We start from the raw sequence: 72,089 nt of genomic DNA on the forward strand, positions 1-72,089 counted from the left end.
TTTCAAGGATGATGGCTCGTGAGAATAGCCCCTTGATGGGTGTTGACTTTTCGCGGGCTATGCAAGCTAGGCAGAACGTGGGACTGCACTTTGTTGAAGCTGAAGGAGTTGAGTTGCACGCGAGAGCACAAGCTTACGGAGCCAAAAAACGCTTTGAATATACTTCACCGCCGGGTTGAAGGCGGAAGGCTCGCGTGCTGCGGCGTGGGAATGACCCCCTGGAGGACCCAAAAATGAAGAAAACTCTAGCTCACCACGTGGATGACATGGGCTTGCTTGTGATTAGCTTCCAAAAACCGACAGAGAGAAGCCTCTCTCTCTCTCACACACACACACACACGCACACACACACACACACCTTTTTTTAGCATAAAATTGGGAATGAGGATGAGAGAGCTCTTGGGCTCAGAATGCAAAGGTTGGGGGCTCGTCGGAGAGATTGCATCGATCACTTTGAGATGATGTGAATATTGTTATTTATTACAAAGGCGGAGAGATTAATTGAAGATAAAACTAGGAGAAAATTCACACAAGAAAAAGACTAGAAAAGCAATAATGGGTGCTAATATTCTCGCTAATCAAGTCTACCTAGCCATGGAGGGTAGTGGCCTCATGGGTGTACCAAGGACATGCCCTCACATAGATAGATTATGACTTAATTAGTGAGAGATGCAAATAGTTAGGAAGCCAATGGATCGTAACAATGATTAAAACTCTAATAGAGATGCTAACCACTAACACACAAAAGTGTAACAACAAAACCTAGCTAGCAAACCATGGTGCTCTGATACCACTTGATGGGAATGGGATCGTGCTAGCTAGGATGGGTGAAAGAGAAACATCGTGCACACAAGTGAGAGTGTGTTGGCCAAATTATCACTCAAGCGAATTAGGTTCCAAGATCAATTAACTTGGACTCATAAACTAGCCTCTCCCCAAAACTCTGGAGGTAAGTCCACCATACATAACATGGCTGTGACTCTCTTTTGCATTGTCTTATTCATACGCTTAACAATGCCATTTTGAGGAAGTGTGTACGGTGCAATAAATTTTCATTCAATGCCTCTCTTGGTACAAAATTTCTTGAGCACAGTGGAGACGTACTCTTCCCCATTGTCATTGCGCAAAGCCTTCGGCTTCTTGCATGACTAGTTCTCTACCATTGCAAGGAATTTTTGGAACATAGAAAAACTTCATCTTTCCTCTTCAATAGGTAAGCCCACACCTTCCAAGTAGATTCGTCTATGAATGTTAGAAAATATAACGCCCCCCCTATAGATTGATCCGGCATAGGCCCACATAGATCACTATGTACCAAGTCGAGAGGATTCCCTAACTTTCTATGAATGGTGGTAGGTAACCCTAGTCTATTTGCCATTAATGCAATGCTCACACAAGCTAAAATCAAAACCATTTAGGACAAGTAAGTAGGCCAAACATTGAAGTTGTTTCATTCCTTTTTGACGCATATGACCAAGCTGGGTATGCCACAACTCAGTAGAAGGAATCTTGGCAACATAAATTGAATTTTCTTTCTGTCATAATAATCAATATCTAATTCTCCTAAATGATTTTCTCATATTAAACTGATCATTTAATGTGGGGAAGTGCCAGGGGAGAAAAAGCTAGAATATTGGTTAAGCTAGCAGACCGGCCACAATAGGGATCCAAAGGAGGGAAAATAGGGATCCAAAGGGGGGGCCATCTGCAAAAGAGCCATGTGCAACAATGGGATAAAAAGACCCTAAGGTTCAGCCCATTAAGACTTCCAAAATGCTAAGGTTCCAAAATTCAAAGGTTGTGTCCAAAGGTCAAACCTAGGGGAAATTGGATGCTTTGTGTGTACCAAAAAAGTCTTGGCAATCCCTACATGGGAGGGGGCGAGCCCTTCTTCTAGGGGATGAGAGAGAAAGTCACACACATACACGCGGGCTCCCTTTACACAAAGGGAATTAGGGACACATGTCAGCTCCCTAGCCCAGATGCCCACAAGGTGTGCCCAATTCCTATTGGATAGCCTTGGAGGTGGACCAATGAGAATTAGGCTAGAGTAAATCTAGTTTAATTAATTTAAAAACACTTAATAAAAGAACCAATGAGAATTAAGTCTCCTAGAAGACTATTGGGCAATCTCCCAAGGGGTCCAATGAGCATTCAGGAGCCCAATGGCTTGCCTGATTCCTATTGGCCAGGAGGCAAAGGGGTCCAATGAGAGTTTAATTGAATTATTAATTAACCTAAAGCTCTCACAAAAGGGGAAAGGGGGACACATGTCAAAAGGCTATCACTTATGCTGCTTAATGGTGATAGGCTAGCCCTGGGGAGGTCCAATGGGGTGAGAGCAAGAGCATTTAGCAAGAGGGCTCGCCCAAGAGAGAGGGGGGGCTGATTTTTGCAAGGCATTATCACACACACACACACTCACACAATCTCATGTGTGAAGAAAGAGAAGACTATCTCTTCCCAAGCTTTAATGGAGAGCTCATCACCTACTCCAAGCTTGTGAGATAGAAGCCTACATCGACACTCTCTTGGCATGTGGATGCAAATCCAACCAAGAGCCAAGCTTCAATGCATGCTCATCTCCTCTACCAAGCTAATTACTAAGCTAAATCTATGCTAATATGAGTGATTATGTGAGGAGATGTACATCTTTCTCGTAAGATACTCCTTCTTCCTCTCAATCTACTCTCATACCCTGCTAGCTCTCACCATCTTCGAAGGTGTGTGAGGTCTTGGGTCTGAGAACGGGGATAATTAAAGTTGTGTTTGTTAAGTGTTTTGCTTAGTGCATGAAGCTTTCATCTTCATTGCACTAGCTAGTCTTGAAGGAACACAAAGAATTGTATTGTACAATGTCTCTCTTGATGGGAGAAACCATAATACAAAAGCCTTTTGGAGGGGGGACGGGCTCCATGCAAATCCGGTCCTCAACTGTTGTCAATAGCTTAATTTCTCTCTCTTTTGAAAGTATTGTTGATGCTATCTAACTAGGTGTTATGCTTTTTGTTGCTCTCTCCACCCAAGCACTCTTGTAATTCTCATTAGGAATCTATTCTAATGAAATGCCCACTATGTTCATGCTAATTTCCGCTACACACAAGTTATTAGGCCATTAAATGTTACACTTTCATAGAAGAGACATACAAAGGGTACAATAAGCTAGAATTTTGGCCCTTCAATATGACCAAATTTCCCTTGCAAATCACCCGAGAACCATTGCCAAAAACTGTACTATAGCCAAAATCATCAAGCTGATTGACTGACACTAAGCTCTTAGTCAATTTTGGCACATGTCTGACACCTTGAAGCATAAATTTGGTGCCATTATGCATACATAACTTCACATTTCTAATTGTGAGTGTTGAATGTAAGCCATATAAGGCCATCGATGGTGAGCATGCGATGGATGTTGATGTCGAAGAGAAGTGTGTGTGTGTGTGTGTGTGTGTGTATCATGGAACACACCTCCATCAATGTCTATCGGCCAAGCCGCAAGCAATCTCAATCTATAGCCATGATGTGCACGCATGTGTGTGGCATGCATAGTCACACCCTTCTCAAGCTTCTTTGCTTCAGCTTTTCACCCTCACAGTTGTTGTCCCCAGTGCTACAAATCTTGATGGTTTGCCAACACTATTGTAGGAGGCTTCCAACACTGCTTTAATTTTGGTGTATTAAACCTTGGCATGAATTAAAAAACAACCAACACTAAACTTTCTCTCTTTCTGCTTGTCACTTAAGCGCACCACTGGATGGTGCCAAGTTCTCTCTCCAATGTCTCTATTATTCCGCTTGAATGGTTCACCCGCTTCAAGCTTAGCTCACATGTATGCAATGATTGTCGACTATCAATATCCGCACACAGTGAGTGGTTCACCCGCTTCAAGCTTAGCTCACATGTATGCAATGATTGTCGACTATCAGTATCTGCACATAGTGAGTGGTTCACCTGCTTCAACCTTAGCTGCACTAAGATCACCTATATACAGTGATTGTCAACTGTCAATATCCACACACATAGCCTCAATCCTAATCTCTTAAGCAACCTTAGCACTTCCTTGAGAGGCTGCACACATCGGGGAAGTTGAGCATCTTCACCAACCTTGTTCTGATACCACTTGTGGAGAGGGAGCGGGAGCAGTGCATAAGTGCATGTGTGCAAGGGAGAGAGAGAGACAACCATATGGTCTCGATATGGTGGAGCTAAAGTGAGGATTATCCCCTCACTCAATCCCTTATTCTATTGACCATAAACTGAATAAGGTTAGTTACAGATGGGTTAGTAATGGGCGCTCGACCAGTTGGCCTGAATCCAAACATGAAGGATGACTCTGCTTGTCCTTTTGAAGGCCAACCAAGCTCCCCTTTTTTCTACACAAATTGGAAGGACACACATCTATATACTCTCGCTTTTTTTAGCAATGCTCACAAATTGTGAGCTATGGATTAATTAACCAAAAAATCACATTACACTCTGATGCAGCCCCTATGCCATGAGATACAATCAGCTCACAAAAAGTTCATAAAACATCACACAAATTTTGGGCTTTTACAAGGAGCCCATACCCAATACCACTCATCACCTGGTTGGTAAGGGAGCCACCCTAGCAAATAGAAGCTATGCAAGACCAGGTACAAATCTTACCACCGCAATAGGGGGGGGGGGGGGGGGGGGGGGGAGCACTCTATCATCATCTGCATGGACTCCGTCAATCATAGAACACCTCGAAAGAGTCGCATCTGAGCGATCACAAGGGCATCCATAGGCTATAAATCGCGATCTTGCCCCTGCTCCCAAAAAAGGAAACTAATACTATGACCTTGCCCTTGGAGCATGCCAAAAAGAGGGTTATTAAAGCAAATATTTAAACAACTTAGAGCTCTATGACTCTACTACACATTGTATACATATCTAGGCATTGTTGGTAGAGAACTCTTTCACCTGCCTTAGTCCATGAGAGACAGAGGTAATGGTCTCTTGTGATTGATGACTAGGGTTCTCAATCAATGAGAGATACTTGGGTGGGTTCACAATGGGTTTGGAGAAAGATGTGATTCTCTTCCCTAATGGAAGCATGAGCACACACATAAGGACACGTGCTACTATCAACATAAAGAGAAATAAAAATTTCCCAAGTAGCTAGACTTCCTCCTTGTGAAGATGCACTCAAGAAGTATTATATAGAGTGTCACAAAATTGCGAGAATTTTGAACCATTTTCTTGAAATTTTTAACCGACTTTTCTTCCTTTTATGAAGGTTTGAAACATGCTAAACTACTTTTGCATTATGGCTCTAGGCTGCAATAATGCAAACCTTGCCCAAAGAGTGTCTCCTACACCCTCCTTGTGAAGATGCACTCAAGAAGTATTATATAGAGTTCCACAAAAGTGCAAGATGTTCAAACTATTTTCTTGAATTGCTTTAGTGACTTTTCTTCCTTTTATCAAGGTTTGAAACATGCTAAACTAGTTTTGCATTTGGCTCCAGGCTGCACTAATGCAAACCTTTCCCAAACAATGCCTCCTACACCCTTTACAATGTTGCCCTATTTGAGCCAAGGCTCATGCATAACATCACACATTAACATGTGTGGTTAATGTGCATCTGTGCGCGCGCACGTGCACGTGCACACACATACACATCAATGAGCAGAAAAGAGTGTGATCCCACACTCATGGAACTCGACTTCCCTTAAAGTGTGAAACACCTCTAATGGGTTGGCTAACCAACAACATTCTTGGAAACTAACTCCTTAGAGATATATATAAACAATGGTTTTATGATTGCTCCTTCCATGATGACTGGCACGAGTGAAAATTTTCATAATTCTACTCTCTTGAACCAAGAAGCCAAAAAGTCTTATTTTATTTATTGAGATAAGGAGCCACCCTGTCTCAAAATCTATAGTACCATCATGTAATCTTACTTGCGTGATCAAAGATTCTTAATGTACATAGGGTTCTCGAGTTGAAGAGAGCTCATATTTCACATCAATGATTTTAGCATAATTATTTTCGAGGCAAATTCAATCACTCTCAGTGAAAGTTGAGCTCTAACATCAATGGAACGCTATGGCTACCTCTCCATACATGCAAACTATTCATGTGATTTGGGAGTGAGAATTTCATTACCCACATGTATCTCTCGTGACCTAACATGCTAAACATAAGTCATTCTTCTGTCGTGTTATGGTACCGAATTTGTTTACTAGAGGCAGTGATCATGTACGCTACATTTGGTTATCAATAGGGACAATTGCGTATCGCAAGTCGCACAGTTTCAAGTTGGTCAATAACATTGGAAACAATTGGTCTCAGTGTTTGCAAGAGCATATGAATTTGCATACATGTACTCACAACTCCGGTACGTGAAGAAAGCATACTAATGTTTGTATGCAAACATGGACTTAATGTTGTGTTGGTGGATGGGATGAATCCTTTACCATACTTGCATGGACGGTAAGGATGCCATGAATGCACGTGCGCACGCGCGTGCGCGCACACACACACACACATGTCTCTGTGAAGTAAGGTGTGTGTATAAAAGTGAAATGTATATATGTTTACAAGGTAGATCTAGGCATCAATCGTAGGAATACTTGCAAACTAGCGACATTAGGAATCGTTGGAGATATGTTCTTTAGGAGGGGCCCACAAGAGGAGGGGGTAACTTTTTAGGGATACCCCCCTTCACCTCAAGTTAGTGCACCAAAAAAAGGTGCAATTTCACATCTGTGTGTAAGAGAATTTCTATCGCATCAAACAAATAAAAGCTTATCTTACGATTACCCGATGTGTTTGGGGGTACCTTAGCAAGTAGCCAAGCAAAAGGGAGCTTGACAACATTGTGACAACCCAATATGTTCCATATGCATGTACATGCATGAAAAGAGACATACGAATCGTATACAAGTATATTCACATACTTCCATATGTGAGTAGAGTAAAATACACTATGGTTTAATAAATGGATGAGTAGATTCTTGTCGTATCGAGTAGGATTGCCAAAAACTTTTATTTTCTAAACAAACTCTCTCCAAGTTCTTGCGACAAAATTCAAAGATTTATTGGTTTTTACACTAAAACTTTGTGAAATTTTATCGGATTTCTTCAAGGCAACCGGCGGAAAATACAAAGACACGTGTATGTATGTAAGGGGAGAATATGCATCTATACTAAGGATAAAGGGGGAGGGAATTCCGGGTCTCCCCCCCCCCCCCCCCCCTCTCCAATGCCACGCGTCGAACCTCCTTCAAGCGATGGGTGTGGCCTGCAGCTCCGGGAGCACAGTGACGTAGAGAGAGAGAGAGAGAGAGAGAGAGAGAGAGAGAGAGAGAGAGAGAGGCGACAAAGCCGTCGGTTGTAGGGTAGAAGTCCCCATTTAGAGACGACGAAATTGGAGGGGCAATTGCGCACGATTTGTTGGTCCATTTTGATTGGCCATGGGCTCGGCTGATAGCCAGTGAGTTGGGGCATCTGTAGCAAAAGGTGTCATCGTCGGCAATGGCTTGTAGCAAAAGCGGCATAGGCATCTTTGTTTTCCTGTGTAACAAAAGTGCGCTCTGATAAGGGACCTTCCATGGGGGTATTTAGAGCCAAAGGCTCCAGCAAGGATCGAACCCCCTCATGGACCAACCACAAAAGAGCACGTCGACAGTCCGCTACCAAGAACTCAAACTGCACTGTTCTACTTCTGGCGCAGCTATTGCATTATTTATTGGGGTACGACTGGCTCTAAAGAGGGGCCCGGCTTTTTACTGGTACACTTACCCTACTAGTAGGTAAATAAAATACATTGTTAACCGTAGATTCTTGCCACACACAATTCCTCCGACACATGCTTGTACAGTCTGAGCTACTATATTTACATGCACGGATGAACAGTGCCGTTAAGTACGAGTTTTAATAAGAAGATCGCGTAATTGGGTCGATGGAGCTTGGACTCGACTCCCCCGATTATGGGGCAGATGCCAGCCTTCCTTTCACTCGTCAACTCACGACACACCTCCTCCTCCTCCTCCTCTTCTCTTTCATGAGCAGGCTGATCGCGCCCTGGCGAACACAAACGCGCGCGCCCGCACGCGCGCGCGCACACACACACACACACACACACACAGAGGTTCATCCAGCCAGCCCTCCTCTCTAGCTTCCATCACCGTGGCCCTTCAGGTATGTTTTCCTTCTTGGATCGAGTTTTTCATGACACTTTGCGCCAGCCTCAACTGGAAAACGCCAAAACCCGCCTTTGCTTCGCACATGGGAAATGAATGTTAATCTGGTGTTATGCGATGTGTGTGTGTGGTGTGGAGAGAGAGAGAGAGAGAGAGAGAGAGAGAGAGAGAGAGAGCAATTTCTGGTGGTGTTGCTATTATGGGATACTTAGTGTTGCCCCTTGTTGTTGGATGTGTATTCCCAACTGAATAGCTGCCGCACTTCATTTAAATTCCATTGACAGGACTCTATTGCAGTGCATAGGAGCTGTTTTGGCCAATTACACCACCTGTAACAAGTGGATTGTAGTCTAGCGATGCCTTGCAGGATAATTTAAAGTTGTCTGTTTATATTCTACTCTACTGGCAATGGTAATTAGTTTGAATTGGTTTCCTTGATGGCTTCTTCACTCCTGGGGTACCTGTCTTGTTAGAGGTTAGCACGGATCCATCTGTATCGTAGAGTTGATGGAGTGTGCTACTTCTTGTTCTTTCAAGATTGTAGATTCAATGTCTTGCTTCAACTGGTGTTACAATGCTCTGCCTCGACAGCTCAGGGTTGCTTTTGCATACTCCATTGCCGCTTGCTGGTTGATGGTTTGAAGTTTGTATGGTCTACATTTTTATCGATCATCATCTCCTGTTTAGTCCATTTTGTTCCCTTGACTGCACTTTTTACCCTCTTTAGGAGTCCGAGGATCTACAGGAAAGTTTTTCACTTTTGAACCTTTACTCTTCTTACATTCTCAAATATTTGAATGCATGCATATAGTAGTGGCCAGCTCAATGTGAATAAGCAACATTTTTGAGAGGAACCTATGAATTGATGGGATCCTTTGTTAGCTATCTTGTACCATCATCACACTTGGGCATAAATCCTAGGTAGCTTTACCCACATCTATATTGGTGTGGGTTAGTGGTGTAGGACATGAGTCCTTTATGGTAGGCTTATTGTCCGTGTACTGTTGGCTTTCAGGCCTGGAAATGAGGCTATATTGCCTCTATGGAGGTAGCATAATATCGATTTATTATTATGATGCCTGTTCGCGTGCGCTGTGTTGTGGATCGTGTTGAGTTAAGTGCAATTAGCCACCTCGCTTTTAAAACTGAAATGTGTAAGCCACAAAATGATTGCTAACCAAGAAAACAACTTGAAAACGGGACACGAGATGAGGGATACAAGAAAACGTAGCACCTAATGATCATTGGGACTCAAAATGGATTGCTTGTGTTGTGTGAATAGTAGGATGCACTTGTTGAAGTTTTGGAGGTCCCCTGTCTAGAGCTGATTCGACGGTTCTTGGTTAAATTCAAGAACCATCCGCATTAGATGCGAAGTGGATGGAGTAGGAGGACCTAGCAGATACTCCTCAGATTTTGGAACTTTACCTTGAAGCATTCGGTTTAGCATCGTCTACTCCGATAGAACCCGGACTCAGCATGTTGAATCTGGTGCAGCGGGTTTGCCTAAGAGGGGAGTCACTCCTCTCCTTTGTCAACCATAGTTACCTAGAACGCGGAACGGGAACGGTGACTTGTTCCCCGCGGAACGGGGGAACGTCCGAGGGGTCCGGAACGGGAACGGCGCGGAACGGAAGGCATAAAAAACATCCAAATAACGCAATTTTTAGCTCTATTTGTCTAAATACAAGTAGTATGAGGCCATGGATTATGTGAGAAAGAGGGGGAGACGGAGAAGAAGAGAGCTTGAGCCTCGAGCCTCGTAGACTTAAAAGTTGAGACAACTCGAGAGATTCTCGAATCTTCAATGGCAAATGTGTTTCATGTAGGCTTGACTCCTTAAGAGCTTGAGAGAGAAAGACCGGTAGGAAGAGGGAGAGGTAGGAAGAGATCTTGAGAGACTCCGAGAGAAAGACTTGAGAGAGGGAGCTTGAGACTCGAGAGAGGGAGCTTGAGATAGTAGATACATAATGGAAACCTTGTGCATTGTTACTTGTGAAGGTAAGGGAGGGGGTGCATTTTATGATGGGGAGCTGAAAATTCTGTCCCCAAATTTTGGTCATTTTTTATTACTGCCCAACCGTTCTGGGCGTTTCGAGTTGCTCCGGTTGCCTCGTTCGGGTTTGGCCAGGTTGTTTGGAATGGCCAGCCGTTTCGAGTCCCCGGAACGTTGTTCCGGCGTTCCATAGCCCTAGAATCCCGTTCCTTGGTAACTATGTTGTCAACAGATTACCTCGATTGAATAAGGTCACTCATGTCCCCTTTGGGTTTCAGAGATATTGATAGGCTGACAATATTCTGCTGTATAACTTCATGCAATAGAATTCCCAAAATTGAACATGAATGATCTGTACTCTTTCATCTGACTTGTTTGAGTGCAGGAATTGAAAGACGAAATGACTGCAGCATTTCGGTCTCATAAATCTCTATAGACATGATCGCAATAAGGATTAGTTAATCCGGCATCAGTGAGGTCCGGGATGGATCTAGATGCGGTTACTAAATACGTTGTTGGCAGTCATGGTCTGAGATTTGGAATGAATTTTTTTGTGATTTGTCATGTAATGTCTTGTGATGTCATGTCATCTTTGTACAAGTGGGGTACGTGTAACAGACTTGGACACTCCAAGTCAAGAATCAATCACGACAGCACCAAATAACCACTTCAAAACAATTCACAGATCACAATAGATTTGCACTGGTCCGCAGGCGGAGTTCCGTGCCTAGAGATATTGGCCCCAAAGACTGGCGTCCCTTTCGGTATTTCTTTATGTATTAATCAATGATCAATGTACAAGAGAGCGGTTAGGGTTTCACTCTCAGACTCTGCGTCCAGATGCTCTGCAGAGTGAGCCCTAAACCTCTTATTTAAAGTTTACAAGGGATGCCCAAAAGCAGAGCCCCAAAAGCTTCCAAAATAAAAGCAAAGTGTTCTCTCTCTATCTCACACAAACTCTTCTGAGTTTTGTAAAATAAAGCAATCAATTCTCTCTCTCTCTCTCCTTGTCCATGCGTAGAGAAAAAGCAACAAACTGCCGTCGCTGGAAGGTTGAAAAAGCGTTGAAAAATTTGGAAATCCATACTGCTGCCACGTGGCATTTTTGCCGCCAGTTTTAGGGTTTCAGCCAGCAGTTAGGGTTAGGGTTTCCAAAAATTAGGGTTTTTGTAGATTAGGGTTTTTGGCAAAAATTAGGGTTTGCAGGTTTTAGGGTTTCTGCTCTCGATAGGCACGTCATCACTTTGTAACATACCCCCCTCTTGAAAGCATTGTAATCACCCTCGATTACGCCTGCAAAATAGACAAAGGTCATAAACTGTCTTAGCAGACACTGACTGTTAGTACCTACGTACTAGGAACACACATCTAGCACATGTACCAATCGACAGTCACATCACATGACATCACAGGACATCACTAGACATCACAGAACATCACATGACATTCAATATTCATTCGGATTTTAGATCATGATTTTTGGGCAATGTAGCTAGCAATCGCATCTAGATCCAATCGGGACCTCATCGATGTCCGGTTGACTAACCCCTATTGCGACCATGTCTATTCGAGATCAATTAGACCAAAATGCTGCAGTCATTTAGTCTATCAGTTCTTGCACTTAAAAGAAGTCAAGAACAAATCAGTATCATAATCAGGAATTCCATTTCATAACGTCATCCAGCAGAATACTGTCAGCTCTCAGTATCCTTGAAGCTCAGTGACTTTAGTATCAAAATCAAGGGATCTGTTGACAAAGGAGCGGAGTGACTCCTCTCTTGTGCATCCCATTACACTAGATCTCTGGCCAAGCTGAATTCTGGGTTCCGTTTGGAATAGACTATGCTAAAGCAAAAGCATCGAGGTAAAGTTTCACAATCTGAGGAGTATGTGCTAGGTCCTCCTCCTCCATCCACTTCGCATCCAATGCAGGATAGTTCTTGAACTTAACCAAGAACCGCCTTCGGACTTTACCTTTATTCTTTGTATCCTTATGTACCAAAATCTGTTCAGGAACAAGGATCTCATCGTTTTCTTTCACTTCGGGTTGCTCATCAAGCTCCCCATCATCAGGCACATCACCTTTAAAAGGTTTCAAGAGACTCACATGAAATGCATTGTGAATCCTCTAAGTATCTGGCAGTTTCATTCGGAAGGAGGCATCATTTATCTTTTCAGTGATTTGGAAAGGTCCGCAGTATCGCATACTAAGCTTTGGAAAAAGCCTCTCCTTTTTTTTTTCTTTCTGAGGCGTGCCTTCTCAAAACGTAAGAGCACCCAATCATCCTCCTTCAATTTCAAGTCGAGACCGATGGAGATCCGCTGCCTTTTTCTCTCGTCCTTGAGACTTCTGCAAAGTCTCGCGAACCTTGGTAAAAGCCGTTCTAAGTCTGGCGTATATTCATCCGCTTCAAAAATCTTATCTTTCGTGCTTAGGAAGGGTGGAACCTTCGCAGCACCTTCAACAATCTCAAATGGCGCCTTCCCTGTCGAAGAGTGTATCATGTTATTGTAGGCAAATTCCACCAAAGGTAGGTACTTTTCCCATTGAGTCTTCTGATATGAGATGTAAGACTTCAATAAATCTAGAACCACTGAATTCGCAATCTCAGATTGCCCATCAGTCTGCGGGTGGAACGATGATGAGAACTGTAACCGCATGCCAATGTTCTCCCAAAGCCTTCCAAAACAAACTCGTAAATCTGGGGTCTCTGTCGGAGACAATCGTCTCAGGCATGCCATGTAATTTGAAGATCTGGGCCACAAACAGTCTCGCTAAGTGATCCGGCTTGATTGTTTTCTTCACTGGAATGAAATGAGCTTGTTTGCTTTGTGTTCTCGGGAGATAAAAAATGACCATTGCAATACTTTCCCAGGGGCGGGTGGGTATGGGTAAAGGTTGTAACAATCCGTGTGTCTTATGCCTGTCAAACTTGACCTTTTGGCATACTAAGCAACTGCGCACAAACTCTTCCACATCCTTTTTGAGTCTCGGCCAAAAGAAGTATCTCTCTACTCCTTTCATGGTGGTAGCAATGCTGCGGTGACCCATAAAAGGTGGACAGTGGCATTCAGTCATAACCTTTTCCCTCAACGGTTGTGTAACGCACAACATTGTTTTTCTCATCAAGTAGTCTTCCCGAATGGAGTATCCTGCTACTGTCTCCCCGTCCCGTATCCGTGTGAAAATATTTGCAAAATCTGTATATGTGGCATACTGATCGACCATACCCTCGAAGCTCCTATGATGTATCGCGGAAATAGCCAGAACCAACGGCTTCCGAGACAAAGCGTCTGCCACCACATTCTTTTGTCCCTGCACATGGACACTCTGGAAGTGAAACTGTGACAAGAGGTTTGTCCACCGCATCTGCTTTTTTCGAAAGCTGCTTCTACGACAAGCAGTAACGCAAACTCTGATGGTTTGTAAAGACAATAAAATCCGCTCCGAGTAGGTAATGCTACCACTGAGTAAGAGCATGGATAACCGCCAATAGCTCTTTCTCATAAATTTGTGCTGTCATCTCTGGCCTTGAGAACAATCGGCTCTCGTAAGCAATGACATGGCCTTCTTGCATTAAGACCGCACCCGCACCCAGACTACGACCACAAGCATCACAATATACTTCAAATGATTTTTGCAGGTCCAGCAAAGTCAAAACTGGTCCCGTAGTCAATTTCTCTTTCAATGTCTGAAAGACGGTCGCCTCTATGGATCCCCACGAGAAAGAGACTCCTTTCTGTGTCAAGATATGCAAAGGGGAAGCAACCTGTGCAAACTTTTGAATGAACCGCCTGTAGTACGAACACAGTCCCAAGAAGCTTCCAACTTCATGGACATTCTTCAAATCAGGCCAATCACGTATAGTTTCTATCTTGGCCGGATCCATTTGCACTCTTGCTGCTGAGACAATGTGTCTCAAAAAGTGTATCTTTGGTAGGAAAAATTCACTTTTCTTTGCATTAATCACTAACTTGTGATCTCGTAATGCCTGAAAGACCTGAAGCAGATGATCTCTGTGTTTTGCCTCATTCTTGGAGAAAACAATGATGTCGTCAAAGAAAGTGCCAACAAATAGCCTGTACTCTCGAAAAATCCTGTCCATTATCCGGTTAAATGTTGCAGGAGCATTGGTTAAGCCAAAAGGCATCACCAAAAACTCAAATAACTCAAAAGTTGTTCGGAAAGTTGTCTTGTAGACGTCTCCCCACGCGATTCTGATATGATGATATCCACTCTTCAGATCAATCCTGCTAAAGCACAAGGATCCTTGTAATTTGTCGAGTATATCATCGATCCTAGGAATCGGAAATCTGTCCTTGATGGTGATTTTGTTGAGAGCTCTAAAATCGATGCACATTCTCCAAGATCTGTCTTTCTTCAAAACCAATAACATTGGAGAGCAATACGGTGAAGTACTAGGCTGGACAAGACCCTTTTCCAAGAGGTCTTTCACTTGGTTCATAATCTCTTCATTCAGTGCTCGGCTCACACGGTAAGGTGGTTGTAATAACAGACTTGGACACTCCAAGTCAAGAATCAACCGCGACAGCACCAAATAACCACTTCAAAAAAATTCACATCACAAGAGATTTGCACTGGCTCGGCGGAGTTCCGGGCCTAGAGATATTGGCCCCAAAGACTGGCGCCCCTTTAGGTATTTCTTTTTGTATTAATCAATCATCAAAGTACAAGAGAGCGGTTAGGGTTTCACTCTCAGACTCTACGTCCAGATGCCCTGAGAAGTGAAGCCCTCACCACTTATTTAAAGATACAAGGGAATGCCCAAAAGCAGAGCCCCAAAAGCTTTTAAAATAAAAAGCATCAGTTCTCTCTCTCTCTTAGAGAGTCTTTTCTCTTTTTTTATATATAAAAAAAAAAATTCGCGTCGCTCATCATTTTTCCGAAAAAAAATTATATATATATATATATATATATATTTTCAGCCTCCGCGATTTTCGAAAATTAGGGTTTTTGGCAGAAATTAGGGTTTGTAGGAATTTTAGGGTTTCTAGCAAAAATTAGGGTTTCTGCTGTCGGGCACGTCATCACTTTGTGACATACCTCCCTCTTGAAAGCATGTAATGACCGCGATTGCGCCTGCAAAACCGACAAAAGCCATAAACCGTCTTAGCAGACACTGACTGTTAGTACCTCCGTACTAGAAACACACATCTAGGACATGTACAAAATCGAAAGTCACATCACACGACATCACAGGACATCACCAGACATCACAGGACATCACATGACATTCAACATTCATTCGGATCTTAGACCATGATTTATCGGCAATGTAGCTAGCAATCACATCTAGGTCCAATCGGGACCTCATCGATGTCCGATTGACTAACCCCTATTGCAACCATGTCTATTCGAGATCAATCAGACCAAAATGCTGCAGTCATTTCGGCTATCAGTTCCTGCACTCACAAAAAGTCAAGAACAAATCAGTATCATTATTAGGAATTCCATTTCATAAAGTCATCTAGCAGAATACTGTCAGCTATCAGTATCCCTGAAGCTCAAAGAGACATCAGTGACTTTAGTATCAAAATCGAGGCATCTGTTGACAAAGGAGTGGAGTAACTCCCCTCTTGTGCATCCCACTGCACCAGATCTCCGGCCAAGCTGAATTCTGGGTTCTGTTTGGAGTAGACTATGCTAAACCAAAGCATCGAGGTAAAGTTTCACAATCCGAGGAGTATCTCCTAGGTCCTCCTCCTCCATCCACTTCGCATCAAATGCAGGAAAGTTCTTGAATTTAACCAAGAACCGCCTTTGGACTTTACCTTTCTTCGTATCCGTATGTGCCAAAATCTGTTCAAGAACAAGGATCTCCTTGTTTTCTTCCACTTCGAGTTGCTCATCAGGCTCCCCATCATTAGGCACATCACCCTTAATAGGGTTCAAGAGACTCACATGCAATGCATTGTGAATCCTCCAAGTATCTAGCAGTTTCAATCGGAAGGAGACATCATTTATCTTGTCAGTGATCTGGAAAGGTCCATAGTATCGCATACTAAGCTTTGGAAAAAAAGCCTCTCCTTTCCCTTTTTCTTTCGTAGGCGTGCCTTCTCAAAACGTAAGGGCACCCAATCATCCTCCTTCAATTTCAAGTCGCGACGATGGCGATCCGCTTCCTTTTTCTGTCATTCTTGAGACTCCTGCAAAGTCTCGCGAACCTTGGCAAAAGCCATATCCAAATCTTGTGAATATTCATCCGCTTCAAATATCTAATCTTTCGTGCTTAGGAAGGATGGAACCTTCGCAGCACTTTCAACAATCTCACATGGCGTCTTCCCCGTCGAAGAGTGTATCGTGTTATTGTAGGCAAATTCCACCAAAGGTAAGTTCTTTTCCCATTGAGTCTTCTGATCCGAGATACAAGACTTCAATAAATCTAAAACCACTGAATTGGCAATCTCAGATTGCCCGTCAGTCTGCAAGTGGAACGATGACGAGAACTGCAACCGCGTGCCAATGTTCTCCCAAATTGCCTTCCAAAACAAACTCATAAATTTGGGGTCTCTGTCTGAGACAATCGTCTCAGACGTGCCATGTAATCGGAAAATCATCGTGATCATTCTGTGTTCTCGGGAGATCAAAAATGAAATCCATTTCAATACTTTTCCAAGGGTGGGTGGGTATGGGTAAAGGCTTTAACAATCCCTGTGCCTTATTCCTGTCAAAATTGACCTTCTAGCATACTAAGCAACTGCGCACAAACTCTCCCACATCCTTTTTGAGTCTCAGCCAAAAAAAAGTATCTCTCTACCCCCTTCATGGTGATAGCAATGCCGCGGTGACTCGTAAAAGGTGGACAGTGGCATTCAGTCCATAACCTTTTCCCTCAACGGTTGTGTAACGCACAACATAGTCTTTCTCATCAAGTAGCCTTCCCGAAGGAAGTATCGAGCTACTGTCTCCCCATCTCGTATCCGTGTGAAAAATATCTGCAAAATCTGTATCTGTGGCATACCGATCGACCATATCCTCGAAGCTCCTATGATGTATCGTGGAAATAGCCGGAACCAACGGTTTCCGAGACAAAGCATCTGCCACCACATTCTTCTGTCCCTGTACATGGACAATCTGGAAGTGAAACTGTGACAAGATGTTCGCCCACCGCATTTGCTTTTCCGAAAGCTGCTTCTGTGACAAGAAGTAACGCAAACTCTAATGGTCTGTAAAGACAGTAAAATCCGCTCCGAGTAGGTAGTGCCGCCAATGAGTAAGATCATGGATCACTGCCGAAAGCTCTTTCTCATATATCTGTGTTGTCATCTCCGGCCTAGAGAACAATCGGCTCTCGTAAGCAATGACATGGCCTTCTTGCATCAAGACCGCACCCAGACTACGACCACAAGCATCACAAAATACTTCAAATGACTTCTGCAAGTCCGCAAAGTCAAATCTGGTCCTGTAGTCAATTTCTCTTTCAATGTCCGAAAGGTAGTCACCTCTGTGGGTCCCCACGAAAAAGGTACTCCTTTCTGTGTCAAGGTATGCAAAGGGGAAGCAACCTCTGCAAACTTTCGTATGAACCGCCTGTAGTACGAACACAGTCCCAAGAAGCTTCTAACTTCATGGACATTCCTCAAATCGGGCCAATCACGGATAGTCTCTATCTTGGCCGGGTCCATTTGCACTCCTGCTGCTGACACAATGCGTCCCAAAAAGTGCACTTTTCTTTGCATTAATCACTAACGTGTGATCTCGTAATGCTTGAAAGACTTGAAGCAGATGATCTCTGTGTTCTACCTCATTCTTGGAGAAAACAATGATGTCGTCAAAGAAAGTGCCAACAAATAGCCTGTACTCTCGAAAAATCCTGTCCATCATCCGGTTAAATGTCGCAGGAGCATTGGTTAAGCCAAAAGGCATCACCAAAAACTCAAATAACCCAAAAGTCGTCCGAAAAGCTGTCTTGTAGACATCTCTCGGCGCTATCTTGATCTGATGATATCCACTCTTCAAGTCAATCCTGCTAAAGCACGAGGATCCCTGTAACCCGTCGAGTATATCATCGATCGTAGGAATCGAAAATCTGTTCTTGATGGTGATTTCGTTGAGAGTGCTATAATCGATGCACATTCTCCAAGATCCGTCTTTCTTCAAAACCAACAACACTGGAGAGCAATACGGTGAAGTACTAGGTTGGACAAGACCCTTTTCCAAGAGGTCTTTCACTTGGTTCATAATCTCTTCATTCTGTGCTCGGCTCACACGGTAGGGTGGCCGGTTTGGTGACGTGCTTCCAGGTATCAGATCAATGGTATGATCTTCAGGCCCTCTGAAAAGCAATCGGCATGAGTGTGGAGAAAAATCTTGGCGTTCTTTAGATCAGGTCAAAACATATTCAACCTTTATCCATCGTTCAGTTCTCTCCCAAAAGAATGAGTAAGAAACTGAAGTTCATCAAGTACAATCTTTAAGCCCTTCATTTATCAAAGTCGCTTTCTCGGCCCGGTAGTCAACCACGGCGTAGTTCTTGTGGTACCAAGGGATCCTGAGTAGAACATTACTCGCGTGCCCTGAACATCCCTGTCATTGCAAACAAAGTTTGCCAATGCTCGGTGTAATGGCAACATCCCATCCGGGTGCCAATTGAACTACCTTCGCCTGTGGCGTCAGTCTGTCGGGCGTAATTCCAAATCGAGCCGCCAATTCCAAGTGAAAAGAAGTTGGCCTTGGCTCCTTCAAAAGAGCTTCCTGATCCTTCACTTTGCCCCAAACGAGGCAAAGTTTGTACTTTCATTCATTAGATTCGGTACAGGTCCCACGCCATGTGGTACCAGTTTTGCTTTTCTATCTGCCTTTTCTGCCACATTCCTCAGCTGCTCTTGAACTCTCAGGCCTGTCGTCGTCTTTATCATTCTGTTCTTTTCGTGCCTTTTTAGGGCACTTCGCGGAGATATGTCCATGTTCCCCGCATCCAAAGCACTTCCCCTCTCTGATGAAGCGAGCTCTCTCCTCAGGAGTAAGCTTGGGTCGTGCATCCTTTTTCTCTGGGTTGCTCTTTTTCTTTCTACTTTCATTCCCAAAAGTTTGTTCGGCTCGTTGTGTCATGGCCTTATCTGTGGGGTAGGTCAAACTGCCAGAGTGAATGGCAAAGCCCCGCTTTGCATGACTCATCAACTCCTAAATAGAAGCTGACTTCTATTCCAAGCAGTGATCTCGGATCTCTGTAGGTAGACCCAAGGTAAACCGCTCAATCTGTTCTCTGAACGAGATCTTCTTGAATGAAGAGGCGGGTAGAAAAGAGTTCCAAAATCTTTCACTGTAAGAATTCACTGTATCGCTCTTGGTCATCCGGAGATGGTTCCAAGCAGCTCGTATATCTCGCTCAAACTCTTGAGTCAACCAAGAAGAAATAAAAAGCCTCTTGAATTTCAGCCATGTAACTCGCACAGTCTTGCTTAATAGAAGCGTGGACCACCAAGTGCGAGCATTCCCCTTAAAATAAGAGGCAGCTCTCCGAATCTTGGAGTGCTCTGAATACCGCCCTCCCGCGAAAGCGATGTCAAACTGCTGTATAAAAGACAAAGCCTTCGAAGCATCTGAGTATCCTGAAAAAGTATCAAACTTGATCGAGTGGCCACCTCCCTTAAACTCTCGGACTTTCTTGCTTTTATCTTCGAGAAAGTCATATTGGTTGGCTTTGTAAAAATTCTTCTTGTTCGCATAAAAGTTTTCGTTGTCAGAGTCTGAATTGTCCGTAGACGAGTCCTCTGTAGAAGTGTTACTTACTAGGCAAGACTTAGACTTCCTTGCCTTTTTCTTGCCCTTTCCGAAGCGTTGTTTCATGCTTCGCTTTTTTGCTTTTCCTGTCTTCTTCGCTCGAGTCTGAAGAGCTAGAAGAACTGTCAGAAAAAGAAGAAGAAGAAGAAGAACTGGGTAGGCCTTCAAACTTGACGCGCTTCTTCAGTTTGTTTGCCTTGTCGAATGTCGACCGACGACCCAAATATCCCGGGAATTCAGTGTCTTTCCTCTGCTTTTTGTTGTGCTTTTTGCCTTTCTTTTGCACGTCAAAAAGCTGAGCAATCCGTGCATCAACCACGTTCTCCAGTTCCTTCTCCGTATATTTCTTGGAGGCAGAAGGTTTCTTGAGAGCAGGTTTCGGGAGTGGTGTTGTGGTTCTTTGCCACTCCATCTGTACCTCTTCCAAAGAGGTCTGGTTCATATATTTTTCCATCTTCGGGTCCTTGGCAAAATTGAGCATCATCTTTGTTGCATCACCAATCAATTGACGATGCTCCATCTCTTACTGCTCCGCCTGAGTAGGCCTAGGCGGGCCATACTCCGTGCCGGAGTCTTCGTTGTGATCCATGCCCACATCTCCAGATGCAGAGGGAGTCGACTGATCACTGCTTGAAGCCATAGGTGCCGCGGAAAAAAGAAAAATTCGGGGATCGGATTTCCCGTAGAAGAGAAATTGGCCGTGCTCTGATACCACTGTAACAGACTTGGACACTCCAAGTCAAGAATCAACCGCGACAGCACCAAATAACCACTTCAAAACAATTCACAGATCACAATAGATTTGCTCTGGCTCGACGGAGTTCCGTGCCTAGAGATATTGGCCCCAAAGACTGGCGTCCCTTTCGGTATTTCTTTTTGTATTAATCAATCATCAAAGTACAAGAGAGCGGTTAGGGTTTCACTCTCAGACTCTGCGTCCAGATGCCCTGAGAAGTGTAGCCCTCACCACTTATTTAAAGATACAAGGGATGCCCAAAAGCAGAGCCCCAAAAGCTTTTAAAATAAAAAGCATCAGTTCTCTCTTTCTCTTAGAGAGTCTTTTCTCTTTTTTTATAAAAAAAAAAAAATTTCGCGTCTCATCATTTTTCCGAAAAAATAAATAAATAAAAATAAATAAATAAATATATATTTTCAGCCGCTGCGATTTCCGGAAATTAGGGTTTTTGGAAGAAATTAGGATTTGCAAGAATTTTAGGGTTTTTGGCAGAAATTAGGGTTTTTGCTATCCGCCACGTCATCACTTTGTGACAGTGGCCGGTTCGGTGGTGTGCTTCCAGGTATCAGATCAATGGTATGATCTTCAGGCCCTCTAAAAAGAAATCGGCATGAGTGTGAAGAAAAATCTTAGCGTTCTTTTGTTCAGGTCAAAACATATTCGACGTTTATCCATCGTTCAATTCTCTCCCAAAAGAATGAGTAAAGAAACTGAAGTTTATCAAGTACAATCTTTGAGCCCTTCATTTATCAAAGTCGCTTTCTCGGCCCGGTAGTCAACCACGGCGTAGTTCTTGTGGTACCAAGGGATTCCGAGTAGAACGTCACTCGCGTGCCCTGAACACCCCTGTCATTGCAAACGAAGTTTGCCAATGTTCGGTGTAATGGCAACATCTCGTATCCGGGTGCCAGTTGAACTACCTCCGCCTGTGGCGTCAGTCTATTGGGCGTGATTCCAAATCGAGCCGCCAATTTCAAGTGAAAAAAAGTTGGCCTTGGCTCCTTCAAAAGAGCTTCCTGATCCTTCACTTTGTCCTAAAAGCGGTAAAGTTTGTACTTTCATTCATTTGATTCGGTGCAAGTCCCACGCCATGTGGTACCAGTTTTGCTTTTTATCTGCCTTTTCGTCCACGTTTCTCAGCTGCTCTCGAACTCTCAGGCTTGTCGTCGTCCTTATCATTCTGTCCTTTCGGTGCCTTTTTAAGGCACTTCACGGAGATATGTCCATGTTCCGCTCATCCAAAGCACTTCCCCTCCCTGATGAAGCGAGCTCGCTCCTGAGGAGTAAGCTTGGGTCGTGCATCCTTCTTCTCTGGGTTGCTCTTTCTCTTTCTACTTTCATTCCTAGAAGTCTGTTCGGCTTGTTGTGTCATGGCCTCATCGGTGGGGTAGGTCAGACTGCCAGAGTGAATGGCAAAGCCCCGCCTCGCATGACTTATCAACTCTTGAATAGAAGCCGACTTCTGTTCCGAGCAGTGATCTCGGATCTCTATAGGTAGACCCAAGGTGAACCACTCAAACTGTTCTCTGAACGAGATCTTCTTGAATGAAGAGGCGGGTAGAAAAGAGCTCCAGAATCTCTCACAGTAAGCATTCAGTGTATCTCTCTTGGTCATCCGAAGATGGTTCCAAGCAGCTCGTATATCGCGTTCATATTCTTGCGTCAATCAAGAAGAAATGAAAAGCTTCTTAAATTTCAGTCATTTAACTGGCGCTGTCTTGTTTAAAAGAAGCGTGGACCACCAAGTTCGAGCATTCCCTTTAAAGTAAGAGGTAGCTCTCCGAATCTTGGAGTGCTCTGAGTAGCGTCCTCCCGCGAAAGCGATGTCAAACTGCTGTATAAAAGACAAAGCCTTCGAAGCAGCTGAGTATCCTGAAAAAGTGTCAAATTTGATCGATTGTCCACCTTCCTTAAACTCTCGGACTTTCTTGCTTTATCTTCCAGAAAGTCATACTGGTTGGCTTATTAAAAATTCTTCTTGTTCGCATAAAATTTTCCGTCATTGGAGTCTGAACTGTCTGTAGACGAGTCCTCTGTAGAACTGTCAGTCAACTGGGCGAGATTTAGACTTCTTTGTCTGTTTCTTACCCGTTTCGAAGCGTTGTTTCTTGCTTCGCTTTTTACCTTTTCTGTCTTCTTTGCTCGAATCTGAAGAGCTAGAAGAACTGTCAGAAGAAGAACTAGGAACTCCTTCAAATCGAACACGCTTCTTCTGTTTCTTTGCTTTGTCAAATGTCAACTGATGACCAAAATAACCCGGAAAGTCAGTGCCTTTTTTCTGCTTTTTGCCGTGCTTTTGCGCGTCAAAAAGCTGAGCAATCCGTGCATGAACCACCTCTTCTAGTTCCTTCTCTGAATATTGCTTGTGATCAGAAGGTTTCTTTGAGAGCGGGTTTTGGGGGTGGTGTAGTGGTTTTCTGCTACTGCGCATGCACTTCCTGAAAAGAAGTGTCGCTCATATATTTTGCAAACTTTGGGTTCTTCGCAAAACTGAGCATCGTCTTCGTTGCATCGCCGATCAATTGACGACGCTTCATCTCTCTTTGCTTTGCTTGAGTAGGCTGAGGTGGGCCATACTCTCTGCCGGAATCTTCGTTGTGATCCCTGCCCGCATCTCCGGATGCAGAGGGAGTTGACTGATCCTTGCGTGAAGCCGTAGGTGTCGCGGGAAAAAAAATTGGGGATCGGATTTCCCGTAGAAGAGAAATCGGCCGTGCTATGATACCACTGTAACAGACTTGGACACTCCAAGTCAAGAATCAATCACGACAGCACCAAATAACCACTTCAAAATAATTCACAGATCACAATAGATTTGCACTGGCCCGGGCGGAGTTCCGTGCCTAGAGATATTGGCCCCAAAGACTGGCGTCCCTTTCGGTATTTCTTTATGTATTAATCAATGATCAAAGTACAAGAGAGCGGTTAGGGTTTCACTCTCAGACTCTGCGTCCAGATGCTCTGCAGAGTGAGCCCTAAACCACTTATTTAAAGTTTACAAGGGATGCCCAAAAGCAGAGCCCCAAAAGCTACCAAAATAAAAGCAAAGTGTTCTCTCTCTATCTCACACAAACTCTTTTGAGTTTTTATAAAATAAAGCAATCAATTCTCTCTCTCTCTCTCTCTCTCTCTCTCTCTCTCTCTCTCTCTCTCTCTCTCCTTCCTTGCCCATGTGTAGAGAAAAAGCAACAAACTGCCGTCGTTGGAAGGCTGAAAAAGCGCCGAAAAATCCGGAAATCCGTACTATTGCTCGTAGCATTTTTGCCGCCAGTTTTAGGGTTTCAGCCAGTAGTTAGGGTTAGGGTTTCCAGAAATTAGGGTTTCTGGCAGAAATTAGGGTTTGCAGGTTTTAAGGTTTTTGCTATCGTTAGCCACGTCATCACTTTGTGACAGCACGTCACAAACTGATGACGTGGTATGACCACCCGCGGGTTGGCAGCAGACAGTACGAAAATTCTGGAATTTGCACGGCATGTTGACGTGGTAGACAGTACGGATTTCCGCGTTTTGCATTGACAACTGCTAACGTGGCAGGTTGTACGAAAATCCCGCTTTTCACGTTGACAGGTTGACTTGGCAGAACTGTATGGAAAGTTCCGCTTTTTCGTTGTTGATTTTTATTTCATGCTTTTGAGATCACTTGCTTTTGGGGCTTTGCTTTTAGCATCCCTTGTAATGTTTATAAGTGACCCAAGGGGGTTCACTCTGCAGAGCATCTGGATGCAGAGTTTGAGAGCGAGCACTCGTTGGAGTTGTACTTTGCTCAAAGATTAATATAAAAAGAAATACCAAAAGGGGTGCCAGTCTTTGGGGCCAATACCTCTGGGCACCGAACTCTGCCGGGCCATGTCGACTCTCTCTCTCTCTCTCTCTCTCTCTCTCTCTCTCTTAAAGTTCAGGGATTAAGAAGTTTCTGTTCGTGTGTTGCTATTGATTTCTCGCTTGGAGTGTCCAAGCCAGTTACAGAAAACCAAACTGCTTAGCTTTGATACCACTGTAACCAGTTGATACCATGTCCCAATGGGGAATAACAATTGGTGCAGACGTTTCACCAATTGGAAATAGAACTTACTTGATACTTCACACTTCGACACTTGAAGACTAAGTGTCACTGAAGAGGCGGAGTTCCCCTTTGGAGAGTATCGGCCCATCAACTAGGAGTCCCCGGCTCCCTTGCGATACTTCTTTATATCTTGACAAATGTAGATGTCGAAGTCCATACACACTTCCTCTGAGTCTTCCTGTGAGTTGCAATCTGAGACTAATGGTTTTGTGCTTCATCTATTGACAAAGATTCTCCTCATCGTACATACTAGATACAGCCAAAATAACAATCCTATTCATAAAAGGCATGCTGAGAAATGAACGAGTACGATTAGACAAGGTGCACCCAATTTACAGTCATGTATATTTTTCACCACCATCTGAGTCCTCGACTCCCTTGCGATACTTCTTTATATCTTGACAAATGTAGAAGTTACAATGTCGAAGTCCATACACACTTCCTCTGAGTCTTCCTTTGAGTTGCAATCTGAGACTAATGGTTTTGTGCTTCATCTATTGACAAAGATTCTCCTCATCGTACATACTAGATACGGCCAAAGCATAACAATCCTATTCATAAAAGGCATGCTGAGAAATGAACGAGTATGATTAGACAAGGTGCACCCAATTTACAGTCGTGTATATTTTTCACCACCATCTGGGCACACCTCTAGCTTGCTCATTTTCAGCCCTATCCTCATCAATTACATCTTGTAAATCTTCATTAGTAATTGGTTGATCCATAACATGTGTAGCTTGCTTTTCTCATTAGGAATAACGCTTGTATTCCCTCCTCTAAACAGAGGCGATCTATCATATACATTTGGTGAGCTCACGTTTGTCTCCTTGGTACATGCTAACAAAGGCTGATCCGCATCTTTCACAAAAACTACATCCAACATTGGTCTTCAGTTTCTTTTCTTCCTCTCCTCTGTAACTTTTGAAGTCTCAGCCTTATCTGCCTTCTTGGTAGGACATTGAGCAGATTTGTCCCACCTCTGGACATGTAAAGATTTACCTTGCATGAACCACTTGAGCTTCTTCTCTACAGATTTAGTGGGTTGCCCAAACTCTCCCTTCTAAAGACCTTATTCTTCTAGGTATTCTCCTCCTGGTACTCGGTCTTTCGTGAATCCTTTTTTGAGGCTTCTCCTTAGATTTAGTCTTCTTTGTCGTAAAAGTCAACGTTCTGGTGAGCAAAGCATATTTATTTTGAACATGTGCCATCGCCCCTTGTATGCTAGGAGCTTTTGGCTCTGCTCAGCCAAAGTGACGGACCTAGAAGAAGCCAGATATGCACCCCCTGCACCCTTCAAAGAAGTCAGCTCATTGGAGGATGTGGCCAGAAGCAAAGTATTTTTATTACCTCCAAAGGTAACCATCTCCATGTCTCTAGAGTCCAAACCTTGGCCCAAAGTGATAGCCCTGTATGCTAGACATCATGTGTGCATGCGAGGCATCGGGCCTTGCATATCTCCCATAAACCTTGGCATAGAGGCTATGAAGGCCATATAGCCTCCTAGTGCATTCATGGATGAGGTCGACCTGCCATCTCCATAAAATAAGGAATCCTCTGAATATGCACAGGGTAATTGTGCATAGTAGCATACCCCTTCCACCTATTGTTGCTGCATCTTGTGTACCATAAAGAACTGGCAATCCTTGGTATGAGAAGACTTGGTTCCCTTGCCTTAATTTGGGAATTTTTTAGGAGCCGTTTTGCTCCTTCCTTTGGTTGGCTACTTACTGTCTTCATGGACAAACCCTGGATATTTTTTGCAAATCGGCGATCCTTAAAATCATCTAAAAACCGAATCGTTGTTTAAAACCACCGGAACCAATTGCTATTAGAAACACAAGTAGTGATGAGACTTGTAACATATAGGAAAATTCTAAATATTTCAATGCACAACGCTGGCACATGACACAAGAGGGGCAGAGTTCTCCTTGGAGAGATGCTGACTGCCTTGGGTGGTATTTATTTGTTTGTGTTGATGTCAAACAATTAGAAAGTAACCCCTTGAAGGGCCCACTCTCATGATTTGAGTACAATAGACTCGCTGGTCTCTGTTACAGCTCCTTGATTGCTTAGAAAAAAATCACAAAGCGACTACTAAAAACAACTTAGTAATACAACGCAACTTGTTAAACTGCTGCTCATGTAGGGGACACAAAAAGCATCTGCGTGGTTGGATGCCCACGCTTCCTGCCACATCAGCACAGCGTTTGTACACTGTTATCACGTTATGACTGTGTCTGTACAGTCCATCAGTTTGTTTGGCAGGCTGCCACGCCATCACTTCGTGACGAAGGTTCACATCTTTGTGGGCATGTTCAAACCCTCACATAATCTAAAGAGGTGCTTCTTTTGTGGTCTTTTACATAGGTTCTATATTTTGTTGGAATTGAGAGGAGGACAGCAGTTTGTTAAAATTGAACTGTTGTTTGCAGTCCAAATACGAGTCTTACCTATACTTGTTTCAATTGGCGGTTTGCTATGTGTACTAGTGGTTTGAGATTACACCTGTGTGAAGGAATACTGTGCTATTAATACTTGTATGCCATTCTTTCCAATATCTATGTAGTAACTCAAATTAAAACAGAATTTACAGGAATGTTGCAGCACTAAGGAAAATTTCTGAAGAAAATTATCAGCCTTGGATGAACTGGACATACTTTAACGTGGCAAGAACCCAACAAAACAATGGCCACAGAAGTGAACGAAATGAACTCAACTGGTGTTTTTAGCCAAAAGCCTTGTAAGTCCTGGAGTTCTTGTTGCCGTTCTTAGAACAACTTACAAACCATAATTTCCCATGATGTCGTGTGGCAGTATTTGAAGCTTTCCGAATTGGAGCCTGGTGGTACACAAAGCTCTTAAAGAGGAAAGGGGGCAATTATGTTGTTTATTTTGAGGGCTATGGTAAGCATGAAGAGCAAGAACTCACATCAAATTACATACGACTTCGCTCAAGAACAGCAGGAAGTTCAGATTGCAGTTGTTTGACAGTTGGAGCTGATGTTGTGGCATTTGTGGTCCATCCACATTCTTTTAGAGCTGGATCAAACAGAAGTTGCTATTCTGTAAGTGATTATTTGAATGCTCAATTTGATGCTTTTGTCTTCCCTGGAGCTACTTTTGCTGTAAGTCATATACAATCATTTAGTGTGAAATCAATTATGATTAACAGTGCATGCTTGAATGTTCCTTGCTTTTGCATGCTACTAGAAGTATACCCCACAAAACTATTAGAACAAAACAATTCAAGAACTCGCTTCTTGAAGAAGTTCATCAGGCCTCCTTACAGCTCTTTACATGTTAATTTGGAAAGGAATTGGTTTCTTACATGGTAGCTTTTTACTTGCATTGCTGGTAGACCCAATATGAGCAGAAGAGCAACTGGATCCCTATCTAAAAATGGCACAACTGACGGAGGAGGGGACATCTGAAGGGGCACAATGCCTGCCTAACTTGGGTTATATTCTAGGCACCTATGTCTGACTGGATCTGCTGCACTTTCTCTTGCTTGCCTCTTCCCTTAAAGTTGTCTTGGCATCTGAGCCCCCTTATACATGAGCTTCCTATAGACTCTTCTTGTCCTTGAACTTGCACCGGTTGCTCATGCTCAGTGTCCTGCCGTGCTGATCTGAAGATACCGTATGTCCCACAGACTGCATAGATTTAGAATCGAAATGAGAACAAGGAGGTTTGATCCCTGTGTTAATGGTAAGGCGTGAAATCGCCCTGACCAGAATGATGTGGTGGCAATCAAATGGAAGGTTTTTGACACCTAAAAGTGACCGTGTTCTTTCCAATCTCATGTTAATTTGGAATTACCTTCTAGGGGAATTCTTATTATGCAAACTGCAGGGCCATTTCCCAAGCTAGAAAGATCTAAACCTTTCCAGAGCTGATCCCCTTATGAAATCCCAAGGGGTTCTGAGCAGGAACTCTTTCTGCATGGTCAGGGAGATTCACAAACCCACAATGAAAACCTAGCAAAGCAGCCTGAATCAATCCTATAGAGTTGTGCCCATTAATCTGCTACCAATTGCCTTGCAAACCAAAGAACATGACCAAAGAACAAGCTCTCACAAGAGAGTGGCACCAAGTTCAGATGATGTGCCATTATGCCCCATAACTTTAGCTAAAGTTACATGCCTTGATACAGCAAACAGTGCAGCAAAGAGGAAATGGGAAGTCAACTTGGTATTAGGATGCGATGAATGCCACCCTAATAACATGTGTGATGCCATTTGTACACCCCTGGGTTACTTGCCTTTGTTGCATACTGTTTGTAGTGGATTCAGATTCAGTGAGAGAGGGTACTCATGCGAGATTTGAACAGAAGGAGAAGATAGACATCCACTTATATGAATGATCGGACCATCTCTAAGATTTCCTTTGTGCTCAACATCCTAGCCGGCCACCGTGTATATTCCTTTCTGAAAGAGCATTTTGTCATTGAGGAGTTACCTCACAAGACAAGAACCTGAATGTAATTGGTTGCGACTGTCACAGGCTTGGACACTCCAAGCGAGAAATCAATAGCAACACACGAACAGAAACTTCAAAATCACTGAACTTTAATATATATATATATATATATATATATATAGAGAGAGAGAGAGAGAGAGAGAGAGAGAGAGAGAGAGGGCCCAACGTAGTTCCATGCCCAGAGGTATTGGCCCCAAAGTCTGGCGCCCCTTTCGGTATTTCTTTATCATTAATCATTGCAAAGTACCAACTCCCGATATATATATATATATATATATATATATATATATATATATATATATATATATATATATATATATATATATATATATATATATATATATATATATATAGAGAGAGAGAGAGAGAGAGAGAGAGAGAGAGAGAGAGAGGGCCCAGCGTAGTTCCATGCCCAGAGGTATTGGCCCCAAAGTTTGGCGCCCCTTTCGGTATTTCTTTATCATTAATCATTGCAAAGTACCAACTCCCGAGGGACCTCTAATTTGCGTCCAGATGCTCTGTAGAGTGAGGCACCAAGGGCTCTTTTATTCTTACAAGGAATGCCCCAAAAGCAGAGCGCCAAAAGTAATCAATCCATAAAAGCGTTTGCTCTCAACAGCTGCCAACATGAATCGCGAAAATTTGTACAGCCTGCCACGTGGCACAGCCAACACAAAACGATGAATGTCTGTACAACCTGCCACGTCAGTCTCCGTACAATCTCCCACGTCAGCATGTCGGCGCGATTTACGGAACTCTCTTTCAGTGTGCAAGCTTTTGGTCTTTAGAGTTTTGGGCCCCTCGGCCGGGGTACCATAAGTTGGTACAACTTTGATCTTCAATTCTTTAATTCTTTGTGTCCCTTGGGTCCCATCGGATGGGAACCCTTATGACATTTTATCTAGAATCTGTCTGGGTGGTCATGCTACGTTATCATTTTATGACATGGCCCCCTCTTGAAATAATTGTAATCGCCCTCGATTATGCCTGCAAAATGAGACATAAGCCACAAACCAGCTCAGTAGACACTGACTCTAACCACTGACGCAGTAGACGGCACAAATCCAGCACTTGCACAAAGACGACAGTCACTGAACATTCAAATTACATAAATCAAATCACATAAAGTCCATCAAGATCTCGGACCATGATCTCTTGGCAACGATCTACACCGGATCTCACTGATGTCAGATTGACTAGTTCTTTTTGCTATCATATCCATCTCATATGGAATCTCAAGACTGAATGCTGCAGTCATATCGTCTTTCAAACATGCACTCAGACACAACTCACATGAGAGAGCACACGTAAAGGAGAATCATTTCAGGAATTTCCATGTCGAAGTACTTCTTTCATAAATTCATCCAACAGAATACTGTTAGTCTATCAGTATCCCTGAAATCCAAAGGGAGATCAGTGACTTTATTCCATCTGGGTAAGCTGTGACAAAGGAGCGGAGTGACTCCTCTCTTGTGCAGTCTCGTTTGCACCAGATCATCTCTGTTGATCCACGGGATCTCTCGGAATAGTCGAAGCTAGACCGAAAGCCTCAAGGTAAAGTTCCAATATTTGAGGAGTATTTGCTAGGTCCTCTTCCTCCATCCACAATGTCGGATAGTTCTTGAATTTCACTAAGAACCGTCGTATCACTTTACCTTTCACTTTCCTTTCCTTGTGAGCCAGTATCTGTTTCGAAACGATTATCTTCTCGTTCTCTTCCACTTCAAGTTGCTCCTCAGGCTCCATGTTGACTGACACCTCACCCTTGAAAGGTTTCAAGTGACTCACATGAGAAGCATTGTGAATCTTCCGAGTATCAGGCAACTTCAGTCTAAGGATACATCATCTATCTTCTCTTGAATCTGGAAAGGGCCATAAGATCGCTTACTTAGCTTTGGAGAAAGCCACTCCTTTCCCTTCCGTTTCCTCAGGTGTGCCTTCTCAACCCGTAAGAGCACCCAATCATCTTCCTTCAACTGCAAGTCACGTCGGTTCTTGTCGGTTGTCTTCTTGTGCCGTGTTTGAGACTTCTCAAGAGCCTTGTGCACCTTGGCAAAAGCAGTATCCAGATCTAGATCATATTGATCTGCTCAAAAAACTTATCTTGGGTCTGGGGAATTTTTTGATGTATCAGTTGATTCCCTTTTCGTTTCTTTCCTTGTGCCTTGGGACCTAAGGGTAGCTTCGCTAACTTCCCCTGTTCATTTGCATGTTAGTCTCAAAAAACTTATCCTGGGTCTGAGGAATTCTCTGATCTACCAGTGGATTCCCTTTTCGTTTCTTTCCTTGTGCCTTGGGACCTATGGGTAGCTTTGCTAGCTTCCCCTATCCATTGGCACGTCAGTCTCAATTATCGAAACTCTGAGACGCACTATCATCTGATCCCTTTTCTTCTCCGGAATCCTCTGATGAACTTGCATCTAGTTCGCTTAGTTCATTGGAACCTTCGGATGTGCTACCATCTGATTCTCCAGAATCGTGTGATGAGTTGTCATTCGGTTCCCTTGACTCATTCTCTTCAATCTGGCGGACTCTTGCCTTGTTGAGGTGGATATTATCATGTTCGTTAGATAAGTCAATGAGCTGGCACGCATTCCAAATCGTTGATTAGTATGTCCCGTAAGTCTCTGAATGAAGTCAGACTTCTGGTTTAGACAATAGTCTCCAATCTCGTTTGGCAAACCATAGCAAAACCGCTCAATCTCGTCTCTCTGGTAAATAAGTATCCCAAACATTAGTCAATCTTTCTTGGTCATTCTCAATTACCTCAAATGGTGCCTTCCCCGTCGAAGAATAAACTGTGTTGTTGTAGGTAACCTCCATGAAGGGCAAATACTTTTTCCATTGTCTTTTGATCCGAAATATAAGACTTCAACAAATCCAAAGCCATTGAATTGGCTATGACAAATTGCCCATCTGTCTGCGGGTGGAACGAGGATGAGAACTACCACCGCGTGTCAATGTTCTCCCACATTGCCTTCCAAAGAAAACTAGTAAACTAGGGATCTTTGTCCGAAACAATGGACTCAGGCATGCCCTGTAATCGAAAAATCTGTGAAACAAATAGTCTCACCACATGATCAGGTTTAGTCGTTTTCTTTACCGGAATAAAGTGGGCCTATTTACTGAATCTATTGATGACTGCCCCAAATGCCATCATGCCGACTTTGAATCTTGGGAAGATAAAAAATAAAATCCATGGCAATGCTTTCCCAGGGACGAGAGGGTATAGGTAAAGGCTGTAGAAGTCCTGGTGCCTTGTGCCTGTCAAACTTGACCTTTTGGCATACTAAACAACTACGAACAAACTCATCTAAAATCCTTTTTGAGCCTCGGTGAGTGAAAGTAACGCTACACACCCTTCAAGATGGTATCTATGCCACAGGGGCCGGAAAAAGGTGGACAATGACTCTGTCAAAACGTTTTCCCTCAAAGGTTGTGTAACACACATCATTTTTCGCATGAAATAGCCGTCCCGTATGGAATAGCCTGCAATTGTCTCTCCACTTTGTATCCGGTGAAGATATCTACAAAATCAGGATCTGTGGCGTATTGATCTACCATATCCTCAAAGCTTTGATGATGTATCGCGGAAATAGCCAGAACCAAGGGCATTCTAGACAACGCATCTGCCACTAAATTCTGTCCTTGAACATGGACTATGTGGAAATGAAATTGTGACAGGATGTTAGCCCGCTTTTCCGAAAGCTGCTTCTGTGACAAGAAGTAGCGTAAACTTTGATGGTTTGTTGTCACCTGCACTTCTAACCCTATGTGTACATGGACAAGCTACTTCATGACATGGGTTCAATTCAAATCAGTTAGCCTAGCTTAGGAAGTGTTCTGGCACTTTTGTGAGTCTGTTCGCAAACCGTGCATGTCCAGACACTTAGAGTAGATGCATATCTACTGGTTGCACACAACATGATCATCAGATTTCAGTCAGAACCCATTAGGAGCATTTTTACAGTGCATAGATCTATTTTTCCTATTTTAGCCAATTTTCACTTATTATTTTTAAGTGACTTTTGTTGGGAAACTGGGTAGGGCAATTTAGCAAGCCAGTATATAAGAAACCCTAGCGCTAGCACTTTCTGGCAGAAGAGGCAACAGGGACCTGTGTCCAACATTGCACCTTCTCAAGCAAGATCCCCGACAGTCAACATAGCGTTTTCAGCCATCACCAAGAACCAGCATTTTCATGCAATTGCAGAGCAGTCCAGCGTTTTGCAACTTGTAGATCAAGCTGGCGACAGCAGAGCACAGCAGTTCACCTAGCGTTTTTGGAGCAGCACATTAGCCCAACGTTTTGCAGTTCCTTCGCGATAGAACGCCCAGAAGCATCAGCGTTTTCAATTTGCAGTTGTCAGATTCCACAGTAGAAGTCCCGAACCTTGCAGATCTCACCTTCCCGCAGCAGATCCTCGCAGCACGGTTAGATCAGCCAAGTTTGCAGATCAGCCCGGAAAACGCAGATTTCAGCATCTGCTTTTGCAGCGCGTCGTCGTCGCATCGTCGTCATCGCCGTCGTCACCGACACAGAGTCAAGATTCAGAAGATAAAGATTTGCAGATTTCAGCCATTAGCGTTTTCAGATTTCAGCCCGTCTCGTCGTCGTCCTCATCGTCGTCGACAAGTCCATTGCATTGTAGAGATTTGTGCAATCAATAGTAGACCGCTCTCGCCATAGAGAGTGGGGCCTTCGGAGGAGGGTTCAACAACATTATGGTGTTGTATTCTTCTCTCTCTATCTCTTAGTCTCAGTACCTTCATTCACAGTGTTCACCACTTTGTTTGTGATCATTGCACTCTCTCACTAAAGGAACGGAAGGCTCTCCCTTCCGTAAGTAAAAGGAACCCTTGAGCACAGTTCGGAGCACTCATCTTGAGCAAAGTTCAACATTCACTTCCGCTGCACCTTACATTGGTATCAAAGCTTTGGCAGTGTTCTGTATCACTCAAGGAAAGAACCACAAGATTTTTTATTTTTATTTTGCTTGTTGCTGTCGCACGTAACCCAAGTCCTCTTGGACGTGTCGATTTCTAATCGTGTTTTTGAAGAGAGTGACAGGAAACCCAAGAAAGAAGGGCTTGTCAGTCTCCCCTTGTTTCTCTTTTCACTCATTGAGAGCGGATCGTGCACTTAGAGGCCGACCAATCGACATGAGGTGGGAAAAGCAACCTTGGTGTGAGCGCAAGGCCGCCAAGGGTGCGCCCACGGGAAAGAGACGAGCTCGGGTAAGAGAAGATTCTTCTCTAACACAGATTGCAAGCTAAAGAAGAACCTCAAGAACTTCAAGACTCCAGAACCTCAAGAACCTAAAGAACTCAAGAACCTCAAGACCCTCAAGAACCCAAGAACCAAGAACCACAAAAACCCAAGTTCCTCATGAACTTAGGAACACAAGACTTCAGTGGATTGTCATCACTCGAAGCAGAATGGATACTTCGCATGGAGGTGGTGAGCATGGGAGTGGCGAAGAAGAGTTTTCTCGACCAGGAGGTTTTTCCGACCCTCCCCCTTCCCCATCTACGCCAAGGATTGCACTAACTCCTATGGAGGCTTTCGACAAGATGATGATGGACAGGAAGTTAGAACACAAAGCAAGAAAGACTGAATTGGATCGCGAACGCGAAGAAAGAAAAGTAGAACGGGATCGCAAGCACAAAGAAAGAATGGCAGCCATAGAGCGTGTGCGCGAGCAAGCGCGCTTGGCGGCCGAACAGAGAGCCCAGCACATGCAAGAGTTGTTCCAATGTGCAAGCACAGATTGCAAAGGATCAGGAGAAGGAGACTCTCTCAGTCTTTTCTTCTCCAAAGCACGACACACATGATTTGCATGATAATGATAAGCATGATGAATTGCTTGATAATGATAAGCATGATGATTTGCACGATCAAGATGTGATTGTTCACAAGCATGATGATTTGCAAGATAAAGATGTGATTGTTCCCAAGGACGATGGTTTAGTTGATGCTTGTTCTAGTGAAGCTAACCTCGTTGCAGATTCGATCAATCACGAAGAATCGATCTTTGCTCTCGAGTCGAGGTCCAAAGAACTCCCACAGGTAGTATTGTGTATGCGCATGATTAGTCAGTATGCATTGTTCGAGTGTTTCATTCGTGATGCTTTCTTGTATTTTAGTCACCATCCTTATGTGATCCCTTTTCATAGGCATGACATATTGTACGATGAACACGATTCACTCATGAATGAGCACGGATGTATGCGGATTACTCATGAAAAACTGAAATGTTTGCATTCAAGGAATTCACATTTCATGTCTCTTCCTTGGCATGACACAATATCCGAAAGAGCACATGAAGGATTGAGCATCAAGCATCAGCATTTCCATTGTGATTTGCCACAGTTGATTGATTTAGATCAAAAAGACAAGTTTCGAATCCATTGTTTGCATGTGTTTGATGAACGGTTTGGCACTCCGTCTCTATGTTCATCTACATTGCATGCACAATCTTTAAAGAAGACTAGAATTTTTTCAGTCACTTTACATGGAATGGGTATGTTCATGTTTTTGTGTTGGAAGTGGTTTCAAGAATATTCATCCTCGGAGATTTTTGAAGAAGGTAGACGCATGACTATAGACGAAGTTGAAGCATTGAAGGAGCCACAGATGACTTTGTGTCGCTTTCGGCGCGGCCCAAAGAAGCAAGTGTTATAGACCCTTATGAAGTTCAGATATCGCAGGACCCACGCATCAGAGTGGGCCGGCGAAGAGTCTTTTCCAGGATTCCAGACGTTGTTGGCGATCTCCCTCGACGCCAAACAGTTCGGTACCAGTACCTCACTTTGAAAAGGAGGGGATGTCACATGCACATCTAACCCTATGTGTACGTGGACAAGCTACTTCATGAGCTGGGTTTAGTTCAGCTCAGTTAGCCTAGCTTAGGAAGTGGTTTGGCACTTTTGTGAGTCTGTTCGCAGACCGTGCATGTCCAGACACTTAGAGTAGATGCATATCCTCTGGTTGCACACAGCATGATCATCAGATTTTAGTCAGAACCCATCAGGAGCATTTTTACAGTGCATAGACCTATTTTTCCTATTTTAGCCAATTATTTTTAAGTGACTTTTGTTGGGAAACTGGGTAGGGCAATTTAGCAAGCCAGTATATAAGAAACCCTAGCGCTAGCACTTTCTGGCAGAAGAGGCAGCAAGGATCTGTGTCCAACAGTGCATCTTCTCAAGCAAGATCCCCGGCAGTCAACATAGCGTTTTCAACCATCACCAAGAACCAGCGTTTTCATGCAATTGCAGAGCAGCCCAATGTTTTGCAACTTGCAAATCAACCTGGCGACACAACATTTCACCTAGCGTTTTTTGCATCAAGAGAGCAAGAGGCCTAGCAACACATCAGCCCAGCGTTTTGCAGTTCCTTCGCGACAGAACGCCCAGAAGCATCAGTGTTTTCAATTTGCAGCAGTCAGATCCCATAGTAGAAGTCTCGAACTTTGCAGATCTCACCTTCCCAGAGTAGATCCTCGCAGCACGGTTAGATCAGCCAAGGTTTGTAGATTCAGCCCGGAAAATGCAGATTTCAGCATCTACGTTTTCAGCACGTCGTCATCGACATAGAGTGAGAATTCATCAAATAAAGATTTGCAGATTTCAGCCATTAACGTTTTCAGATTTCAGCCCGTCTCGTCGTCGTCCTCATCGTCGGCAAGTCCATTGCATTGTAGATATTTGTGCAATCAATAGTAGACCGCTCTCACCATAGAGAGTGGGGCCTTCGGAGGAGGGTTCGACAACATTATGGTGTCGTATTCTTCTCTCTCTATCTCGCAGTCTCAGTACCTTCATTCATAGTGTTCACCACTTTGTTTGTGATCATTGCACTCTCTCACTAAAGGAACGGAAGGCTCTCCCTTCCGTAAGTAAAAGGAACCCTTGAGCATAATTCGGAGCACTCATCTTGAGCAAAGTTCAACATTCACTTCCGTTGCACCTTCCATCTGTGAGACGGTAAAGTCGGCTCCGAGTAGGAAAAATATCGCCATTGAGTAAGAGCATGGATAATTGCCAAAAGCTCTTTCTCATAAATCTGTGCAACCTGTTCAGGTCGTGAAAACATCTTGCTCTCGTAAGCTATGACAGGCCTTCTTGCATCAAGATTGCTCCCAAACTGCGACCACATGCATCACAATAAACGTCGAAAGGCTTTTGCAAGTTTGGTAAAGCCAATACTAGTCCGATTGTCAACTTTTCCTTGAGAGTCTAAAAGGCTGCAATCTGTGACTGTCTCCAAGTAAAAGAATCAACACATGCAAAGAAGAAGCTATCTCTGTCAATTTTCGAATGAACCGCCGATAATAGAAGCAGGAACCCAAAAAGTTTTGAACTTCATGAACATTCTTCAAATCCGGTCAATCACAAATGGTCTCAACTTTGGCTGTGTCCATCTTTACACCTTCATATGAGACGATGTGTCGCAAAAAGTGTATCTCTTGCAAGAAAAACTCGCTCTTTTTTTGCATTTACAACTAGTTTATGTTGCGGAAGTGTCTGGAAAACTTGTAACAGATGGTGTCTGTGCTCTGCCTCACTCTTGGAGAAGACGAGGATGTCGTCAAAGAAAGTGCCCACAAATGATTGGTACTCTCTAAAAATCCTATCCATCATGCGGTTGAATGTAGCTAGAGCATTCGTATGGCCAAATGGCATCACCATATTTATACAAACTGAAAAGTCGACTTGAAAGCTGTCTTGTAGACGTCTTCAAGAGCAGTTCGAATCTGATGATAACCACTCTTTATATCAATTCTGCAAGTGGAATCCTGAAGTCTGTCAAGTATATCATCGATCCTCGGAATGGGGAATCTGTTTTGGTTCATTATTTCTTCATTTTTGGCTCGGCTCGGTCGGCAAGATGGTCGATTGGGTGGTGTACTATCGGAAATCAAATCAATCGTATGATCTTTCGGACGAGTAGGAGGTAACTCTTCTGGTAAGCCTTTAGGGAAAACGGTTAGCCTGAGCTTGGAGAAGTTCTTCTTGTTCCTTTTCGAGGTTAGACATATTTGACATTTGATAATCGTTGAGTTTTTTAAAGAAAATCGAGTAAACAAAAAGAATGGATTTCATTAATCTGGAAATGGTCGAAGCCGATACCAATAGGAAAGACTCACCCTTTTGTACAATCCCTTTGTCCTTCTCATTCTTCAAGATGGTTTTCCTTGCCCTACAATCGATTGGTCTTGGGGAACCAAGGGATTCCTTGGAGTATGTCACACCCTTCCAAAGCTCTTTCTGCAAGTATAGGTTTCCCTTTTCTGCACTCGTCTATCCTTTCAGCTTTCCTCCTTACCTGAGAGGAGAATCAATGGCCTCTTGCCATCTCAAGTAAATCTCATCAATCGGGTAATTCTTCAGGTGTTTCGCAAATCTTGGGTCTCTGGAGTACTTGATCAAGTTTTCACACATGTAACATGTGTCAACCTGCAATTGACGTTTGTGCTCCGCTCTGGCAAACTTTTCTGCCCAGAATTTGTCCAAATCTTCATTGTTTACTTCAGTTCCCGCGTCGGATTTCAACTTTTCTTTGCCTAGCCACCGAGAGGTGTTATCTCTGTTAAATTCTCCGGGAGTACCCATGTGTAATCTTGGGTTCTTTATGGCTTATGCATTGTAAGACAGAGCGATGAATACGGGAGCGCGTCCGATGCGCGATGAAGTAAGGTGGGAGTGTCTAATAAGTCTAGGGTCGATTGTTCTATAATATTCTCCTCAAGAATCTGTGTGTGTTGCATAAGGGATCGGATCCTCCGCAGCAGAAGAATCTTTCTGAGCTCTGATACCGCTGTAAGAGACTTCGACACTCCAAGTGAGAAATCAATAGCAACTCACGAACAAAAACTTCAAAATCATTGAACTTCTATATATATATATATATATATATATATAGAGAGAGAGAGAGAGAGAGAGAGAGAGAGAGAGAGAGAGAGAGAGAGAGAGAGAGAGAGAGATGAATTGAAATGTTATATTAACATCTTCAAAAGGCCAAAATGACCTATGAGACCAAAGCGTTACAATGTGGTGAATCTGATACAAAGTCAGAGTAACAAAATGAAATGACAAAATGATAAAATAAAAGTACTATGGGATCCTAAACTGGTAGGTGTGAACTAAGTACCTAGCTGGGATAGCTAAATCACAAGTCACAAGAAATCAAGCATTGGTCGTTGGCGGATCTCATCAATCTCCTCCATGGACAGTAGTCTGACCGGGCGTCGTGCATGTCGGGCCAAAGTGATCCAAATCCTTTGATGTAGCCTCCGTCGATGCTGTGTAGTCCTTCGCAGTCGTGGGCGTGTGGATCTCCCCAGCTCAGTCACTCGATCGATCAACGTGCCTCTGGTGTGAGGCGACAAGATCTGCTGTGGTAGTAGCTTCTCTGGGTGTCCAGTGTCTGCTCTAAAGAAGTCTGTGATGTGTATCTGAGATTGGCTAACCTCTCCTCTCATCAGGCTCTCTCTGTGTGTGCGCAACTCGAGCAGGAACAAACCCAGGCATCTCTGATCCTCGTACCTCATGACTCTGGAGAGTGGTCCAAAGCCCTCTCTGAACAAGCAATGGAAGCGGCCTCGTGTCTCGTAGTAGACGGGGCAGTGGCATGTGTAGTGTAACTCTGTCTCAGGCTCCATGTCACACAGGGTGTATGTCTGTCCTCTGTTGGCACTCCGCTGTATCTCCCGGTCTCGATCCCCAGCTGGTGTGAGGATGTGCTTATCTGGCCAATGGCACACCGTATCCCATGAGACAGGTGGGTGTCCATGTATTTGGGCCTCGTCACAAAACCGTCGGTGTAAGCTGGAGAAGATGCTCTCTGTAGAAAGCCATCTTCGTTCCTAGCTCCTGTGTTGGCTGTATCCATGTCCTCTTGGTGTCTAGCTGAATCAGGTCTTGGCGGATGAGCCTGGTGGTCTTGGACTGTGTAAGAGTCAGAGAGGGTGCATCCAGTGAGTATTGGAAGGGGGGCAGTCTGTCTATACTGAATCCATGTGTCTGGAACCATGACGTCATCTCCCCATACCAACATGCTGTCTCTCCCTGCCTGGCTAATTGTCGAGAGGACTCAAGTGCAAGGTGGGCGTATCTGTCTTTGGGAAGTTCCCACAAGCGGTGTAGGAAGGAAACAGATCTGGTGAGCGCCTCAACTACTAGTGGGGGGGCAGCTAGCTCTGCTCGGACAATGGCACGTGGTACTAAAGCCTTGGCTCTAATGAGCCGCGAGATCATAGAGACCAGAGGCTTCTCCATGTCCCCCCATCCATCAGTACGACCTGCTCTCCCATGATGATCCAATGAAGGCCCCCATATCTCAGCTCCATACAACAATACAGAAGCCACCAAAGTGTCAAAGAGCCAGAGCTTCGTCCGAGGCTCCTAAAACTGAACCTGTGAACACATCCTCTCCAATCTCCCCAATGCCGAATGGGCTTTGGTCAATCTAGTCTCTGTTGCTCTCCTCAAAGAAAATGCTTTTGAGGAAATGATGGTCCACTAAAAACCACCCCAAGGTAAGTGTAAGCATCTGTATATTCCACTGTCTCCTGGCCATATGTGAATACGGGCGCTGACCTCCTGGTCCACTGTGGGGTGGTATTAAAAACCATGACCTTGGTTTTACCAAGGTTGACAGACAAGCCACTCTCATGGGCAAACCTATGCAAATCATCCAAGTGATGTTGCATCCCCTCCGAAGAGTCGGAGATCAACACAATATCATCAGCATATAACAATAGCGGAATCCATGTCCCTGCCAACGGTTCCCCTCTATCACCATCTCTCTCAATGTAGTCAGAAACCTCACCCACATACATACCAAATAGAGTAGGAGAGAGCGGGCATCTTTGCTTCACCCCAATAGTGGAGTGAACCGGTGTAGATAGACCTCTGAGGTGCGTACATGCCCTATTATTGATTTGTACAGTGCCATGATCCCCCAAATGAGCTCTGTGGGTACTCCCATCTCTTGTAATCTGCGCATCAATCTAGCTCTGGGTACTGTGTCAAATGCTTTGCGGAAGTCCACAAAGCTAAAATAGATCCGTCTCCCACGGGATCTGCCTTCCTCGATGATGGCCCTGAGTGTCAAAATATGGTCAAGAGTCTTGAACCCTCCCTGCCCAACAACACACATTCCCTCCCTCTCTGCCCACCTACTCAGTTGCTACTCAAGAATGGATGCGTACAACCGTGCCAATGTGTGTCCGATCATGATAGTGCGATAATTTCCAGGCTCCATAGGATCTCCTGACTTGAAGATAGGTACGATCGTAGACAGGCTCCAAGTATCAGGCAAGCCCTCACACATGGCACGGTTAAACATAACTGCTAGACGCTCTGCTAGTAGATCTTTGGCATGCATGAAATGCTCAGCCACTAAGCCATCATGATCATATGCTTCATGCATGCCACTAAGCCATCATGATCATATGCTCTCCCAGTCCTCATCCTGTCAATGGCCTTCTTCACCATCTTAGCGGTGAAAAAGGCACATGTGTGTGGGTATGGATCGGGGGGGTCAGGAAGGGGTTGCTGTCGAGAAATTGTGTACAAAGATGATGCGTATTGACCCCAGGTCTCTGTAGAGGTAATGGCAAGGGGGGGAGATTGCTCATGAAAGAGTCTCCATGCTTCACGCGAGTCCCGACTCAAGAATAGCTGGTATAAATCCTGCTCTAGTCGAGCCAAAAATGCCCTCTTCTTCCGCCGCACTAGGCGTCGGAAGTCAATCTGTGACTGTCTGTGTCTTATGTCCCCCAAAAGCACTTCCCTCTGAAGTCTAGCTCTAGTCTGACGGCATTCCTCATTGTACCAGCTATTCTGAGGCATGCTCCCAGAACGATGTCTCTGCTCAGGCTGTGTGTGTGGGTATGCCTCTGTTGCTGCATCATGTAATGTCTGTGTCAGTATGGTAGTAAGCTCATTTAGAGGTTGCCCGGGCTCCTCAGTGGATAGGCGCTTGTAAATCCCGTCTATGTATACAGAATCCGTCTATGTAAATCTCGTCTATGTATACAGAATCCGTCTAAGCTCCTCCAGAGGTCGTCTCGGCTCCTCAGTGGATATGCGCCTGTAAATCCGTCTATGTAGAGAGAGAGAGAGAGAGAGAGAGAGAGAGAGAGAGAGAGAGAGAGAGAGAGAGAGAGAGAGAGAGAGAGAGAGAGAGAGAGAGAGAGAGAGAGAGAGAGAGAGAGAGAGAGAGAGAGAGAGAGAGAGATGATGAAATGAAATGTTATATTAACGTCTTCAAAAGGCCATAGTGACCTATGAGACCAGAAAGTTACAAGGTGGTGGATCTGATACAAAGTCAGAGTAACAAAATAACAACAGTACAAAACAAAGATATATACTATGGGATCCTAGATTGGTCGATGTGAACTAAGCAAAAAACTAAGCAAAAATGGGCGGCTTGCTGGGATAGCTGAATCACAAGAGATCTAGCATCGGTCGTTGGCGGATCTCATCAATCTCCTCCATGGTTAGTAGTCTGACCGGGCGTTGTGCATGCCTGGCTAGCGTGCTCCGAATCTTTTGACGTAGCCTCCGTCGATGCTGTGTAGTCCTCCGCAGTCGTGGGCGCGTGGATTTCCCTAGTTCAATCGCTCGGTCGATCAGTGTGCCTCTGGTGTGAGACGAGGGGGAGCTCTGCTATGGGAGTGGCACTTGCGGTTGTCCTGTGTCTGCTTTGAAGAATTCTGTGATCCGTCTTTGAGAGTGGCTAGCCTCTCCATTCATCAGGCTATCTCTGTGTCTGCGCAGCTCGAGCAAGAACAAACCCAGGCATCTCTGATCTTCATATCCCATGACTCTTGAGAGTGGTCCAAAACCCTCTCTGAACAGGCAATGGAAGCGGCCTCGTATCTCGTAGTAGACGGGGCAGCGGCATGTATAATGCAGCTCTGTCTCAGGCTCCATGTCACACAAGGGGCATGTCTTGGCCTCTGCTGGTACTCCGCTGTATCTCCCAGTCTCAATCCGCAGCTGGTGAGAAGATGTGCGTAACTGGCCAATAGCACATTGTATCCCATGAGACAAGTGGGTATCCATGTATCTGGGTCATCTTCCGTAAGGTGGAGAAGGTGGTCTCTGTAGAAAGCCATCTTCGTGCCCAATTCTTGTGCTGGTTGTATCCATGTCCTCCTGGTGTCTAAGCTGGGTCAGGTCTTGGCGGATGAGCTTGGTGATCTCTGACTGTGTAAGAGTGAGAGATGGTGCATCCAATGAGTACTAGAATGGTGGTAGCCTGTCTATGCTGAACCCATGCGCCTGAAACCATGATGCCATCTTCCCATACCAGCATGTTGTATCTCCTTGTATGGCTAACTGCCGAGAGGACTCAAGTGCTATGCGAGCATATCTGTCTCTAGGAGGTTCCCATGTGCGGTTTATGAAGGAGACTGATCTGGTGAGCGCCTCCACCACTAGTGGGGGGGCCGCTAGCTCTGCTCGGATAATGGCCCGTGGTATTGATGCCTTGGCTCTAATGAGCCGCGAGATCATAGAGACGAGAGGTTTCTCCATGTTCCCCCATCCATCTGTGCGACCCGGCCTCCCGCGGTGATCCAATGAAGGTCCCCATATCTCAGCTCCATAGAGCAATGTTGAAGCCACCAAAGTGTCAAAGAGCCAGAGCTTCGTCCGGGGCTCTTGAAACTGAACCTGCGAACACATCTTCTCTAATCTACCCAGTGCTGCGTGGGCTCTAGTCAGTCTGGTCTTTGCTGCTCTTTTGAGTGAGAATGCAGGTCCGCTAAAAACCACTCCAAGGTAAGTGTAAGCATCTGTGTACTACACAGTCTCCTGGCCGTATGTGAATGTAGGTGCTGACCTCCTGATCCACTGTGGGGTGGTATTAAACATCATAACCTTGGTTTTACCAAGGTTGATAGACAAACCACTTTCGTGGGCAAACCTATGCAAAGCATTCAGTTGACGTTGCATTCCCTCTGGAGATTCGGAGATCAACACTACATCATCATCATATAACAAAAGTGGAATCCATGTCCCTACCAACTGTGCACCTCTATCCCCATCGCTCTCAATGTAGTTAGAAACCTCATCCACATACATACCGAAAAGAGTAGGAGAGAGCGGGCAACCCTGCTTCACCCCAATAGTGGAGTGAACTGGTGTAGAAAGTCCCTCAGGGGTACGTACATGCCATACTACTGATCTGTACAATGCCATGATCCGCCAAATGAGCTCTGTGGGTACTCCCATTTCCTGTAATTTGCGCATCAATCTAGCTCTGGATACTGTGTCAAAAGCTTTGCGGAAGTCCACAAAGCTACAATAGATCCGTCTCCCATGAGATCTGCCTTCCTCGATGATGGCCCTGAGTGTCAAGATATGGTCAAGAGTAGAGAAGCCTCTCCTGAACCCTGCCTGCCCAGCTGCATGCATTTCTTCCCTCTCTGCCCATCTACTCAGCTGTTGCTCAAGAATGGATGCATACAACCGTGCTAGTGTGTCCAATCATGATAGTGCGATAATTCCCAGGCTCCATGGGGTCTCCTGACTTGAAGATAGGTACTATCGTAGATAGGCTCCAAGAGTCCGGTAGGCCCTCACACATGGCACGGTTAAACATAAATGCTAGAAGCTCTGCTAGTAGGTCTTTGGCATGCATGAAATGCTCAGTGACTAAGCCATCATGATCGTATGCTCTCCCAGTCCTCATCCTGTCAATAGCTTTCTTCACCATCTCAGCCGTGAAAAAAGCACATGTGTGTGGGCATGGATCGGGGGGGTTGGGGAGGGGCGGCTGTCCAGGTACTGTGTACAAAGATGATGCGTATTGACCCCAGGTCTCTGTGGAGGAAATAGCAGGGGGGGGACTGCTCATGAAAGAGCCGCCACGCCTTATGCGAGTCCTGACTCAAGAATAGCTGGTATAGATCTTGCTCGAGTCGAGCCAAAAAAGCCCTCTTCTTCCGCCGCACCAGGCGTCCGAAGTCAATCTGTGACTGTCTGTGAGTGACGTCCCCCAAAAGCACCTCCCTCTGAAGTCTGGCTCTAGTCTGGCGGCACTCCTCATCGTACTAGTTGTTCTGAGGCATGCTCCCTGATCGGCGGCTCTGCTCAGGCTGGGTGTGTGGGTATGCCTCTGTTGCTACATCATGTAATGTCTGTGTCAGTATAGTAGTTAGCTCCCCCAGAGGTCGCCCCGGGTCCTGAGTGCATAGGCGTCTGTAGATCCCGTCCATGTATACAGAATCCGTCTCCCGTGTGAAGGTGTAGCGAGTAGGGGCTGCTACGTGTGGCCTGTGTGCTACACTGAACTTGAAGGAGATGGTCATCGACACCAGAGCATGATCCACTGCCACCCCAACCGGTCTGGGCCCAACTCTGAGATCCTGGATACTAGAGATGAGATTCGGCTGTGCCATGACATAGTCCACTGTGCTGGCTCCATGTCTGTGTGGGAAGCATGTAAAACCTCCCGCAACAGGAAATCTTTGTAGGCCGTTCAAGATGGCCAATCCATGTGCGGTGCCCATGTCTATCAGGTATCGCCCATACTCAGTATATTCCACATCTTGTGATAGTCTGGACAGGCCCGTCTCTACAACATCTAGCTCTCTAAGCATCTCCTCTGAAGTATCATAGAACACTGCCTGGTGATGGGCAGTCCTAGCAGTGAAGTCCCCTAGGATGATAATGTCACCATCCCTAGAGAACTCCCATATGTCATCATCCAAAATAGAGAAAGGGGACTGTCCTCTGGGTGATGCATAAACTGATGTACTCGGGGGAAAGTAGCAAATAGCAAGGTAGAGATATTTGCCTGTCTCTGCTTTCAATCTCACCCACATATACCTAGCCTGCTCATATCCCTGCGGGCTATATGTATCAATGGCTGCAGATCCTCTCTAAATAACACTGCCACTCCGCCCAAGCTCTGTCCTCTGTGCTCTGAGCGTCTCCTGTCTGTAAGCTGTCTCCCACTTGTATCCACTGATGTGAGGCATGGATTGCCCAGGGGCTAGGTGTGTCTCAAAGTAAAAGATGATGTCTCTTCCAGTAAAGCTATCCTCAAAAGCACCCACATCAAGACGCATAGATCCATTACAGTTCCAAGCAGCCACTTTGAGTGTGGTCCCATAAGTCTCGCACCGTCGTGTGGAGCGCCGCTCTAGTATTACCACTTTTCCGTCTCAATAAAAGGCAATCTTGCCTTTTCCTCTTGCCGCTCTAATCTCCGGCATTACTTCTTGCATATGAGCGATCTGCGAGAGGGTGAGATCATCCCTGAGAAAGATGCCAATCTCTTTAAGAGTTGGTCTTTTCTTCAAGAAGGACTTCTTCGCTTCCATGGAGGGAAAACGGAGGATGAGTGCTCTTTCTTTTGAGGTTTCTCCAGTGCTTCCATTTTTCTTTATGTTGCCCATGTAAGAGAGAGAGACGGCCCGGCGTAGTTCCGTGCCTAGAGGTATTGGCTCCAAAGTCTGGCATCCCTTTCAGTATTTCTTTATCATTAATCATTGCAAAGTACAACTCTCGAGGGACCTCTACTCTCAGACTCTGCGTCCATATGCTCTGCAGAGTGAGGCCCCAAGTGGTCTTTTATTCTTACAAGGGATGCCCCAAAAGCAGAGCCCCAAAAGCGTTTGCGCCCAAAAGCTGTCAGCGTGAATCATGGAAATCCGTACAGCTTGCCACGTGGCACAGCCACAGTTCAAAACGCTGAATTTTCTTACAGCCTGCCCGTCAGCGTGTCAGCGCGATTTACGGAACTCTCTTTCAAAGTGCAAGATTCTGGTCTTTAGGGTTTTGGGCCCCTCGGCCGGGGTACCATAAGTTGGTACAACTTTGAGCTTCAGTTCTTTAATTCTTTGTGTCCCCTGGGCCCCATCAGACGGGAACCCTTGTGACATTTTATCTGGAATCTGTCCCGGTGGTCATGCCATGTCATCATTTTGTGACAGCGACTGGCTAACACCTTGGTCTTACAAATGGCACTACCTTAGAATGTTCAAAGTTTTACTCCAAGCAAGAAATTGATGTCCACTTGGGTCTTTCATGAAGCACAGAATGATGACAGCTGTGATATCCTGGGATTCACTTTCTTACAGGCATGAACTTGATTCTTTCACAGGCATGATATGACACCTTTCTGTTATCAGTGTGAGCACCAAACATTTTGTTTCACTTGAGACATTTATTTATTTATTTTTGTATATCCAAGCATAGTAAGTGTTGTCAACAAGCAGAGAAAAATAACAGACTGAGTTTCAATTTCTTACAGGCTTTGAACTTTTTCTCTTACAGGCATGGTATGACGTGAAAATAATATCAAAAGTTTATAAACACCCCCTCTACACCTGCGCTTGCAAATATAAAGTTCAGTTCTATAGTGACTTGTCAAAAAACACAGAACCAAGGAGCACCAGAGCTTTGTTAGAAGGGGCAATGGTGGAAGTGTCAATCAGCGAGATTGCAATTATGCAGGCTAATTTGGAATCATCGTTGGAGACTTTGTTTGAAACCTCACTCTCACTTGCTGAGGATAGCATAAAAAGACAGTGGTCAAAGGACACTTATACTTTAAATTTGAGTTACTCTAGTCAGCAACCTCTGTATTCAACATCTGTGACTGAAGATGCTAGAAATGTATTACCAACAGCAGATCGCGACACATACATGATAGATGTTACAGAAAACTTACGAACAGACGTCCGTTTGGACGGTAGTCCTGGATTCCATATGCTAGAAAATAACATTACTGCCCGTTCTAAGGATGCAAGAGCATCTCAAGTCTTGAGCAATCAGAGAAAATCTGTCAACAGTGCCAAGTCAGTGGATTTGACTTTGAGCGACAATCTTAGTGTACATGTCAACAATGCCTTTACTCAGGAAGTATGTTTGCCTCATCGAGCGGCTTTCGAAAGCTGTAAAACGAGAATAAGGATAAGTTTACCTCGTAAAGCCAAAGTCACTGATACAGGAGTATATGCCGAAACAGGGAGACAAAAAAAGCTTGCAAGACATACAATATTCAATAACCAATCATCATTGAATAGCTCAGAGAAAAGCTGTTCTAGCTACAAGCTTTCCAGCTCAGGTTCTGATTCTGAAGAATTGCATGATTCTGAGCGCCTTTCACGTAAAGAGGAGACCACAGATGATAGTCAATCCAGAACCACTCCCGTCTTTTATGGCGATGCAAATGAAAGTCAGGAAATTGTCAATTCGCTGGAACTTGATAATAGAAACCACAGTGAGGATCACGGAAGGTCTACATCCACAAAAACATTCTATGGGAATCCAGCAGAAAAGAGCGGGCAGTCCAGCTCTACTGCAATTTTCTATGGCTCGTGTGGAAATGAAGAAGATACCCTTAACTCCACAAAAGCATCAAAAATTGATGTAGAAGGACAAGATGAGTGCTTGTCTGCTAAAATTCCTCACATCGAGCATGAGAATGTAGACGTTGATTGCGCATGGACTACTTCTAAAAAAAGGGATCCTGCACAAGGGCATGAATTTGACGACAGGTCCGAGTGTTTTTGCAATACTGTGCAAATATCTTCTGATAATTCTGAAAGTGTTTGCAGAGCTTGCAATTTCTTACAGGGGGATGATAGTATAGTTATGACAACACCAGCTAATTCACAAGGAGAGGACAAGAAAGCTCAAGTAGTTGCAGCAAAGAGTACTGGTTGCAAAAATGTAGAAGACATACATGGAAATTGCTCAGAGTCAGATTCCACGCAGCAATTCCGTGTGTTGAAGAAAGTAAAAAAGAATGAGGGATACAACAAACAAAAACACAAGCTAAGGCCCCATGCTACAAAGAAAGCAAAAACCGGTGCACATGATGTATCACACACTTCCCATAGCAGGGATATTAACAGTTGCAAAAATGTACAAGGCAGACATGAGTATTGTTCAGAGTCAGAGCCCGTGCAGCAATCCAAAGTGTTGAAGAAAAGGAAAAAGAGTGCAGTAGACTACCAACAAAGATGCAAGTCAGTGCCCCCTGCTACAACGAAGAGGAAAAACAGCGCACGCTGTGTATCACGCAATCCCCATAACAGGGATCGAGCCAAGAATTTGAAGACACAGGAGTGGAAAAGGAACTTCAACGATCTTTTTGATGCAATTCTCAAAAGTGATCGTGAGCTTACGCACGTCAAGATGGCAGCACCATTAGAAAAGCCATTCTCATTCTTAGAGGAAATTCAAAATCAAGTCCCATGGGATCCGATCGTTTTTTGTGAGAGAACAGGTGTGTATAAAGACGACTTGATGGAAGATGAACCTCTTAAAGACCTATGGAAAGATATGGAATTAGCTTCTGAAGAAATGGTAAGCGTTCTCAACTTGTTGCTATCTTTTCAAGGTGGAAGCGTGACCTTGACACTTGATTAAGTTTATTAGTCTTGACAAATGGTCTTGACTTTTTCTTTAGCGTGGAGTAGCAGCACTAGCAGAACAACCTATTCAGACATCTCAAGACAAGGCATTGGGTTGTGAACACGCACTGGTGTTAAGAGAACAGGAAGGGTATGTTTGTTCACTTTGTGGAGTGCTAGTAACCAGTGTTGAAAACATCTTTCCTCCAGTTTTACGGGAAGAGGTAAATATTTCAAGCGTGTTTCTTCCATACATGCAATCTGTGTTGGCTTGCCTCAGACAAATTTACATTTTTTTTGGCTTCAGGTTGACCATAGAGGCCGTGATAACCAGATAAGAGCTGAAAAAGAGGTTGATTCAGCTGCATGCAATAACAGCACAGAATATTCGAATACGCCAAGAAGGCCCTCTGAACCTGACATGGGGTCTGTATGGAAGCTCATACAAGACTTGAGACCTCGAATGCAAAAGAATCAAGTAGATGGCTTCAACTTTCTTTGGAACAACGTTGGTGCTCTAAGTAGCCAAACTGATAATAAGGGAGGGGGCTGCATTGTAGCTCATGCACCAGGAACAGGGAAATCGCTGCTTATCATAAGTTTCCTTAAGAGCTTTTTGCAACTTCACTCCTGGTGCAGGCCTTTAATCGTGGCACCGAAGAACATGCTCTTGTCGTGGAAAAAGGAGTTTGAAAAATGGCAAGCAGGCATCAAGGTTTACCTGTTACAAGCATCATCGCCCTTGAAATACCTGAGTGGTATTTCAGAGTGGCAAAAGAGCAAAAGCGTTTTGATTGTGAACTATCAACTGTTCTCCCAGCTGGTTGCTGAAGGAAGAGTGTGCAGGGCACTTGAGATTCAACGAATAGGCAGTTTGCTATTGCATGTACCTGACATCCTTGTCTTGGATGAAGGACATGTACCACGAAATTGTTCAAAGCTTAGGGAGTCCTTATTGCAAATCCGTACAAAATTCAAGATTCTGGTGTCCGGAACATTGTTTCAAAACAACATGCAGGAGCTCTTCAATCTTTTGTACCTTGCAAGGCCAAATTTTCTCCGCTATCTTCAAACTCGTCATTCCAACAAAAGGCAAGCAGTGTAAATTCTGAATATATCTGTCTTTTGTGGTATTTGTCTGCATGCTTGTTTGTCATTACATTAATAAGTGATAGATTATATATTGTGACTTTTGCTAAATCACTATCAATTTCCTGATGTACAGATTTGAGGGTATTGACTTGGACAATGACTGTAGCAAGAAACAATGGCAAACCTTTGAAGAGTTTAACAAGGAAAGACAGACAGACACAAGTGATGAGGAAGCAGAGTTGAGAAAAATTTTCATGGAAGAGATTGGTAATAAGCTTGAAGGCAAGGTGCAAGAAGCTGGAGGGGATGATGATTTTAGGCATGCTATTGAGCAGCTACAGGCAATAATGGCTCCCTTTGTTCATTTCTATAATGGGGATATCCTTAAGAGTTTGCCTGGTATCAAAGAGTTTATTGTCGTCTTACAAGCAACAAATCTACAGGTATCTCTTTCCACACAAATCAAGCAGCAAACTTTTCTCGAAACGGCACTCAGCATCCATCCATCCTTACTGCTGAAATGGAAAGGTGAAATTCGCACTTTTGTTGAACTCGATGAGCTTCAGGCAATACGAGGAGATGCTTCACAGGGACCAAAGGTGAAGTTTATTTTGGACTTAGCAGAATGCTGCCATCTATTGAAAGAGAAGCTCTTAATCTTCAGTCAGTTTATCAAGACCATGGAACTGGTTGCAGAGCTGTTGCCAAAAAAGTTCAAGGTTGCCATGATCAAAGGCCAAGACAGGCTGGAGGAAAGGCAGAGAACGATAGAGGAATTTAATGAGTCAGGAGGCACGTCGATCCTACTAGCATCTTTGACGGCTTGTGGAGAAGGTATAAATCTGACCGGCGCTTCACGAGTAGTGTTCTTAGATATGCATTGGAATCCTGCTCGCATGAAGCAGGCGGTAGCCAGAGCGTTTCGGATTGGGCAAACAAGAGTTGTGCACACATATTGGCTAATAGCATCCGTAGAGAAGGAAGCAGAGAAGTTCACAAGAATACATAGGAAGGATTGGCTTTCTAGGTCCATTTTCTCCTTGGGGAAAGAATTTGTAAATTGCGGGTATAAAGAGAGTCACCCCAATTCGGAAGTGGATGACTATGTACTAGCTCAGCTTCTCAGAAATGATATGACCAAAAGCATACTTAGAGTTTTAAACTACAGTGCCTCAGAGAGGGAAAAACCCTTCAGCATTTTTTGAGCTTGGTGGTTACTCGGGAAGAGCAAATCAGAACTCATATAAAACCTTTGTATATGAAATGCCCTTCGATCATTTACATTCAAAGAGTGAGGTGTGTCCCTATTTGCGATCAATACTGGGAGTTCAAATTGAGCAGCTCCCTAAGGTCTTTCCTTCCCTGTTCTTCCCTAAAAGTGATTCTTGTTTCTTGATGCTTTCCTCTTGTAAACATCAGAACAGAGTAGCAATTTATTTATTTTCTGACCTGCTATACTTACAACTGTCTACTTGTGCTTTGCTTCAATGAAATTGTCAGAGGCTCTCTCTCTCTTTTCCTGTGCTCAAAATAATTTGTTTTGCTTCCATTTGTGAATTTTTAGGCTAGCATTTGTGGCCTAAATTAAAACCGGTCAATTTTCATATTTGAATTATGCTCTGTGTATCTTGATTCTGATATAACTTGAAATGCTTCTCTTCCTGTAGATGGTCAAAGAGAATTCATGCTATCATGTATCACAAAAGTTCGAAATTGCAAGCACAAAAGAGTAAGCAAGCTAATTTGGAATCAAGGTTGCAGAGATGCATGCAGATTGGAGAAGATGAAGAAGCTCACGGCACACAAGAGTCTATTGCTTGGTGCAAAATAGAAAGATAAGTTAGCCGTAGAATGATGGGCGTATGTACAATAGACGGGGAAAAACCTCTTAAAAAATGCCCTAGCGGTCCTAAGTGTGTTCACACACATCACTACCAAGTATATGGTAACACATCCCCTTGGGAGTGATGCGATGAACTAGAGCTAGCACATAACGTATAGGGAAGTGCTATGCCTTGAGGACATGATCAATCCACAAAGGGAAGCAAGCCCAAAGCTTTGCAAAGTCTTCAAACTTCTCACAAGGCAATGCCTTTGTGAACATATTTGTAAGGTAGTCTTACGTAGACACATAAGCCAAGCTGATCTCTTTGGCTAAGAGTCTCTCTTTGACATAGTGATAATGTACCTCAATGTGCTTTGTGTGGCCTTGAATAATTGAGGTCCTCGCAACTGTCAATGCACTCTGACAATGTAGATGATGTTGGCAGTGTGCTATTCAACACCCAAATCAACCAAGGCGTTTGAGCCATACACACTCAACCACAATTGTGAAAAATGCCAATGTACTCAGCTTCACGTTTGGAAGTGGCCACAAGAGGTTACTTCTTGCTCAACCATGATATGCATGAGTTGACGAGCATGAAACAAAAACCACTTGTGGACACTCGCGTGTCATAACAACCAGCCCAATCCGAGTTCAAAACCATGTAAATCTGGCGGCAATGATTCCTCTTAAGGATAAAACAACCCAAGAGATAAAGTGCCACTCAAATAGCAAAAGATTCTCTTGACAGCCTGCCAATGTTTATACTTTGAGCTATGCATAAATCTCTTGCATTGTGAGACTGTAAACTGAATATCTGGACTCCTATTGCATACATAGATACTTATTTTCATTGGAGTAGCAATAGATTTTCACTCAAGTTTAAACTTATGTAGTAATACCTCTATCACACTGCTTAAACTTTATGCTTCCCAAGTAATGATGCAAAAGCTCCAATTCTTTCATCTTGAAAGTAGCATTCAAATCAACCTTAAATTCATTAATGCGTTCTCATTCGGATCAATAATCAACAAATCATCTACATATAGAAATAGATCACTCTATGCTTGACATACAAAGTGTTTTCAGTTGGACTGTTATGAAAGCCTCGTTTAACCAATTGAGTGTCAGCTTTCTCATACCAAGCACAAGGAGACTGCTTCAACCCATACAAAGCTTTTTTACATTTGTACACTTTATTTTCTTGTCCTTTCTTGATAAAACCACGAGGTTGTGTTACATAAACTTCCTCAAATATATCCCCATTCAAGAAAGCAGTAACAATGTCTGATTGATGTACATTTCATAAAAAATGAGATGCCAATGCACACAGAAAACGAACAGTAGTCATACGAAAAGTGGGAGCAAAAGTCTCTTTAAAACCAATGCCTTTCTGTTGTGCATAACCTTTTGTGACAAGTTTAACTTTGTAGCGATCAATCTTACAATCTGGCTTGCGTTTCAACTTGTAAACCCACTTTGTACCAATGGCCTTTTTACCAAGAGGCAAGTCACATTAAGTCCATGCGTCATTTTTTATAAGTGCATCATATTTTGATTGCATGGCAGAGCCATTCAATTTTTTGAATTTTGTGCTTCATCAAAAGAAAGATGTACCTTCTGATCACTTTTTGAAAGAGGTACCCCCTCATCACATAAACTAGAAACAACCAAAACATAACAATCTCATGTATACGATACATGGCGAGAACCTAGTGAATACGGCTAGACATAGGTACATCCAATTTATTGTCACACAAAGTATGCACTAGCCATTTTGGCAGACCTCTAGCCTCTTCATTTTCAGCTTTTTCATATCAAATACATCATGTACATCTGCACCAGTGATAAACTGATCTGTAACATTTTCAGAAATCTTTATAGGATGTACATTTGCCTCATTGGAATTTCCATTCAAGTTTTCACCCATTAAAAAGAGGCAACAAAGTGTCATAAATATCCTATGAGCTTACATTGCTATCTCTAGTACACAATAGCAAAGATTTAATAGAATCTTTCACAAACACATCTCATGGAACCAAGATACGTTTTGTTTGTGGATGGTATAACTTGTAACCTTTACTGTTAGTAGTATAACCAACCAAAATGCATTTAACAATCTTATCATTCAGTTTTCTATGTTGTGTTTGCAGTACCGAAGCATAAACTAAACACCCAAAAGCATGCATGTGATCAATAAATGGCTTCTTATCATGCCATGCTTCATAAGGAGTCATAGATCGACTTGCTTTGGTAGGACACCTATAAGTACATAAGTAGTACACATGATAACATCAAGTCAAAACAAATGTGGCAAAGCTTGAATCTTGAGCATTTTGTTGAGGTGTATACGCACTATACATTGGTGTTTTATCCCATGATAAGCCAAAAATGCATGAAACTCATGAGACATATACTTCTCCCCTTGATCTGAACGGAGGGTGTCCATAGTACATTTAGAGACAAGAGAAACTGCTTAAAGCACGTAGACACTTCGGACTTAGCTTTAAGCGGATACACCCATGTATGCCTGAAGCAATCATCAATGAAATTCATGAAGTAAAGGTAATTGCCTAAGAATGGAGTTTGTATAGACCCACAAACATCACTATGCTCAAGTTGCAACCTGTATCTAGCCCTTACTGAACCATCCTTTGAAAACTTTGAACATTGTAGTTACCCGAAATAAAGCCTTCACAAACATGCTTAGAAGGTGTTTCAAGAGGCGGCAAGAAGCAACCATATCATATTTTTGCAAACGTAGCAAACTAGTAAAATTTAGTGCCCAAAACGTGCATGCCAAAGTTTTGCATCTAAAATAACATTTGAATCCACAATTTCATTTGCAAAATTATTCCCACAATTATGATACAAAGTGAGCTTACATAGCCCACGAAACAAAATACGAGATGCAACTATTTCATCACCAAAAATGAGATCATGAATTGTACATTTGTCCTCCACAAATTTGACAGCAAGACCAAGTTTGGCAAGCATAGATACAAACAAAAGGTTATTTTTTATCCTTGGTACATAAAGTGTCGAGTATGAAAGAACTGCCATTCTGAGCAGTTAGCACAATCTTTCCAACTCCTTGACCGGATAAGAGGCATTGTTGACACAAGTGATCGTATTCCCACGAGGGACAGACTTGAGAGAGCTAAATAAGTCACGATGGGACGTAATGTGCTGTGTAGCACCACTATCAAAGTACCACACATATGAATTAGCAGCAGTTGATATACATGCATCATGGACAAAAGGATCATATGTACACTTTGCACTAAATACCCACTCTACATCTACATCAACATCACAATCTCCATTCCCAAATAATCTACAATAGCTGCACTTGCAGTGGATGCAGCCTCTTTCTTCTTGGCCTCTTTTACCTTCAGCTTAGGTTATTGCTTTATCAAGTGATCATTAGCCTTGCAATAATGACAACGCTTCTTCTTCTTACCTTTTTCACGAGAATTTCTAGACGAGGTGCCATTAGAAAATTTCGGAGGTCTTTTGGAGGGCTTTTTAGTAGAGAGAGAAAAAAGATCTCCTCCAATGAGAGAAGGGTCAACGTTACGTAGAAAAATAAGCTGATATTAACAAGGATATGAAAATAGTATCACCTACTCATTCAATGAGCCAACGATCCTTGAAAACGGTTACCTTTTCATTAAATGTGATTGCCTTTTTCACGAGGTCGGCGCCGCTCATTTAATACTGCTTTCCACATCATTCAAATTTAAAAAAATACAAAATTGTCAGATAATGTCAAAATTTGAAGATTTGGACACCGTCAATGTGTCAGGAACGCCCAAATACCTAAAAATCGACTGTCTACTCTACAATCCCCTTTTAGAGGTTTTTTGGCGTTTTCTGTAGACAGTCGATTTTTAGGTATTTGGGCGTTCCGAACACATTGGCGGTGTCCAAATCTTCAAATTCTGATTTTATCTGACAATTTTGTATTTAAATTTAAATGATGTAAAAAGCCATATTAAATGAGCGGCGTTGACCTCATGAAAAAGACAATCACATTTAATTGAAAGGTGATCGTTTTTAAAAAATGCCAAAAAGTTAGGTTTACTTTTAAAAGTATCAAGTTGTCCTTTTGGACGTATTCATAAGTGCAAAGGCATTTTAAGAAGATTTTCTAGAGACAATTTCTTAGAAGGCTCTCCAAATGACCTCCGAAATCTTCGAATGTGCTAGCAAAAGCATTAGAAACATGTCATCTACTACTCACTGATGAAGAACCATGAGAAGTGGCTACATTGCGATGACCACCTTTTCTTTAAGCAACACAAAAGCCTATTCAATTGCATGTTGTTTAGCCTCAAAGTGACTCTTGAAAAAGTAATGTGCATAATACATTAAACTTGACAGCTTGAGGGTTTTCTTAGGTCATAAGTCTCTAAGTACTAGAAAAATTATGGTAAGAGTTTGGTAATGCATTGAGAACAGTCTGCACAAGTGAATTGTCAAAAATGACTTCACCTATAGAAATGAGTTGCTCATCAATATAATTGATCTTAGGAAGAAAAGTGCCCATGTCATCTTTCTCTTGCATAATATTTGAATCCAGCTCTTTACAGAGCAATGTACTTTTAGCTTCATTGCGGCTTCAACCAGAGTATCCCAAGCTTGTTTTGCTGATTTTATTGAGCAGATGTGAGGAGTAATAGTATGCTTCACAAACTATGCAATCAATGCATGAGCTTGTGTATCTCTAATATCCCAATGCGACTCTTCAACCATAGGCAAAACAACTCTAGCAGTAACATCCCTGCAAGAACTTGCAACATCCTCAACATAGCCTACATCCATGCCCTACACAACATTCCGAACGCCCTTTGACACAATAACTTGTGTCATCATGTGAGACCACATTGGGTAGTTATTCCCATCTAGTTTATCCTCAACAACAAATATCGTGAAAATATATGTGATGTTGCCAGCCATGTGCACCTGATGTGAAAACTACCTAAAAAGAGAAAAAAAAAAGTAGGATTAACACGTGCTATTTAGCAAAATCCAAAGAGAACTATAAGGGACCCGTTTTGCAAAAAATTACACTAAAAGCACACCGAGCTCTATAGGCTCTTCAAAAGTATTAATCAACCTACTGATGCTCACCTTAGCTTACCCAAATTGGAGAAAGTGAGCAGGTGGGTGCTGGCAACGCTGGCGACTATGCTCGGGAGGATGCAACATACTTCAATACCAATTTTTGGAATTAGGATTACAAAGATGCACACACAACTTTGAGAAGATGAAGAAGCTCAAGGCACACAATAGAGAGTATATTGCTTAGTGCACAATAAAAAAATAAGTTGCCCTAGAATGATGGGCATATATACAATGCATGGGAGAAAAAACCTTCTAGTGAGGGTGTTGAAGCAAGGGACCCTTTCACGTGAGTTTTGACGGGTCAACAAAAACTCATCCACTTAGTCATTTCATTTTTGCCTAAGCTGGCAATGTAATTCATAAACCAAGACCAAATATGATTGTATCATAATAGCTTTGTACTCAATGAGTAGCTTGATATCGTAAGTCCACCACATTTTCGTAATAATTATTCTTTCTAGCCAAAATACCCAATTTTAACCTTGGGTATATAAGCCAAAACTTTGTAATTATTGGGGATCGAATAACTATCGAGATTACGTAGTGAAGAGCACACCTACACTTGCGTGGTCACTACACATTGTACGGGTAAGCATTGCTAATGAAACTTCTTGTGGTGCTTCCTCTCACTCTTAACATTGTGTACATGTCTAATGTGCTATGTTTGACTGTGTGTGCGTGACACAATGAGCGGTTTTAGCTCTAGGTTTTCTTGTGTGTTTATTTGCTCTTTGTGAGTTGCTAATGGTGTTTGAAGTGAAACTAAGCATGGACATAGGTAAATAGGCCTTAGGAGAAGCCAAACGACCTTTAATTTGTAAATTTTGGTGAAGGTAAGAGGTGGAAACGATCATGGTTGCTCACTTACCCGACGGTGACTTTTGCAAGTTTTGTTGTTGGGAACCTATTGCCTATGGCTTAGAGATCCCTAATCTCAAGTTTCATGTCATTTGCATCTCATTTGTTGACACCGTAACGACCATTAGAGTGAGAGATAGACCACATAGGAGACTTAGATGTTTTTCCCTTAGCTGCTTCCTTACTTGAGAGTGACACATTTGTCCTCAATGCATTGTTGTTAAGAAATTGCATTCAACATTTCCATGCACTAGTCGTGTCAGCTACGTCCTCAGATTGACATATATTATGCTAGTTGGAGTTCTCTCTAGGCTACTCCGTCCAATCGCGGCTATAACATTTAGTGGACTAGTAACTGGTGTGTAGTGGGAAATAACATGAACATAGTGAACATTTCATTAGAATAGATTCCTAATGAGCATAGCAAGAGTGCTTGCATGGAGAGAGCAACAAAAAGCATAACACCTAGTTAGATAGGCATGAACAGTACTTCAAAAGAGAGAAATTAATCTATTGACAGCAGTTGAGGACCAGATTTACATGGAGCCGATCCCCCCTCCAAAAGGCTTTGTATTATAGGTTTCCCCTATCAAGGGAGACAATTTACAATGCAATTCTTTGTGTTCCTTCAATAACTAGCTAGTGCAATGAAGATGGAAGCTTCAAGCACTAAGCAAACACTTATAAAACACAACATCAATTTCCTCACGGTCTCAGACCCAAGACCTCACACACCTTCGAGGATGGTGAGAGCTAGCGGGCTATGAGAGTAGATTGAGAGGAAGAAGGAGTAGTCTTACAAGAAAGAAGTATATCTCCTCACGTAATCACTTATAAAAGCTTAGCATAGCTTAGTAATCAGCATGGTAGAGGAGATGAGCATGCATTGAAGCTTGGCTCTTGGTTGGATTTGCATCACAAAGCCAAGAGTTGTTGGTGTATGCCTCCCTTCACAAGCTTGGAGTAGATGATGAGCTTTCCATTAAAGCTTGAGAAGGAGAGAGAGAGTCTTCTTGCTTCACACATGAGCTTGTGTGAGTGTGTGGAATAATTCCTTTGAAAAATCAGCCCCATCTCTCTCTTGGTCGACCCCTCTTGCTAAATCCTCTTGTTGGCTTCCCATTGGACCTCTCCAAGCTGAGCCAACGAAAATTGAGAAGCATAAGTGATAGCCTTGTGACACGTGTCCCCCTTTCCCCTTTTGTGGAGAGATTTAGGTAATTAAATAATGCAACTAAACTCTCATTGGACCCCTTTGTCTTCTGGCCAATAGAAATCAAGCAAGCCATTGGGCTGCTGAATGCTCATTGGACCCCTTGGGAGACTATCCAATAGTCTTCTAGAGAGCTTAATTCTTATTGGTTCTTTGATTAAGTGTTTTTAAATGAATTAAACTAGATTTAATCTAGCCTAATTCTCATTGGTCCACCTCTATGGTCATTCAATAGGATTTGAGTGCACCTTGTGGGCAAATGGTCTAAGGAACTGACATGTGTCCATTATGCCCTTTGTGTAAAGGGAAGCCTTTGAGTGTGTGTGTGTGTGTGTGTGTGTGTGTGTTCTCTCACAAACTTCTCTCTCTTCTCCTACCTTTAGGGCTCGCCCCCTCCTCTTTAGGAGTCATGAAGACTTTTTGGCACACTCACTAAGCATCCAATTTAACTAAGCTTGTTGACCATTGGACACAACCTTTGAATTTTGGAACCTTAGCATTTTGGAAGTCTTAATGGGCTGAACCTTAGGGTCTTTAAAGCCCATTGTTTCACATTGCTCTTTTGAAGATGCCCCCCCCCTTTGCATCCCTATTTTCCCTCCCTTGGATCCTTACCGTGGCTCGTCTGCCAGCTTAACCAATATTCTGCCTTTTTCTCCCTTGGTACTTTCCCATGTTAAATGATTAGTTTAGCATGAGAAATCATTAGGAGAATTAGATATTAGCTATTAGCTATTATGACATTACCTCTCTCTTGAAATCATAGTCATCCTTGACTATGGGGTAGAGAAGATAAAGCCTATTCATTAGTTCTTTTTCTAGCGGATAGAGGATCCCTATCTTACACTACGACATCATTCTATAATGGATGACTAATCCATTTGGCGCTTGAGAGCCTAAGGCTACCGCAAGCATGCACATTAGTCCTATCAATCTTCCATAGTAGAGTGACAAGCTCTACTTGGTGTTTGGGAGACATCGTCTCCACAAACTTGATCCTAAGCAAGCATACTACTTAACATTTGTGCACAATAAAGAAAAAGAGAGTCTTATAAGACAAAAACTCTGTTCATTTTAAACATTTGTACATTTGCTTACTCTAGGGAAGCATTGTAAGAATTGACAAGGTTTAGGTTATCCTTTAATTGTATGCATTGCATTCATCTAGCATCTTCAAAAGGATAATTTTTAACTCAATAAGATACCGTCGGATAGTCTTACCGCCTCTTAATACCTTGTCTTCATGGCCGAGAATGGACTCGGGTTTCATTACTTCTTCTTGGTCCTCAATCTCCGGTGGGTCTTCAATAGTTGGTTCTTGAGGTGGCTCTCCTTTGTAAGGCTTTAGTTGGCTCGCATGGAAAGCATTGTGTATGAGCCAATGGCTGGGCAACTTGAGTTGATAGGCCATCTCATTGATTGGTCTAAGAATATGGAAGGGACCATAGTACCTTTTTGCTAACTTAGCATAGTACTTTTGGTGTCCTGTAGGATTCTTGCCCGTCGTGTGCTTTAATCGAGCCTTGGAAAATTTAAGTAAGACCCAATCATTTTCTTTAAAGGCTTCTTCTGTGATAATCACTAGCAGCCTTTTTCCTTTGTTGTGAGATAGAGATAGCATCCTTAATCTTTTGGAAAGATTCTTATAGGTTTCGGCTATACTCATCTGCCCGGGGAGGTCACCTAATAAAAATGTAACCTATCACGTGAGTTCAACAGAAGGGTATTTAAAGTTCTTGAAACTTACAGAAATATATATACAAAAGGGCATTATTTTTTCAAAATTGAAAAGAACTTACATATTTTAAAAGAAAAGGGTACATTATATTCTTAACAAAACTCATAGATAAGGGGTTTTACAAACATCTCTTGAACGCATGTGATATGGTAGTTTTACACATAGTGAACCCCCCGAGCTCATCTGCAACGAAGATCTCCAATGTACCTTAAGTAGTAGGGGCCTTTTTGATCTTCCCTCAATTACCTTGAAAGGTGCTTTTTCCGTGGAAGTATGTACAATGTTATTGTAGGCATACTCCACTAAGGGTAAGTACTTCTGCCTTTGGGATCTTTGATGTACTTTAGTTGCATAGGCTTTTAGTAGATCAAGAATTGTTAGGTTAGCTATTTCACTTTGGCCGTCCATTTCTGGATGATAGGCTGAAGAGAGGTTTAGCCTTGTCCCTAAATTCTCAAAGAGACCCTTCCAAAAATTACTGGTCATTCTAGGATCTCTATCCGACACTATGGACATTGGCAAGCCATGGTACTTGAAGATTTGTGAAATGAAGAGGGTTGCCATTTGATGGGCTTTGATAGTCTTTTTGACAGGTATAAAATGAGCTTGTTTGGTAAACTTGTCTACTATCGTCCATATTCCCGTATTCCTATGGATAAACTTAGGCAATCCAAAGATAAAATCCATGGATATGCTCTCCCATGGTGAATTAGGGATTGGCAAAGGTTGAAGCAATCCAGGTTGCTTCCCTCTATCAAACTTCGTCTTTTGGCATACCACACACTTAGAAACATACTCTTGTATGTTTTCTTTCATGGTAGGCCAATAGAAATATGTTTCAATCCCTTTTAGGGTAGACTAAATCCCTCTATGCCCCACATAAGGAGGAGCATGAGATTCATATATTACTTTCTCACGTAGTGAGTTAGTAACGCATAGTCTATTTCCATAGAGAAGATAACCATCTTGTAAAGTAAATGGTTCCTCTTTCTTCCCTACTGCAAGGGCTGAAATCACATCTCTAAAATCGGGATCAATAGCATACTCATCTATCATAGAAGAAAGATCATTGTGAGTTGCTATGGAAACCGCATTCACTCTCAGCCGTCTTGAGAGTGCATCGGCTACTTGATTATGCTTGCCAACAAAGTGAGCAATATGAACATGAAACTGTGAAAGGAATTTTTTCCACCTCATTTGTTTGTCGGAGAGCTTGGTCTGTGTCATGATGTTAGCAGCAAGCTAACTCGGATACCATTTTTCGGAGCTCTCATTGTAAAAAAAATTATTATTTTGATGAATCGGGAATATTGTAACTCCTACTTTCCAAATAAACTTTGTAATTGATGAGCTGGGGCTACAAGCTTCCAGATTGTATCAACCTGTCTTTAGTTAGAGCTCTCAGATTATTAGTTTTGACCACCAAAAACCTTGGCTAAGGTATAAAAGCCAGTTTTTTATAAGTTTTTGGATAATGAAATACAGCGTGAGCTAACAGTGCTCACTTCTGTCCTTCTCGCGCTTCCTACTCCCTCTCCGGTTGTCACATTGCAGTTGTGTCTCTTGCATTGCAACCGTAGGTAAGAGCTCTACACATTGACATAAGCATTTCATGGTAATCTGTAGCTTTTGGTGTCGCTGACCCACGGACTAATTTCATCATAAGCATGAATTTACACTTCAAAATCAAAAACTAAGTATAAGCAGGATATTGGGGCATCATTGCTAAGCATTTATATGCATTCTGGGTTGAAAACGACTAGTTCAAAAACTCACTGCTATTAATAATCACGATTTTTGCACTTGACCTAAAGTGAGATTTGAGACCATAAGCATGTGTGCTTAGGTCTTATAAACATGTCCTAGAAGTTTTGTTACGTTTGGATGTTGTTTGATGGTGTAACGGATGTGATTTGTTTGCCGATGAGCGATTGGCTTTTGTGATTTCAATCATTTGAGTGTAGCTTGAGTTAGATGCAAGTTGTTTGTTGTTTTCTAAGAGATTGACAACCTTCTGTAGCCTCTATGCACTAGTCGAGTCAGCTTTGTCCCATGGATTGACAATTATATTTGTGGTTCTCGCTATGTCTGCAATAAGATAGGAGTGAGGTTAGACACCCATCCCACATTTGGCACTACTGCCAAAGATCGAAGAAACCTAAACTAGGAAAAAACACGAGCATCTTGTGAAGTTATCTTTTAACTTCCTCTAGGATCTTCAAAACTTTATTTTAGAACCGCATAGCTTAAGATTATCGTCTTTTGCTGTGTAGAGGTAGCTTGGAAGTAAGTTGTACTTGCTAATTACCTTTAGGATTGTAGTATTGTAGGATTAGGTTAGGATTTTTAGAATGATTGACGGACGAGACAAGTCTTAAGATCAATGCTCAAGAAACCATAAAAAGCAAGAAAACGAGTGTTTGTGGACACTTTCTACCACCCATTGCAATAGAACCTAGGAGTAGAGTAAGTAGAATTCGAGGTGGATTTCGGAACATTGCTCTCTCCAAAAGAATCAATTGTGCGTTGTTATGTGAAGTTGCAGAATTTCACGTCCACGGCTTACCAAAAGACTGCCGACCACTCAATCTGAGTGGAGAGTATGATTTACAAGTTGTATGAACCAGTGGGTAAGCTCATGGACGCATTGAGGTAAAAAATCCAAGAGTTTGTAAAAACTCAGATTATTCACTTTTTCTTGACATTTTAGGCCAAATTAAGTTTTGATTTGATTCAGAGGCTTAAAAGAGCTCATGAAAAGACTGTCCAGTGAAAAAAGTTCAAAAAAGTGTTCATTTTAGGCTTAAAGTAAATAATTGTGATTGTTTACTTTAAGCTCAAAAGTGACCAAGGTTGATACCCGAGACTCTATGCATGTGTGCAAACAACTTTTGTAAAGGCCCATAGAATTTGGATCACCAAATTGACCAAAAACTAGGTAAAAACTAAATTCTGTACTGCCTTTCGAGAACTTGAGTGTAAATTGGGAACTTTTGTTCAAAACAAGTAAAACTTGATTTATAAGCTTATATTGATGTGATAAACATGTGTATATGCTCATTTAACCAAAAAGATGCAAAAATTTAGCAGATGTAAATAATCATGATTATTTACTTCTGTCTCATTTTTCAACTTTTTTGACCAAGTCTGCATACCACTAGCTTTATCATGTTATGTTAAGCTCACAAACCAAATTTGGTAAGATTTGGATCATTGGATTGAAAATTGTGACCAAATTCGCAAAGTCAGTCTGCAGACACAAAACTGTTGACCATTTGAACAAAAATTATCCAAACTTGATGAAACTTGGCTAGGGAGCTTGTGTTTAGCTACTTAACAAATCTATGTCAAGATTGGGACAAAAACTTGCAACAAAATAGCTGGAGTAAATAATCGTGATTATTTACATATGCTACAAAATTTGATATTCTTGCACATTTGAGTACACCACGAGGTCAAGCATATCAAATAGACCACACAAATCAATTTTGGTGAAATTTGGATCACAAAAGTCAGACTTAAGCCAAATTCTTGAAAACTGAGTCTGCAGACAAGAAACAGTTGATAAATTGAACAAATTTTGTTCAAACATAGTGAAATTTATCTAGAGACCTTAACAAGTTGTATACTTGCAAATCAAGCCAAAAAGTGTTAAAAAATGAAAAAAGTAAATAATCGCGATTATTTACTACTGTTACCATATACATGTGGTAGTGATGTGTGTGAACACACTAGGACCGCTGGGGCATTTTTTCCCTCTTTAGGAGGTTTTTTCCCCCGTGCATTGTATATACGCCCATCACTCTAGGGCTATCTATCTTTCTATTGCACACTAAGTAACATACTCTCTATTGTGTGCCTTGAGCTTCCTTCGTCTTCTCCAAGCTGTGTGTGTTTCTCTGCAACCCTAATTCCAACAATTGGTATAAGAGCAGGTCACGTCCTTCAGGGCTTAGTCGCCAGCCGCTCCAGCACACGCCTGCTCACCTTCTCCGATTTCAGTGAGCTTTGGCGAGCGTTCGCAGGTCGACAAAAATTTTGGGAAAGATCAAAGAGCTTGGTCTGCTCAGAATTTTGATTTGGGCTCATTTCGGCCTCCGTTTCCACTACAGGCAGTACTGCACAGGCTATTTCGTCATTTTGTGCAGAATTTTTGTCAGTGCCGTTTTCTGCATAACATGTGCCTTACAGTCTTCTACGGTTTGTGCTATATAGCACAGGTTGTTCCCACTCCGTTTCTCCTATTTTCGGGCAGTTTTCACATCAGGTGCAACATTTACCATGGCTGACAACAACAACACAGATGTGTTCAAGATGTTTGCTGTTGAGGACAGGTTGGATGGGGACAACTACCCTATGTGGGCTTATATGATGCAACATGTTCTTGTGTCAAAGGGTGTCTGGAACATTGTGCAGGGCATTGATGTACGTCCTGGTTCTGAGGATGTAGGCGATGTTGAGGATGTTGCAGGTCTTGCTGCAAGGATTGCAGCTGTTAGAGTTGTTTTGCCTACGGCAGAACAAGCTCGTTGGGATGTTAAGGATGCGCAGGCTCATGCATTGATTGCGTTGTCTGTGAAGCGCACCATTGTTCCTCACATCCGTTCTGCAAAATATGCAAAACAGGCTTGGGATATTCTAGCAGGTCTTTATGCAAGCCGCAATGAGGCTAAAATTGCTTTGCTGCGTAAAGAGCTGGAGTCGAAGATTATGCATGAGGAAGATGATATGGATACTTTCCTTGCTAGTGTCAAGGATATCAATGAACAGATTATTTCTGCAGGTGAAGTCATTTCAGACAGTTCCCTTGTGCAGACGGTTCTTGATGCCTTACCAGATTCCTACCAGACATTTGCTAGTACTTGGAGACTGATGACCCAAGGAAATCCTGAAGTTGTCAAGTTTGATGCATTATGCACATTGCTGTTGCAAGAGTCACTTTCTAGAAAAAACAGGACTAGGCAGCGTGCAGTTGAACATGCCTTTATTGCTTCTCAAAGAAAGGGTGGTAACAGTAATGCAGCCACTTCTTATGGTTCTTCTGCGAGTGGCAAAAATTATGTTCCTAATGCTTCTACTGGCAGTACTTCGTTTGGCAATTCTGGTGATAAGGGAAAAAAGAAGATGCGTTGCCATTATTGTAAAGCCAATGATCACTTGATCAAGTCGTGTCCTAAGTTGAAGGCCAAAGAAGCTAAGAAGAAAGAGGGTGGTTCCACTGCAAATGCTAGTTCCACTACAAAGGCAGCCATTGTTGGGTCTTCTGTGAAAGGAGACTGTGTTGCTGATGTTGATGCAAAATGGGCTTTTAGCGCAGAGTGCACTTACAATCCTGCTGTCCATGATGCATGCTTGTCAGTTGCTGCAGATTCACATGTGTGGTATTTCGACAGTGGTGCTACAAAGCACATTACCTCACATCGTGAATTGTTTACCTCTCTCGAGTCTGTCCCTCATGGGAATTCAGTCACTTGTGCCAACAACGCCTCTTATCCAGTTCAGGGAGTTGGAAAGATTGTGCTCACTGCTGCTAATGGCAGTTCCTTCACACTTGTTGATGCACTTTATGTACCTGGGATCAAGAAGAATCTCTTATCTATATCCGCACTTGCTAGACTTGGACTTGTAGTCAAATTTGTGGATGACAGATGTACAGTTCATGATCTCAGTTTTGGTGATGAAATTGTTGCATCTGGGCTTCTGTGCCGTGGGCTGTATCAGCTCACTTTGTATGACAAGTGTGGACAAAATTTTGCAAATGCTGTTGCAGATTCAAGGGCTATTTCAGATGCAAAACTTTGGCATGCACGTTTTGGTCATCTGAATTTTGCCAGTTTGCTGCGTTTGCAGAAATCTGACATGGTTGCTTCTTTGCCACCTCTTGAAGCACCTGTCAAACATGTTGTGAAGGCTGTATTTTGGGTAAGATGCAGCGTTCTAAGTTTCCAAAGGATGGTTCAGTTCGGGCCACATGCAGGTTGCAGCTTGTGCATAGTGATGTTTGTGGGCCCATGCAAACTCCGTCCTTGGGCAATTACCTGTACTTCGTGACTTTCATTGATGATTACTCCAGGCATGCATGGGTATTTCCGCTTAAAGCGAAGTCCGAAGTTTTTATGTGCTTCAAACAATTTCTGGCTATGGCTGAAAATTTCTCGAAATGTCTCATGAATTTAATGCATTTCTGGCTAGTCGTGGGATAAAACACCAATGTACAGTGCCTTATACACCTCAGCAAAATGGTGTTGCTGAGAGGAAAAACAGGTCACTGACGGAAATGGCACGATGTACGGTCAAAAGTCAAGCTTTGCCGCATTCTTTTTGGCTTGAGGCCATTATGTGTGCCACCTATGTACTTAACAGGTGTCCTACGAAAGCTTTGCAGTCTATTACTCCATATGAAGCATGGCATGATAGAAAACCTTCTATTGAGCACATACGTGTTTTTGGTTGTTTGGCATATGCTTTGGTGCCACAAGTGCAATGCAGAAAATGGATGATAAGGCTATCAAATGTATTTTTGTTGGTTATAGTGCTGAAAGCAAAGGTTACAGGTTGTATCATCCGCAAACAAAACGTATTCTGGTTTCTCGGGATGTAGTGTTTGTGGAAGATTCTGTTCAGCCCTTGCTGTCATGTACTAGAGACAGTAATGTAAGCTCACAGGACATTTATGACACTTTGTTGCCTCTTTTCAGTGGTGGAAATACGAAAGTAAGTTCCAATGAGGCAAATGTACAGCCTATGGGGGTTTCTGAAAATGTTTTAGATCAGCCTATTACTGATGCAGATGTACATGATGTACTTGATGAGGAAATGGCTGAAAATGAGCAGGCTAGAGGTATGCCAAAATGGATGGTGCACACTTTGCGTGACAGTAAATTGGATGCACCTTTGTCTAGTCGTACTCGTTCAGGCTCTCGCCATGCATCTTATGCATCAGATTGTTATGCTTTGGCTGTGTCTAGCTTACATGATGTTGAGGAGCCAATGAGGCAAATGTACAGCCTATGGGGGTTTCTGAAAATGTTTTAGATCAGCCTATTACTGATGCAGATGTACATGATGTACTTGATGAGGAAATGGCTGAAAATGAGCAGGCTAGAGGTATGCCAAAATGGATGGTGCACACTTTGCGTGACAATAAATTGGATGCACCTTTGTCTAGTCCTACTCGTTCAGGCTCTCGCCATGCATCTTATGCATCAGATTGTTATGCTTTGGCTGTGTCTAGCTTACATGATGTTGAGGAGCCTCTATCTTTTGATGAAGCACAGAATTCAGAAAATTGGATGGCTGCCATGCAATCTGAATATGATGCACTTATAGAAAATGACACATGGACTTTATGTGATTTCTGGAAAAAAGGCCATTGGTACGAAGTGGGTTTACAAGTTGAAATGCAAGCCGGATTGTGAGATTGATCGCCATAAGGCTCGACTTGTTGCAAAAGGTTATGCACAACAAAAATGCATAGATTATGAAGAGACTTTTGCTCCTACTTGTCGTATGACTACTGTGCGTTTTCTATGTGCATTGGCAGCTCATTTTGGTTGGGATGTACATCAATCAGACATTGTTACTGCTTTCTTGAATGGTGCATATTTGAGGAAGTTTATGTAACGCAGCCTCGCGGTACATATTTCTGAATTTAAGGCTGATTTGAATGCTACTTTCAAGATGAAAGATTTGGGGTTGTTGCATCATTACTTGGGTATACAGTTTAAGCCGTGTGATGGTGGTATTGCCTTGTGTCAGAAAAGTTACATAGAGACATTGCTATGTAAGTTTGGACTTGAGGATTGCAAACCTATTGCCACTCCCATGGAAACAGGTTTGAAGTTCAGTCTACATGATGCTGGCGATCCTGCTGATGTCACTCTTTACCAAACTGCTGTTGGTTGTCTCATTTATGTATGCAACACGAGACCGGATATTCAGTTTGCAGTCTCACACGTCAGTAGATTTATGCATAGCCCAGGGTCTAAGGATTGGCAAGCTGTCAAGAGGATTTTGCACTACCTTAGTGGCACTTTACATCTTGGCTTGTTTTATCCCAAGGGGGGATCATTGCCGCCAAACTTACATGCTTTTTCGGACTCACATTGGGCTGGTTGTTTTGACACACGAGTGCCCACAAGTGGTTTTTGTTTCATGCTTGGCAGTTCATGTATATCATGGTTGAGCAAGAAGAAACCTACTGTGGCCACTTCGAGTTGTGAGGCTGAGTACAGGGCAGTCTTCACAGCTACGGTTGAGTGTGTATGGCTCAGACGCCTTATGGCTGATTTGGGTGTTGGGCGCAGGACACTGCCAACACTATCTACACTGACAGTCAGAGCGCATTGGCAGTTGCGAGGAACCCAGTTTTTCATGCTCGCACAAAGCACATTGAGGTGCATTACCACTATGTCAGGGAGAGGCTCTCAGTAGGAGAGATCAGCTTGGCTTATGTGCCAACACAGGACAACCTTGCAGATCTTTTCACAAAGGCATTGTCTCGTGAGAAGCTTGAAGCTTTCCGCAAAGCTTTGGGCTTACTCCCCTTTGTGGACTGATCCTATCCTTAGGGCATGGCACTTCCCTTTACTCATGTGCCAGCTCTCGTTCACCGCATCACTCCAAGGGGGATTTGTTACCATATACATGTGGTAGTGATGTGTGTGAACACACTAGGACCGCAGGGGCATTTTTTCCCTCTTTAGGAGGTTTTTTCCCCCGTGCATTGTATATACGCCCATCACTCTAGGGCTATCTATCTTTCTATTGCACACTAAGTAACATACTCTCTATTGTGTGCCTTGAGCTTCCTTCGTCTTCTCCAAGCTGTGTGTGTTTCTCTGCAACCCTAATTCCAACAACTACTGCTACACAGAGACACCAGTTTTGACTTTTGAACTTGTACAGTGTTAGACCAACATAATACAAGGCCATAAGCAATTTTGGGTTCAATCTGATCCAAATTAGTACATGTTTAATCAATTTTCAGGTTGCAGATTAGTCTTTGGCTTTTTGCTAAAGTGGAATCTGAAAGTTTCAACTGCTGACTCACTTAGCTCGATTTGAAGTGATACACATAGACCAGTCACAATAGTTAGCAAAAACTATATAGTCTTTGTGAAAGAATAGCTAACTTGATCAAAATTGATACAGGAATGAGGTTGCAGACAAGGAATTCAAAGCTTGACAGAAGTTGCAAATCGAGTCAAGTGGAGAAATTGACAACAAGTCAATCCTAAAGTAATTACTCTATCCAGGGTTTCATGTCTATATAAACCTTAGATCTGGTCGTATACTAGGAAACCAAGGCATATTTGGAGAGATCGCTAGTAGAGTATCCACCGAAGAGAGTGTTAATCAAGGCGATCACTTGGACACTACCTTTGAAGAAGTCTCAGATACTTTTTCAAAATCAATATTTGAAATGTCTTTTGATTCGACTCATTCAGAACCGAACGACAGTGCGCTATAAGCATATACTCTCTTTTTATAAGACTAATCGCCATAGAGCTCAGTTTTACCTGGATCCTAATGAGGAGTATGCTATTCGCATTGATTACCATGGTATAGAGTTTGAAGAGGAAATCAGGGCAAACAAACAAGGAAAAATGTACATTAGAAACGAAACTCAGTATTTACAAGTTGAAAACCCTGACGTGATAGACAAATGGGGGTTAGAAGTAAATACCATAATTCCAGATATGGTCGCAAAAGAAGGACCACAGACTTTAGAATTTGAGGGATACGATCAAGGCGATTTGAAGCCTTTGAAACGGCTTAGTACGGATAATCCTACGATTGGAGTCTATTGTTGGGAGGATAGAAATGTTAAAGATCTTCTATGGACTTCTCATGCCAAATCAGGACAACTAACGCCCATGAAGATCACTTATATCTTCAAAATCAAAGATAAAGGTTCAACAGATCTACCAACCTACATGTTTAGGGATTGGTATAACAATAACTTTGTTATGATGACTCCTAAGAAGGTGGAACAAACCAAATACCAAACCTGTATTGGGTCAACAACCTCCATATCCTAGACATAAGACAGTGCCTGTAAAGTACATGCATTCAGAGGGAGTCATAGATGAACAAGCACTAGTGATCGTTACACCCTATGCTGAGCCTAGTTCATCTACAGTAATGGTAGAAGGAGATTGGTATAATTCACATCCACCACCAATGGAAGAACCTGTGACTTATACTACACCAGAGCTTGCACCGATGTACTATGTAGCTAATCAAGGTGTTAGACCTCCTATGGTAAGACCCATGATTAAGCCAAAAACTAGAAACTGTCATAACTGTGGTGCACATGATCATTGGAAAAACGAATGCCAGAGCTTGACAAGAACCTTAATCCAATTGAAGCATATCGCATACAATGTTGCAAAAAAGGAGGACACTTCCCGAAAGATTGTTCAAAAAATTCTTTAAACAAGGGTAAAACAGTAGTGAATGTAGTCCAAGTGATACCTAGTAGCTCATCTGAGAGTGAACTGATTGTTCCGGTCAAGGTAATCACCAGAGCCCAGGCTAAGAAAAGAAACATAACTCCTCTCATGAGTCGAAAAATACAAAAATTTCTTCTCAAAGGACCAAAAGAAGCAGAAGAAAAAGATATCAGATGAGAAAACAGAAACAAA

At 43.0% G+C, this 72,089-nt stretch overlaps 1 protein-coding gene across 4 annotated transcripts; it reads left to right on the forward strand.

Moving 5' to 3' along the window:
* Nucleotides 1-7,921: 7,921 nt before the first annotated feature.
* LOC147438255 (SNF2 domain-containing protein CLASSY 1-like) lies at nucleotides 7,922-53,300 on the forward strand. Of its 4 annotated transcripts, XR_015184958.1 has the most exons (8): nucleotides 7,922-8,173; nucleotides 27,309-27,455; nucleotides 27,530-27,780; nucleotides 47,498-49,537; nucleotides 49,641-49,808; nucleotides 49,892-50,676; nucleotides 50,810-52,026; nucleotides 52,344-53,300. XR_015184958.1 is itself a non-coding variant. In XM_086487547.1 (7 exons), exons 2-7 carry the CDS (start codon nucleotides 27,401-27,403, stop codon nucleotides 51,879-51,881), a joined length of 4,371 nt encoding a protein of 1,456 aa, XP_086343673.1. In that variant the 5' UTR covers nucleotides 7,922-8,173; nucleotides 27,300-27,400; the 3' UTR covers nucleotides 51,882-52,184. The 4 variants fall into 4 exon arrangements, 3 of the variants coding, with proteins under 3 accessions (XP_086343673.1, XP_086343672.1, XP_086343674.1); XM_086487547.1 differs by lacking the exon at nucleotides 52,344-53,300 and having other exon boundaries at nucleotides 27,300-27,455; nucleotides 50,810-52,184; XM_086487546.1 differs by lacking the exon at nucleotides 52,344-53,300 and having other exon boundaries at nucleotides 50,810-52,184.
* The last annotated feature ends 18,789 nt before the right edge of the window (nucleotides 53,301-72,089 follow it).

Source organism: Adiantum capillus-veneris, chromosome 17, assembly GCF_014529385.1.
Source record: "Adiantum capillus-veneris isolate H3 chromosome 17, ASM1452938v2, whole genome shotgun sequence".
Lineage (NCBI taxonomy): Eukaryota > Viridiplantae > Streptophyta > Polypodiopsida > Polypodiales > Pteridaceae > Adiantum > Adiantum capillus-veneris.

What these genes read in the sequence shown, in the direction of transcription:
- LOC147438255 (XM_086487547.1), top strand. Translation starts at nt 27,401, where the DNA reads ATGGCCACAGAAGTGAACGAAATGAACTCAACTGGTGTTTTTAGCCAA. An exon ending in CAAACAGAAGTTGCTATTCT is followed by an intron (nt 27,781 to 47,497) that starts GTAAGTGATTAT and finishes TTTCTCTTACAG; the next exon opens with GCATGGTATGACGTGAAAAT. An exon ending in CTCCAGTTTTACGGGAAGAG is followed by an intron (nt 49,809 to 49,891) that starts GTAAATATTTCA and finishes TTTTGGCTTCAG; the next exon opens with GTTGACCATAGAGGCCGTGA.